Source organism: Diabrotica undecimpunctata, chromosome 8, assembly GCF_040954645.1.
Source record: "Diabrotica undecimpunctata isolate CICGRU chromosome 8, icDiaUnde3, whole genome shotgun sequence".
In the NCBI taxonomy this organism is placed as follows: Eukaryota; Metazoa; Arthropoda; class Insecta; order Coleoptera; family Chrysomelidae; genus Diabrotica; species Diabrotica undecimpunctata.
Window position 1 is genome coordinate 3,669,344 of NC_092810.1, and position 60,948 is coordinate 3,730,291.

At 33.5% G+C, this 60,948-nt stretch overlaps 3 protein-coding genes across 3 annotated transcripts in view; 1 reads left to right on the top strand and 2 right to left on the bottom strand.

Moving 5' to 3' along the window:
* LOC140449189 (microfibril-associated glycoprotein 4-like) overlaps positions 1 to 1,106 on the bottom strand; it is a 23,470-nt gene extending 22,364 nt beyond the window's left edge. Inside the window, exon 1 of the mRNA XM_072542349.1 lies at positions 977 to 1,106. Within this exon, the coding sequence (XP_072398450.1) occupies positions 977 to 1,036 (60 nt within the window). The 5' untranslated portion in view covers positions 1,037 to 1,106. The remainder of the gene's footprint in view (positions 1 to 976) is intronic.
* An 11,522-nt stretch (positions 1,107 to 12,628) lies between these two features.
* Positions 12,629 to 36,973, bottom strand: LOC140448233 (microfibril-associated glycoprotein 4-like). The gene is made up of 6 exons (XM_072541339.1): positions 36,827 to 36,973; positions 27,711 to 27,831; positions 24,508 to 24,660; positions 21,678 to 21,899; positions 20,256 to 20,489; positions 12,629 to 12,925 (listed from the first exon to the last, which is right to left on the bottom strand). Exons 1-6 carry the CDS (start codon positions 36,875 to 36,877, stop codon positions 12,756 to 12,758), a joined length of 951 nt encoding a protein of 316 aa, XP_072397440.1. The 5' UTR covers positions 36,878 to 36,973; the 3' UTR covers positions 12,629 to 12,755.
* Positions 36,974 to 48,302: 11,329 nt separating this feature from the next.
* LOC140449190 (fibrinogen C domain-containing protein 1-B-like) lies at positions 48,303 to 60,670 on the top strand. Its single transcript, XM_072542351.1, has 6 exons — positions 48,303 to 48,444; positions 49,651 to 49,711; positions 55,223 to 55,306; positions 55,719 to 55,940; positions 56,325 to 56,555; positions 60,464 to 60,670. Exons 1-6 carry the CDS (start codon positions 48,388 to 48,390, stop codon positions 60,628 to 60,630), a joined length of 822 nt encoding a protein of 273 aa, XP_072398452.1. The 5' UTR covers positions 48,303 to 48,387; the 3' UTR covers positions 60,631 to 60,670.
* Positions 60,671 to 60,948: the final 278 nt, after the last annotated feature.

Consider the following 60,948-nt stretch of genomic DNA (forward strand, 5'->3'; position numbering starts at 1 on the left):
CTCATAGACTGGATGAATCATACTATAACAGAACCTGCTCTAACACAGCATTTGGCCGACAAGGAATTGTGGGATATGGTAAAAAAAGTTCCAAATTCCATACTTGAGCGGCGGAGAAATGTGTTAAAATAATTACAGATGCGTCAGTAAAAGTATGTGGTGAAGAATCTAGAGATGGTTATATCCCAGCTAAGCTTGATGCCAGAAAGAATTTGCCTATATTTGAAAGTAAATTTTAATACTATGCTTCAAAAAGTGAGTAGGTAAAACATAATATTATATATTTATTTTGAGCAAAGGAGGGTGGGTGGGTGTACTCGCCGTGCAGCTATCTCCTCGTGGTGAGTTCTGGGTTGAATCAATATTCGGAATATTGTTAAATATTTGCATAATATTTCAATGCAAAGAACCTTTCGTGTCGAATATTGATTCAAGGTTAATTTTTTTTAGATTAGAATAAAAATTTTTTACGGCGTAGTAGCATCGATATTAATATTTTAGACACTGGCCCGCCCCAAAAATAAAACAAAAAAAATTGTTTTCACACCCCGGGGGCCGGTCAAAAATAATTTAATTCAGCCCATATTTGGTACATAGTATTAGGACGAACATATACAACTTTTTTTTACTAGCTTGTTAAAGTTTTCCAAAAAAATTTTTTTTGCCCCTTTTCGGCCTGGCCTAGCCTATATTCCTTTAGCTGTTTTCGCAAAGAAAAGTCTTTATCTTCTAACTAATTCAACCAGCTAAGATTTGACAATATCTATATCAATGAAATGATCCTCATTAAAAAAAAATGAACTTTTGTGTTAATGCATCAAAACTATCGGCATCTTTTATTTTAATTTGTGTATACAAGCAATATCTTAATGCCAAATTTGCTTTATGTGTAAACAACATTGTTAAACAGGTATTAGTTGGGTCTAATCCAAGTTTCAATTCAATTTCGTGAATCTTAGTAGAAACAAGTACTTACGATGGCAATAAACTTTACCACACACACAACACTTAAAAAGCCGAGATTCCTTAAAATCATGTTTGTATAACTTTACTAAACTGACCGAACGAGATTTGAGATTATATATTTATATTCATACATTCATAGCGATATAGTCTGAGAAAAAATCGCAGATTTCTGTTTGATTCCTTTTATGAAAATAAACAAATTTTCGATAATTCAGCATGTGAGTAATTTTAAACATTCAATATTCCAAAATAATAAAAGTAATAATAAACTGACTACGTAAACGAAGAATGATGACCTTGTCCAGATAGTAATTATATTTATTGTACTCCAATGAAGGTCATATAAAATTGTTTTAAATATACAGGCAGAAATACGTAAATTAATAGGGAAATTCACCAACAAAAAGCGGTTTTCGTGACATTCTTTGATAAAGCTTCTGATAAAATCAATTTTGCGGCCTGTATGAAGATGGTGTTGACCTAGAGCTGAAATTGAATCGGAATTGCGAACAGAAATGAGATGTTCATAAATCCTATTTTGGATCCTACGATTCCTTTGGCCTATATAAGATTGAGGGGAGTCTGTACAAGGAATTTTATAAACTCTGTGTGGTTCATTTGGAATGTTGTCTTTGATTGGTCGAACAAGAGATGAAAGGTTTTGTTGGGGGGTAAATACTGTCTGTATTCGTCTACATTTATCCCTCCAGTACATGTGCTAATTACATATGTAATTCATTGAACTTTATAATATTGCTATTCGGACTATACTGTATATAAAGTTGCCTATCTCCTTATACCTTCAGGGCATAGAAACTGTTTTAGTATGTGACTGTCGCTTGATGTGTGTAGATGTAAAAAATAGATTGTGTTCGGTTACTATTGTAATCCACGCGTGTACTTACGTAATCCTAAAATAAAAATTATATTTTGTATTCGGCGGTTAAGGTAAGGTTTCTGAGTGAAAAAAAGTAACAAATATTTATTTTTTATTTTTGTTTAATTTATCCGCAATGTCCCGACCAAAAATAGTAAGATTCCGCGACTCTAATTTAAAAAAAAATGCTGATGGAATGGAATAATGAAATAGAGAACGAACAGGAGCAGAATATAGATGGTAGTGACGACGACAGCTGCTCAGATGACTATATTGTTCAGCAATATGGATCTGATGATATTGTAGAACAAGAATAAACCATGTCTGAACAAGAATCGGAACAAGACTGCGATGAAGAGGTTCAAGGGGAAGAAGATGAAAAAAAAAACGGGTGTGGCAGTCCAGTGGAACTGCCGGTAGAAGTTATACTTCTATACATGCGTTCGCCGTTAAAAATTTATATAGTCAATCTGCACAATCATTACATATGTAATGCTATAGGTAAGACAGACCAGAAAGAGAAAAAGAATTAGTTATATAGGTATATGGTGCATCGTTTGCTGTATATAAACATTCGACCTGTAATAAGAGTATGGTAAATGAAGGATTGTATCAATATTTTAATGAAAATATATATTTTTATTTTTATATATGTATAAAAGGAGTTTGATGCAAAAAAACAATTTATACATACTCTACAGTAAAATTTATTGTTTATTTTGTTATTAATATAAAAATTACAATACAATAAATACACTGCAACATAATTCAATATAATAATACAATATAAATTAAAATGTAATATTCATAAGTATTTAAAACTGCCAATTAACTTACTTTACGAAGATAAAAATAAAAAACCAACAACTCGGATTAAGTTGTAAATTTTCATTTTATTCTAAAATTTATATTTTTTGCGTATATTACATTTATTTAATAGGATTAACATGAGGTTTTAATATATTTCAAAAATAAAAAATGAAATTCATAATTGGGATTCGAACTCACAGACACCAGAGTATGAACCAAACACGTAAAGGATTTGCCAATTAGACATGACACTAACGGATTTCAAAATTGACAGTTCTCGGTAAAACAGTGATTATTTTGAAATACAAAAGCCTAAAATAATTATAAACGTTTAATTTTAAATAATACAAAACATATCACATAAATAATAATATTAATACATATTATATTATATATAATATTATTCTCGAGAGAGGAAGAGAGAGAAGATATATCTTCTGTCTCTCTCTTACTCATTATCTTACATATGTAATGGTTTCACAGATTCACTCTCATGCAAATTTCCAACGCCGACCGTGCGTATAGAAGTATAACTTCAATAATGTCAAAATACTATTTCAGAAAAAACCAAAAAAACAAAGTAGAGTAAGAAATGTTCTGCGCCTACTTCAAGAACTTGTTCAACAAATATTGTTTTGAAATTACCAGGACCAATAAGAGAAGCTAGAAACGCAAAAACACAGTTTGAATGTTTTAAATGTATGCTAGATGATAATATGATCAAAGAAATTACACATTGTACCAAGATCTATATTGAGAAGGTAAGAGCAAATTTCCAAAGCTATAGACATGCTAAAATGGCCGACGTCGAAGAGATTTTGGGACTTATTGGTTTATCCTTTTTAGCAGGTGTTCTAAAATCTAGAAGACTAAATGTTTTGCAAATGTGGGATAATAAGAAAGGTACTGGTGTTGAAGTTATTTACTTGAGAATGTCTTTAAATCATTTCCAATTTCTACTGAGATGTTTGAGGTTTGATGACTTTAATTCTAGATAACAAAGGAGAGGGCTGGATAAACTTGCTCCTACACTAGACATTTATGAACTTTTATTGAACATTTAAAAAAAAAATTTATATCTTCAGAATATTTAACAGTTGACAAGCAATTACTTGCTTTTAGGGGAAAATATAAATTCCGTCAATACATCACCACTAAACCATACCACCACTATCCAAATATGGTATAAAAATATTTGCGGTAGTTGATAACAAATATGCATATACCTATAATACGGAGATTTACTGTGAAACACTACCAACTGTTCCTTTTGAAACTAATTGGAGTAGCGCAGAGGTTGTTAAAAGAATGCTTAGACCCATAAAAGGACGGCCAGAAATGCAACCATGGATAACTGGTTTACCAGTATACCTTTGGCCATGGACTTGCTTCAAAAGCGATTAACTATTGTTGGTACGGAAAGTATTGGAAAGTATTGGAAACCATCAAGACACGAAAGCTACAATACGTGGGGCATGTTGTGCGTAATGAGAGATACAACCTACTTCAATTGATTATACAAGGGAAAATCCAGGGCAAGAGAAGTGTAGGAAGAAGAAGAATCTCATGGTTGCGTAACTTGAGGGAAAGAGGGAGCTACCACAAGAATTTATAACGTCTAAAAACAGAGACATACATTCTTTAATATTCGGATTCCTCCAAGAAAAATGTACCATGGTAACGTACGTTCCAAAAAAAATAAGGTCGTATTAGCTGTTTCAACCATGCACCATGATGACAGTATTGATCTTGAAACAGAACACAAGAACACATCCGAAATAATAACGGATTATAACAGAACAAAATTCGGTATGGATTTGGTTGACCAGATGTGTGCACAATATGATCTTTCCCGAAACTCTCGGCATTGGCCACTCACCGTGTTCTTTGACTTATTAAATATATCAGGAATTAATGCATTTTCCCTATATAAGCCTAATAAAGTCACTGCATCACTGCACTGGAGGGTAAAAAATTTTGTCGATTTTGTCAGTGACACCTTTGATGTAAGGAAGAAAAGCTTTCGTATAATGAGGGTCTGAGTCTTTGGGTTGAGAATGAGGGGGAAATTCATGTCTGTGGATGCTCCTATTGATGTAATTTTCTCGGTAACCGTTTTGAATGAGGACTTGTTTTAAAACTAGAGAGTTCAGCGGGTCTACTTACATCATTGCAAAGGCGTATTGATCTGGAGAGAAGGATATTAATTAAATTACTGTATTAATTACTGAATTAATTTGTTAAGGTAGATGAAGATAAAGGTTATCTCACAGTGTATAACATCTCACTTTCGGCTCTTTCCCTTATAGTTATATATTATATAATAGGGACATCAAGTATGACCTCCATAGCTGCCGTTAGTGTGCCCATTCTTATCCCCTGTGATTCCTAGCAAGCAAGCAAGTCTTTGCATCTTGCTAAACTGTAAGACGGTTCTTTTCTGATGCACCTTTGGCCACCACACTACTTATGCGTATTTAATTTTTGGATTTACCATCATTTTATAAATATATTATGTCTGGTTTTAAACCGCACGTTTGCGGTTGTAATGTAATTACCGCTCTCTTGGTTAGTCGTTCTATCAACGAATTCCAAGTAATCTTTGAATTTGATATTATCCCAAAATACTTTACTCATCAGTAGACTTCGGCAAATATGCAAATAAAAATGTAGAAAATATGCGCATAAATATGCACGTGTTTACCCGAAAATATGCAAATATTTTACAAAATATGCATACAAATAAATAAAAAATCGTAAAATAGTAACAATTTTATTTAAAAAAAAAAGTGTACATAACTAAATATTTCCTACTATTCATTAAGATTTACATTTATTTTAAGTAACTACATCATTTTTAAGTATGAATAAACTTATTTAGAATTATGGTAACAATAAATGACCAAGTGGTGTTCAAAATTTTCTAACAAAAACTTGTGGCTTCTGTCTGAGTACATATATTTATATATGGAAAAACTTCGTTCAACATCAACTGATGTAACGGGAGCATTTTTCAAACTAACCAAAACATTTGGTTCTAAATTAATTGTTTCCGAAATATTTCCAGCTAGAACACTGACTACTTCAGAAAGGATATGGTAACCTTTATTTTTTTCCATAGTAGCTTCAAATTTTTTTAAAATATCTTTTCCAATATTACCTCTAACGTTCCGACAACATGACGCAAATTCTTTTATTAATGCTGTACTTTCGAACAATGACAGTTTTGGTGATTCTAACTGAGTAATTGTTTTTTGAAAAAAACTAAAATTTGATTTTATAAATGAAAGTTCTTGTTGAAGCAAGTTACTCTGAAAAGTTTGTTTAGAATCCAAAAGAGATTGGGAACTTTCATCTGTTAACGTATCAATTATGTTCTTTATTTTAACTAAATGATCTGCATAAAAATTAGCTGCTTCTAACCATGTTCCCCATCGCGTTAAAATAGGTTGTGGTGGAAGAGGAATGTTAGGTAGCATTTCTTTATAAAGTTGAATTCTTATAGGAGATTTAAGAAATACTTTTTTGACACTGGATATCATGGTATTTACAAGAGGGAACTTTTTTCGTATTTCCTCTGCAACTCTGTTTAATCCATGCGGTACACAAGTAACATGTATTAAATCTGGGAAAAATATTTTTAAATTTTGTCCTGCTTTCACCATATAAGGAGCAGCATCCGATAAAATAAGCAGTAATTTATTAGAAGGAATAGTTGTCGGAAGAAAAAAAGTTGCTAATGTTTCTTGTATAAAACGCGAAATTGTTAAAGCATTTGTTTTCTCAAGTTGCTGGCATGAAATAAGATGAGATTTTGGTAAGGTATCTTCTTTAAGAACACCAATCAATAAATGAGCAATATACTTTCCTGAGGAATCAGTGGTTTCGTCTACAGATATGTAAAAATAATTATCTGCAATTTCTTCCTTAATATTAATTAACACCGACGAGTATAGCCCGTTCACATTATTTCTTCTTAGAGACCGATCACTTGGAACATTAAGTTTGCAATATTTTTTTAGAAACGAACTAAAATTTACATTTGCTAATTTTGAAAGCGGTATATTTGCAGACACTAATGCGCGACACAAGTCTTCATTAAAAGTTTCTTGCTCATCTAATTTTTTTGAAGTAGATTGGAAACATTTAGCCATTGAAGTTTGATGTTTTCCTCCTATTTTTTCATTTTTTGCAATGTGTGAAGCAGTTCTCACATGTTGGTCTATCTGAAATTTCTTCTCACATGCTATCTATAAATAAAAATAAAAACCTTTATTTTAACCCAACCTTTAAAATATAAAAATATACAAGGTGTTTTTGGTTAATCAAATAACTGGTTTGGAAAAAAAAACACTCGCTAAGTGTTTTAAATGCAGTATTAATCCACAAATTAGTTTTTGTTACTAACCATTAGTACATCATATAACTTATTTTAAAATTCAACAAAAGTTTTTTTTTTGTTAATTCAATTACAATAAAAATAATTGTGTTTTAGAATAGCTGACTTCATAAAAAAAAGTAAAGGTGAAAAATTTTTCTAAATACACACCATTGTATTGTACCATGGACAATTTTTTCTCACCAAAGGAAGCTATTTTTCATTTAAAAACAACCTACAAGTACAAATTTCAAGTAAATACGTTTATTGGTTTTAAAGTTATTGTTGTTATTAACTAAAAGAATTTAATTTTTTTTAATTTTAACACCCTGTATCTCGAAAAGTAAATAAGTTTGACCCCTCATTAACTATATCTTTTGTTCACTTTTTCGAGAAGTATCTACAGTCAAACGTTGTAAGTGTCATTTGGAAACACCCTGTATGTATGAAATATTAGATATTTAATAGAAAATATTAGATACTTACAATTTTGCCACAGACTGAACAGTAGATTTTTCCCATATCCATAGACAGCTCTTTATAAGGTTTAATCCAAGTTGAAGCACTGGTTGTTTTAGGCATTATAAAATCACAATCTTCCTTTTTGTTACGCACAACGAGTGTTTACGCTTTGAATATCAAAACAAAAATGATTTACAAATCTGAGCATCAAATTAGAAATGTTTAGGTACCTAATTCAATAAACTGGGAGATTTTGGAAAATCCCTAGATTAGGAACAAAACTATTAGCCGTTTACCTGCTGTTAAGATACAATAAATTGTAGATAGATTTGGGGATTAGATCATAAAATGCAAATGAGCGAACCCTTAGCGATTATCCAATAACTGAATGCCTCAGTGACCGAGACTTTCTAAGAATGTTGAGGGCTACTTAAATTGATCTTCTTTGAAATTGTAAATGTTTTGTACCTGTAGAGATTACGTACTTAGATCATTTCTTGATTAAAATGACTACAAAATTTTATACAAGAATTGAAATAAATTGGTATGTTTAAAAATTTTCAAATACAGTATAAAAATCTGAACTTTTATGCACTTTATGCAAACTTTTATTCAAATATGCCAAAATATGAAATATTTGCATAAAATATGCACAATATGCAAAATATGCAATATGCATATTTGCCGAAGTCTAATTATATAATAGGGACATCAAGTATGACCTCCATAGCTGCCGTTAGTGTGCCCATTCTTATCTCCTGTGATTCCTAGCAAGCAAGCAAGTCTTTGAATCTTGTTAAACTGTAGGACGGTTCTTTTCGGATACACCTTTGGCCACCATACTACTTATGCGTATTAAATTTTTGGATTTACCATCATTTTATAAATATATTATGTCTGGTTTTAAACCGCACGTTTGCGGTTGTAATGTAATTACCGCTCTCTTGGTTAGTCGTTCTATCAACGAATTCCAAGTAATCCTTGAACTTGATATTATCTCAAAATACTTTACTCATCAGATTTAGATGTGTATTATTTAAGCTTAGAGGATTAAATCCATCTAAATTTCTCCTTTCAGTAAATTTGATGATTTGGGCATAAAGAGGATTCTGCTAAACTCTACATTTCCATTAAATTTGCTGCGGGCTATGACCAGGTCATTCGCATGACTCAGGACACATAATGCCTGTCGTTGCCAAGTCTAGTTATCTATTCAAACATGACCAGGTTCCATAAAAGGGAAGATAAAATTTTTTCCTGCGATAGTCTCTGTCTAGTTGTGCTTACACTGTATCAACTAGTAACATTGCGTATATCACACGGCTCCTCAGGATGCAGTATATCTGTCTGCAGCTTTAAGACAAATCGCTTTTATATTTGCTTTGTAGGGGGTGTTTTGCTTTGTCTAATACTTCGTTTATATCAAAAAATGTACCCACTTGACTTTCCAAAACGTTCTCTACTTTCTGTACGAGATTTTTAGTGCCACTTCTATATAGATTCCTGCTTGGTACGCATACTGTGTCTGATGTAAAAGACTTTCAACCAATACACCTAATAGGCCTATCCAGCAGTACAAATAACATCAGATTTATCGGTCTCAGGCTTCCTCCTGTCTGGTTTTAACCAGGGTTAAGCATAAAAGTCACACTTATTAGCCTTCATGTTTTTTGTATGTGCCCAAAGCTTCATTTATCCTGCAGTTTGTATAGAAGATCATTTCTCTTCTGTATAAATATTGGACAAATCCCGTTCAGACCTGGTGATTTGTAAGGCCCAAATGAGTGTATTACACATTTGATTTTGTCCTAATTCAGCGCTTCATTTGTCTTGTGCCAGTTTTCCCTAAAACCGTTAGTCATGGTATCTAGTTCAATCTGCTGTCATATGTTTAGTAGTAACAATTTGTTTTAAACACAGAAAAGTTTACCCAGAAAGGTACTTTTATCGTTTATCGTTGATAGCGGATTCCCTTGTTTTAAACCTCTATTCACTGTGAACTGTCTTGAAAAACTTTCTTCCATTGTTACTCTATTCATCGTGTTCCTAAGCGTCATTCTCACTAACCTTATAAGCTTTTCTAGTGTTTCTAAAGTTCTCATGACCTCATCTAGCATTGTTCGATTTAGGGAGTCATATGCTTGTTTAAAATCGATAAATAGCATATTTAATCTTAAGTTTTATTCGTAGCTATTATTTTTTATTAATTTTAACATACTTATTTGATCAGAAGTTTTTCCTAATAACTTTTGCAAATATTTAAAGACTACTTCTAATAGTGCTATACGTATATAGTTTTGGCACTCCGTTTTGTCTTCTTTTTTATAGATAGGATAAATAATAGTACTATTCCATTGTTTTGGCATTTCTTCCTTTTGCCGAATTATTAGTGTCAAGTAAAATATCATTTTTAGTGTCAGTAAAATCCTGAGTGGTGGAACGAAGAAGTAGGAAAATTAATTAAAGACAAAAAAAAGCTTATCAAACATGGCTATCCACGAAAGACTCAGAAGACCGCAGAATTTACAGCAGACTCAACCAACAGGGAAGCAAAGAAGGAAGTCACTAAAAAAAAAACGAAATGTGGGAAGAGAAATGCGAAGAGATGGACCGATGCTTAGGAGGAACCAAAGTGACACAAGCTTGGAAATTCATAAAAAGTATTAGAAAAAAAAAGAAAAGACGAGGAAAATATAAACCTGATTCAAAATAAAAAGTGGGAAAAATATTACGAAACTCTATTAACAGAAAGTAGGCACGAATTTATGGAAAGACCTGACCATATCTCAATGACAGAAAACTCAGAGGTGCATAAGATAAACAAAGAAGAACTGAAAAAAGAATTGAAACAAATGAAAAATGGAAAAACACCCGGGCCTGGAGACATTTCCATCGAGTTGGTGAAACATGGACTGGATGCTCTTTTGGAAAGCTTAGTGAATATTTTTAATAAATGCTTAATTGAAGGCCAAACGATTCCAGACGATTGGAATTTGGCCCACATTAGCCCCATTTATAAAAAGGGAGACAGAAAAGAATGCGGAAATTATAGAGGCATTAGCGTAACTAGCTCGCTGGGAAGGTTATATGGTCGTATATTGAAAAGAAGAATAGAAGAGGAGTATAAAAAAATTGAAGAACAAAGCGGCTTCAGAGCAGGAAGATCGTGCGTGGACAACACATTTACCCTTCAACAAGTAATTGAAAAACGAACAGCTCGAAACCCCCCTACGCATCTGGTATTTATAGATCTGGAGAAGGCTTATGATACAGTTCCTTTAAAACTCTTATTTAGTGTCTTGACGAAAACGGACCTTAGTAAAACATATCTAAAAGCAATACTGAACATCTATAAATGTCCTCAAAGCACTGTAAAAACAGGAAATATTTTCTCAAGGGTATTTACAGTAACGAAAGGCTTGAGACAAGGATGTTGTCTTTCCCCCACCCTATTCAAAATATATATCCAAGAAGCACTGCACCAGTGGAGGCAAAAATGTGCGGGAATGGGGTTGAAGCTTAACAACCATTATCTGACAACGCTGTTCTTTGCAGATGATCAAGTACTCATTGCAAGCTGTGAAGAAGATACAGATTATATGCTTAGAAAGCTCAAAGATAAATACGAAAAATGGGGGATGAGTATGAATATGTCTAAAACAGAATATATGCGAATAGGCAGTGAAGACGAAGACCCGGAGTTGGAAATTAGACAAATGAAAAGGAGCTACGAATACAAATATTTGGGAAGTATTATCTGCAGTAAACGAACAACGGAACGAGATATAGACTATAGAGTGCAACAAGGCAGGAAGAGTGTTCAAATTCTGAATTCGATACTTTGGTCCAACAAAGCTACTATGGAAACTAAAATGACTATCTACAAAGTAATTGTAGAGCCCATTCTTACATATGGCGCAGAATGTTGGCAAATGACAGTAAAAGGAAAGAAAAAAGTTGACACGGTTGAAATGGACTACCTGAGAAGAGCTTGCCGTATATCAAGAGTAGAACGTATACCTAATTCTGACATTAGAAGAAAAACAGATAGAGTACATACAACTTCTGAAAGAATAGAAACTAGACAGTTAATATGGTATGGACACGTACAGAGGATGGACGACAACAGATGGCCAAAAAGAGCTATGGAATACAATCCAAGTAATAGAAGGAAACGAGGAAGACCAGCCAAGTCTTGGATACAAGGTGTTATGGAAACCATGAAAGACAGAGCCATTGATGAAGACACCTGGAGAGATAGAAAAAGATGGCGATCGAAATGCGGGAAGCGGCAGAAGCTGTAGGATTCCCGCTTATATATATATATATATATATATATATATATATATATACATATAAAGTATCATTTTTCTCCAATCTTTCGCCACCTTCCTTAAAAATCTCAGCTGGGATACAACTTTCTCCTGCACTTTTGTTATTATTTAGGTCTCTTATTATTTCTTTGAGTGCATTCAGAGTTCCTCGTACGTCCCTTCTTCATTTTTTTGCCAATTCTCATTTCCTTCAAGTTTCTCTTGTTGGTCTGTATGTAATAGATCTTCCAAATATTCCGCCCATCTGTTTAATTTTTCTGTTGTTTCACCTAGAAATGAGCCTTCTTTGTTTCTGCAATACTGTGGATTATTCTTTGTAGCTTCTTTGGATTTCCTAACTTCTTGTTAAAAATTTTTTACCTCTTTGTTTATGTAGGCTTCTTCTATGTTTTGTAGTTGCTTTTCTAGCTATGTTTTTATCTTTTTTTTGCAAATTCTTTTCACTTCCCTACTTCTTGCCACATAGTTTTCTTTATCTCGCTGTAGTTTTGCCCCTGTTTTACTTAGGCAGATAATACAAAAATATTGACCTCCGACCTACAAAAATATTGGTACCAGGAGCAGGGAAATTCTTTTATTTTCGTAAAACTTTTTTTCCATTTTCGGTAATTTGATACAGTAGGGCATTCATACACAATGTTTCGAGTCGGTAAAAGGATTAATTTTGGCTGCGACATAGGTGACACATCTATGGGGCAACCCTTAATTTTAAAATTGGCTGCATAGTTTTTATGAATTAAAAATGTTCCATGGGCTTGTAGTCTATAAGTAATATAAACAGGGTGTGGAAAAATACCAAAATTACCAAAAAATTTTTAAATTTATTGAAACACAGGTTTTCATTCTACATTAACTGTATTACGGTATTTGCGTTATAGTAATAACACAATTTATTTCAGTCTATTGCTGTCTAGAAAACTACAAAAGTCTAATGTTTTGGTCTAACTAACATTCGGGTTCCATATAAGAAGTATCCATCTGGAGTTGAAATTTTGTCCCAGTTCATACCTTTTCGTTTTAAATCTTCGGTGTGTTTCATATTCCGATGTTGTCCGTTAGGATTGCTTGAGTAACAGTTGTTATACCACCAACCGCCCACTGCAAGTAAATAGCATTAGTTGAGAAAAAAGTACAAAAATAGAATTTTTGAGAAAGGTAATGTATAAAAAATATAATATATTATTGGAAAAGAGAGTACCAATGCAAAACAGTTTTTTAAAGGAAAAGCGAAAGAAATTTATATAAGACTATTTGTCTTTCTTTCCTTTCGCTGTTATTTACGATAAACTGAATATATTTGAGATAATTTTGTTAACAGGTTCACTGCGTACGTAATCTAATAGGATCATGCCAGGTGCTAGGATTTTTGTTTTAACAAACAGTGATAAGAGTTGGTTGTTGGTATTTTATAATGATGTTTTAGATGTTTTAGACCAGGGGTGGCCAACCTTTTTAAGTCGAGTGCCAATATAAGAACAAAAAAAATTTGGCGTGCCACTAAAATTTTTCGACATACTAACATTAATAATATACGGTACAATATGTATTTCTTATGTAAATTCCACATTTTTCCGTTTAGTCAAGATAGTGGAGGTTTAAAAAATAACGTAATAAGTAAAACATAACAACAAACTTACTTAATTGTTAATAAAAATAAAATAAAAACGTTAAACAAAAAAACTTAAATATTTTCTTATTATCTAAAATTCAAATTATTAAACAGTTACTTATTTAATGTGGTATTTGAACTTGTATTTTTTTAATTAATTCATCTATATTGGGATTAATTATTTAGTTGGAATATCTAGGTCATGTAATGAGAAATCAAGAATGTTACGGCCTTCTCCAGCTGATTCTCCAAGGGAAAGTAAATGGTAAGAGAGGACCGGGAAGAAGACGCATTTCCTGGCTTCAAAATTTGCGAAAGTGGTATAACACGACTACCACTGAACTGTTCCGCGCTGCAATAAGCAAAGTGAAGATAGCCGTGATGATCGCCAACGTCCGGAACGGATAGGCACTTTAAGAAGAAGAAGAAAGGGATTAATTTCGGAACTAGCCAACAGAATTAGATTTTTTAAATGCATGTCAGTTAATCGTGACCGATATTTTGATTTTATTATGTTCATAATAGAGAACATTTGCTCACAAACGTACGTTGAACCAAATCTACAACAATATCTTAGAGCTAACTCGTGTAAATTAGGAAAATTGTTTGCTGGTACAAATTTCCAAAATTCAATATAATTGGGATCAGTAACAGTTGAAATAATTTCCCTATATTTGGTTTTTAGTATAGTGTGGTTCTGTAAATCAATAATTTCGATCTGTATTTCAGCTGAGTAACAATTGATATCTTGCAGAGAAATAGAAAAAGGATTTATGAAAAGGTCAACATTCATTTTGTCTTTTTGAAAATCTTTAAACCGGGTATTGAATGAACCTAGCAAAATAGATATAAGGTTTTTAAATTTGTCATAATTTGGAGTTCTACTGACCTTGTTGGCTAATTCCTGCATTAATGTGAAATGTGTCAATCTCTGTTCTCCAAAATCGTTACAAAAAAGCATAAGTTTATTCACAAAAGAAGATATATGACCAACTAGAGTAGGAAAAATACAATTTTTTCCCTGTAATCTTAAATTTAATAAATTTAAATGTCTCATAATATCAGTGAGAAAAGCTAAATTCCAAAGCCAATCTTTATCAAGCGAGCACTCGAGTAACGAGCACTCACTGGGTAGTTCATTGTTTTCTTGCAAATATTTTAAGACGCACTCCTTCAAGTTCCAAAACCTTTCGAGTGCATTTCCTTTGGAGAGCCAGCGCACACTGCAATGGAGAAGTAACTCTCCATCTTGCTCCGTTTCTTCCGCGAATAGTTCTCGAAATTGTCGTCGATTCAATGCCCGAGCTCGTATTTTGTTAATGCAGCGTGTTGCAGGGTCAACAACAGATGACATGTTTAGGTCCTTGGCACAAAGAGCTTCCTGGTGAATAATACAATGGTACTTAAAAACTTTTCTTCCCAAATAGTTTTCCAGTAATGTAACAAACCCCTTTAGTCTACCAACCATGCAAAGAGCTCCATCTGTACAAACACTATCTACTTTTGACCATTCAACTTTGTTGACTTCGATTACGTTTTTAAGCTGTTGAAAAATGTCCTCTCCTGTTGTTGTGACTAGTTGGCGCAAATCCAGAAGCTCTTTGGCATTTTCAAAATTATCATTGGTATAACGGACAAAAATGCTTAACTGCGCATTTTCTGTGTTGTCACAACTTTCATCCAACGCTAAAGAAAAGAATTTGCAGGATTTTAATCCACTTATAATTTGGGAAACAACATCCTGGCCCATATTATCTATACGGCGCATGACTGTATTTCGGGATAATGCAATATTATCGACCATATTTTTGATCTTTACATCTCCCACATTTTTAGCAAATATTGCCAGACTATTTTTAATTATCTCCTCTCCATCAAAGTAGGCTTTTTTCTTCCGGGCTAACAGCAGAGAAAGTTCATATGATGTTTTAACCATAGTTTCCATTTCATCACTTCTCTTCTGAAACAGTGACTGTTGGCTGGCTAGGGTTTTCTTTTTTTTTTCAATAAAGTCGGCTCGCAAATATGAACCAATAGGATATTTGTTGCTGAAGTCCTTATGCAGTTATTTATAATGTCGTTCCAGGTTAAATTTTTTCGGAACTGCTACAGACAATCCACATATCAAACAAACAGGCTTTGAAGTATTACGATTAGTAAATAAAAATTGTTCTTCCCAAGCAGGTTGAAAATCGCGAATTGCAATATCATCTTCGTATTTTCGTTTTGAAGTCGAAGGCTTACTCGTGGACATATCGAACAAATACTTTTAAAATTTTAAAGAAACAATGCGCGATGGCAAAATGTGCACATACAACGGGGCAGTTTAAAATAAACTAAGCAAGGGTAACGCAGTCCTATTGCACATTACGACAGCTAGGATCACGTGCACCAATTGCAGCAATATCGCTCGCCAGAGGATGCAATGATGCCGCATCTATCGTAACTTCCGTAAACCTACCAAGTTTCTTCTTATTATTTGTTGTTTTTCAAGTTTTAATTTTTTTGAAAGTGTTTTAATTCAAAACGCTACGCGTGCCACTAATAGGACTCAATCGTGCCACAGAGTGGCACGCGTGCCGAGGGTTGGCCATCCCTGTTTTAGACAGTATATGCCACATTTGGAAGCAAACGTCAAAATGATGCGGATCCGCGCCGTTAGCACCACACTTTAAATTTTCACACCAAATGCTAACGGACGCGCACCCACGTCTTATTTTGAAATAAAAGACTGCAAAAAAATTATGTTTTATTTGAAAAGTAACAAAACATACACTAAAAATAATATAATAAGAGCAACTTAAACGTTATATGTAACAAATAGTACAAAAAATACACCAACTAGAGTAATTTTCGGTCTTCATGGTATGTTACAAAGCATGCGCTTAGGCAAAGACCAGGTTTGTCAGTTCAAATAAAACATTCAGAAATCGTATCTTTTTTTTTATTCACTGTACACACCCTACACTTTTTACTTTTGTATTTTTCTCAGCTATTTTGCTCAAAATATGCCATTCAGACAAGTTATTCAATGTTTTAGGAACATTTTTCTGAGGAGAGCGTAGTAAATTTCTTATAATTTCTAGTCGAAAGTCATAAAAAGACAGTTTTGTTCCAGAATATTTGTTAAATAAAAAATAAGAGTTTACTAAAATTACTTGTAGTATATGTATACCCAATTTTTTGTACCAGCGATGGGTTTTTCTTTCGGAAGGATAGTATGATAACATTTGATCTTTGCGATCAACACATAACATTGCTGAACTCAGTGGATATATACCTACATTACTTCCCGTTTATCGACCCATTTGCCAACAACAACGCCGTTTTTATATTTTGCTACTGACTCACTTTATTTTAACTTGGCTTTAGTTACTTCTACTGGATTTCCTTGTCTTTTTCCTAGAAGAGTTCCTGTACAATATGTTTTGTTCTTTATAAATGTTTCGGCAAGGTCCATACTCATGTAAAAATTGTCCTGCATTTAGGTGTTTGTGCATCAATTCCACAACTTTTATTGAATGGTCAGTTCCGGCGATAATATCAAATTAACCAGCATAAACTTTCATATTTTGAACTAATTTGTTAGGTTCAGTAAGTATATACATTTTTATACCAAATCTATGGCGCTTATTTTTAATATACATTCTAAAACAGAGACGACCACGCCATAAAATTACTGATTTATCAAGGGAGAGATTTTTGTCAGGCTGATATGTGTCATTTATTTTTTGATTACAATAATTTAACAATGGACGAATTTTGTATAGCTTGTCCTCTATAACTTCTCCTACCTCTGGATTTTTGGCAAAGTGCAGACACCAAAGAATTAACAAAAACACCCAAAAAATTTATGTAATTCTTCGGTAATGAGTGGTTTCCAATTTGTTACTCTAGATCTTTCTGTAACACCAGATAAAAATAACTGTTCAGCATAAAGATTCGTTTCTGCCACTATCAGCTCAAAAAAATTTTCATCTGCCAGAAGACGAAAGTAATCAAAAGGTGTCTTACTTTGTGGCGAATCATTTTGACACTCATGTGTATGTGGATTTCCTGCATGTGGATTAAAATTTTTATTGGATGTTTCCCCATAACTTGCATTTGGATTTAAATTTTCATTCGGTTCCTCGTCGTTTTCCATGGCTTACACAATACCTTACACAATACACTTACACAATATTTAACACAATATTTAAGACAACTCTGAAGGAAAGCACAGAAGGCATAAAGATAAATGGAGAAATAATTAATAACGTAAGGTATGCTGATGACACTGTGATTATAGCAAGTAGCATGGAGGAACTGAGTTGCCTAATGAGTAAGATACAAAAAACAAGTGCACAATACGGACTCAGACTAAATATCACAAAAACCAAATGGATGTTAGTAAGCAAAACCCAACAACCACCACAGCAACTAATATTAGACAATGAAAGAATTGAACACGTGGATTCGTAGATCTACTTGGGAACAACAGTTAACTCAAATTGGGATTAAGCGAAGGAAATACGTATAAGAGTAGAAAAGGCAAGAGCATCGTTCACTAGCATGAAGCAAATTTTCACCTCTAAAAGTCTCACCCTACCTCTCAAAATTCGACTTCTGAAATGTTATGTATTCCCGGTTTTGTTATATGGAATGGAGGCGTGGACAATGACCGCAACATTGATGAAAAATTAGAGGCCTTCGAAATGTGGGCTTACCGACGTATATTACGTATATCCTGGACTGAGCACGTGACCAACGAAGAGGTACTACGGCGGATAGGTAAAGAGAGAGAGGTAGAAATAAGTATAAAGAAAAGAAAGTTAGAATACTTGGGTCACGTTATAAGACATAATAAATATATAGTACTACAGCTGATCGTTCAAGGAAAAATAGACAGCAGAAGGGGTCCAGGGAGGAGAAGACACTCGTGGCTCCAAAACTTGCGGCAATGGTTCGGATTGTCATCTGCTGAACTATTCAGATCTGCCGTAAACAAAGTCAGAATAGCCATGTTGATTGCCAACGTTCGGAACAGACAAGGCACATGAAGAAGAAGAAGACACAATACCCGAAATATCATAGTCACCTACAAAAATACAAATTTAACACTTTTTTAAACTCACTTGTTTCCAAATTACCCGACTCATCCCCATCCTCATTGTCTGTAGATGGAATATATTCATCTTTCGATGAAATATATTAATCTTTACTATCTGATAGTGTTAAAAAAAGTATTTAAGTTCTTCTTCTGTTAACTTTTTAGGGTTTTTTACGGATATTTTTTTACGTTTTGGCTAAGAACAACCGGGCTCTGCGTTCTCCATCATTTCACTAGTCAAACACGTGTCAGAATAAAAGGAAACAACAAAAGTAACAACTGTGACGTAACTTCCGTTACCTGGTGCTACTCTTAGATGCTGATGTAGCAAATAAACGCACAACTATCGTGCTAATAAAATATCATAATATAAATAGAAGTCATGTTTAAAGCGCGGATCCGCGCCGTTAGCACCGAGAAATGAAGGGCCTGAACGCGGATCCGCGCCTTATACTATGAACCTGTTAAGCAATGTTTTACTTATAAATGCATACACAGTGTCTCCTTTAAAGTTTAAGTCAAATCGAGAAAAGTCTTATGACACTGCATGACCTGGAAATTTCTAATAAAGTATAAAAATGTCAAAGCATTGTTTCGCGTATACGAAAAATAAAAAATAATTTCTTCTTTTTCATATTCTTTTGACACGTTATGGCCATTAGTTAATCGCGTATGACCCAGTCGGTGTCGCATTAATATAACCTGGTCTCTTCGACTTGTTGGTAATGTGGGCCAGGGTTCTATCGATTTTTTACTATTCTGTAGCTTGGCCGATGTCGCTTTTCACTTTTCTTTCCACATATGCACTTTTGCATTTGACCATTTTTGAAATGTTTCAGTACACTCTGTACCATCACTAGTTGTAGCTTCTTTTGCAGCGTTGTCTGCCTCTTTATTTCCTTGAATTCCAGTATGGGATGGTATCAAGAAGAATGTAATATTTTTCTATTCAGTTGAGCGGTATGAACTTATTGTTTTACCTTGATAACCAAAGGATTAGTTGGGTAGACATATTGGATTGACTGTACGGAATTTAAAGTCTTTGAGTATAGTATAATTGGTATTACTGGATGCGTTGACAGCAAGTGTGGTCTGGTATAGAGCGTATAATTCCGCAAAATGGAGTACTCTGAAGGGAGTCTGTATTTATTTGTCAATGTTGGGGTTATAATTGCAACACCAGTACATTAATTTGCTTTAGAACCATCTGTGTATATATGAGTATAATTCTTGTAGTTATGAAGGATATTATTAAAGTTGGATTTGATTAACTGTGGGTTTGTCGAATGTTTGTCAGAAGAAACAAGGCATGGAGAAATTGAGGACGATTGGGAGGAAAAGCATTCTGGGAACGTGTAGTTCAATTGATTTAAGTAGCTTCTAATCCTTGAGTAGAAGGGTTTAGCCATTCTTGGCTTATTTCTAAAGAGATTTGGGAACATTACTGTAAAACAATTTTAAATAAAAGGATTTTTTGTGTTAGACCTGATTTTTGTTTGACCTGAGCTAGGGATATTGCACCACTGATGGTAATGATGCTATACTTTATTTATAGTTTTTCTAAAAATAAATCATAGTAATTGTAATTAAAATTTAACATTTTAATGTCGTACTTTTCTATGTGGAAATTTTTCTTACAATTTAAATAACCTAATGATAAATAATATTATTTTCTATTAAAAAATATTTAATTTATGACTATTGTGATTTAGAAATTATGCATGGCTTACTTGAAAAATTTGCACAATTGTCCTGAGGCCATTTATCCTGATCCAGATCCTTGGTGGTAAACTTTTGCCCCAGATGATAGTCCATATTATCTCCGGCAGTTCCGCTATAAGGTGAGGCAGCTTTTAAGATATAACCTTCTAGTTCTGGTCCAATGGAAAACCGTCCATAATTGGCATAATACTTTACATCATTTTTGTCTGTTAATTCTACCAAAAGCTCCATGTCTTCAAATGCTAAAATGTATCAAGATTACATATATATGTTTATATAAAAAGGGGGTTAAGGTTAATTGGGTATATAGCTCATTGAAAGCCAAGTGTACTCTATTCAACAGTTCATTATATTTTGCCAATTTTAATTGGCATCATCAGACGAGAGTTGATGATGATTCACGCCATGTGTTAAAGTACTAGAGTTACTCAGCTCAATTCTTATCACTGTTTAACAATTCATACCTTGTATTATTTTCCAACGAAGGTCTAAAGTGTCGTAATTTTTTAAACATTCAGGCTTGTGTCAAAACTAGGTCAAATTGTTATTCTTTGTTTAATTTGAAATGCATACGTTAAACTGTGTCGAATTTATTCTTATTAATTTGGAGTATGAAAAGATTATTTAATTAATTTTAATTATTCTTTTCTAGGCCAACTACCCCTTATTTTGTTTCTTTTATTTACTTGCTAGGTTGACTTGTTACATACGGGCTAACTGATTAATGATTGCGTTTGGGGGTGGGGTTGTTTCCCTTGGGTATGTGGCTAATACATTACAATATCGACAGTTAAGAAGGAAAAATATTCCCTCCGTGCAGCTGAACAAGTGTTGTCCTCTGTAGGTTATTATAATATCACCACCATAAGATTAACACCATTGAAAACATTTATAAATCTGCAGTAACAACATCAAAAATTTGTAGTTTATCGTAATTATTGTCTGTATATTAATTATCTTAACAATTTTGAAATAGGTGTTATAAATAAATGAAAGGGCTGTATTACTGTAAGCTAATTGGCTGCTGTATAATTGATTAATAACAGACGATTTCCGAAAAAACACACAAGAGAGTGTAGTCTTGAGTAACAAGTTCATATCTATAGATGGTAGACTTGAAGAAGCAGTAGGAGAATTATATTTGAACAATAGTTATCAAAAATTATTAAACTAGTATACAACAAAATAATTAAGATATAATGACAAATGATAATACATAAATGTATAAATTATACAATGACAAATTTGAAAAAAGTATAAAAACTTTCTCATTGTATTAGGTTGTAGCAAACTCAGTAGATTATTAAAAGCTTGAACTTAAAGCATTATATTTCAGTATTAAAATTAATTTTCACTCTTGTTTATGCACGTGACTAAAAGAAAAACTCTTAGTTTATTTAGATAAGGATTTAAAAGAATTGCACACATACCTGTGAGATAATATATTGTTTCAAGTCCAATCCAAAATTCACCTTCCAAGTTTCCAAATCCAAATTTGTAATCTCGCCAATTTCTGTAGAAATCTTCAGATCCATCAAATCTGTTTTGAATGTGGGTCCAACCACCACCTTGTAGCTCCATATCACACAGAACCATAATGGGTTTGGATTTATTGTGAGGTAATATTTCATATATCCCCGAGACAACATTTCCTATAAAATTTTAAATATGTAAATGACAAACCAAAGAACTGTTTGTTTGTAATTATACAGACCAAAAGCATATTAAAAACCATAACAAAAATCTTTAAGTATTATAGCAAGAATATCATTTTAGGTACACTTATCAGGCAGGGAATTCGGGTGAAGTTTCCCTGTTTTATACTCCCAAAACGATACTTGACTCATTTATAAGTAAAAGAAAATAACAATGTAACATCTAATTAAATACAGCCTTTAACTTTTAAAAATTGATATCAATTTTATAGAGAATATGGCTGGACTCATAAGGAGCTAATGTGTGATGGAGAATATTGAATTTCTAGCTCTGCAGTTGCCTACAAACTTAGTCTATTCAAAGCTTTAAATGATACGTGACGCCTTTTTGTGGTGCTAAATCCGTGACGTCTTCTCGTGGCGCTATATTTGTGACGCCTTATCGTGGCGCTAAATCAGTGACGCCTTCTTGTGACGCTATTTCGCGCATCGTTGATGTATTTAACTGCTTTATAGAATCTGCTTGCTTTGCTACTCAATACGCATTCGAAATCTGCTTTCTTCACCTTTAAAATGCATTTGGATTTTTTTCGGTGAATACTCTGATCAAAAGTTGCTGAATTTTTATCGTCGAGTTGATACAAATTCTATTTAAAAAATTGACTTCCCGATTGTAACTGACATTCAAAATCACCGGTCTATTCAAGAATCTTTCTTAGAGGCAAAAGTTCTTTCTTGTACACAAATACTGCTAATGAATATTTTTCGATGGGAGGTAACCGGCAGCTGTCAGGCAAATGAAAGATGAAAAGGCAGCGGGACTTGATAAAATATTAGTTGCAGAACAAATAAAAATAATAACTAAAATATTTAATGAAATATACAAGGCAGGAAAAATAGAGTGGCTTAAATCGGAGTTCGTACCATTGTCCAAAAAAACCAGGAGTAAAAGTTTGTGAAGACTATAGGACCATAATCCTAATGAGCCATCTGCAGAAGCTGTTTTTAAAAGTCATCCACAGAAGGAAAGACCGGAAATGCGAGGAACAAATTGCTCTCAATCAGTTTGGATTTGTGAACGCCGTTGGTACGAGGGAAGCTTTATTTATCGTGCAGGTATTGTTTCAGAAATGTAGAGATGTCAGATGTGATGTTTTTGCATGCCTGATTGACTATAAGAAGGCTTTCAATAAAGTCAGGCATGAACAAATCATGGAAGTACTGAAAAGGACAGAGATTGACGAAAGAGACCTAAAAATAATAGTTAACTTGTATGGGAATCCATCAGCGGTGCTCCGAATAGATGAAGAATATACAGATCAGGTCAAAATATTAAGGGGGGTAATACTCTTAAAGATATTGATGAAGGAATATCAATAAATAGAGTCAAGCTGAATAACCTAAGGTATGCATATGATACAATAGTGTTTTTCTACCATAGAAAGGCTGCAAAACTTAATAAACCAAATAACGGAAACAAGTAGAACATAATATGGACTGAATATAAACACCAGCAAAACCAAGCTAATGATCATCAGCAAGGAAAACATACCTGGAGCAAATATGTATGTGAACCAAATAAGAAGTGAACGTGTCTCACAGTACAACGGCTTGGAACCTATAATCAATGAGTCGTGGGTCAATATTCAAGAGATTAAATGTCGCATCGAAAAGATAGAAAGTGCTTTGGTGACTATGAGCTCTGTGTTCAAAAACCCTTCTTCTTCTTCTTCAGTGCCTTATCCGGTCCGGATGTTGGCGATCATCAAGGCTATCATGGTTTTGTTGACTGCTCTGCGAAACAGCTCCGCTGAGGTCATCCCAAACCATTGTCGGAGATTTTTTAACCACGAGATACGACGGCGTCCCGGTCCTCTTCTGCCAAATACTTTACCCTGCATAACGAGTTGAAGAATTCGATATTTTTCTTCGTTCCGCATCACGTGGCCGAGGTCTCAAGCTTACGTTGTTTAATTAAATTAAGCACTCAAGAACCCTAGAAATAAAAAAAATAAGGCTCCTTAAAGGTTACGAGTAATCAGTGCTTCTGTACGGAGTAGAAACGTGGACATTGAAGGCAGAAACTCTATCAAAACTTTAGGCTTTTGAGCTATAGTTATATAGAACGATTCTGAAGGTACCATGGACAGAAAAAGGTACCAATAAAGAAGCACTACGGAGAATGAATACTGCGGATTTGGTCAACATTGTGAAGGACCGTAAGCTGCGGTACTTGGGGCATATAATGAGAAATTAAGGCAAATATGAGCTACTCCAATACATTTTGCAAGGTAAAATTAAAGGAAAAAAGGCCCCACGACGAAAAAAAATATCCTGACTTTGAGAGCATGGTTTAGAAAGACCTTAACACAGCAATTCCGTATAGCAACCAACAAAGGCATCAAAGCCAGAATTATCGCCAACGTTCGAAACGGACAGGCACCCTAGGAAGAAGAAGAGGGGAGGTTTGTGTGAGTAGCCCGGGAGTAGGAGTGGCAATATTTTTTGCATCTTTTTTTGTAGTGTCTTAAAATTTACATTTTTAGCAAAACTAGAGGTTGATTTACTTTTTTGTTATTTATTATAAGAATACATATGTACTTACCTGTTTCAAAAATTTCCTTACAATTTTTAGGAGTTCGCTCTCCCCTCTCTGGCAGCTTTTTGATTGGACAAGATTTGTCTTTACTCACCCCAACTAAGTTCTTACAATAACTACTTTGACATACCTCTGGGCAGAATGTTTGATGAGATTTATCTAAAATGTGTTTTTATTTAGCATTAAAGTACCATTAAAAACATTTATCCTTAGTTAAACTTGGATTTTGTTGAAACGTATTTCTATATTGGATCCATATGGGTAATTATTTGAACCTATAGCACTAAGTAAACAACAGTTTCTTGGAAAAGTTAACTACTTGTCTTAAGACTAAGTAAAAACATTATCAAAAACGACAGTAAAATTATTAAACAAATTGATTGATTGAAAAACTTTAAACAAAATCAAAAAAAAAAATATCTCTCTGTTTTTCAGCACAATGACATAATAAAAAAAATATTCCAAGAGTATTAGGGATTTAACGAATCCCTAATACTCGAACGACGAATTTAACATGACGAATTTAACACACATAAGAAAATAAAAGAAGTTACAGTACACAAAAGAAATACACCCATAACATTAACGAATAATAAAGGTCATGCACTATCCCTAGAAGACGAAGTAATGGAGGAATGGGAAAACTACATTAAAGCATTATTTAAGGATGATCAAGGATCACTACCTAACTTAAGTGCAAATACAGGACCATCAATCTTAAAAGCTGAAGTGGAAAAAGCCATACACCAAGCCAAAAACAACAAAGCCAGTGGACCAGATCAAATATACAGCGAATGGCTAAAATTACTCTCAAATGACAATATAAAAGAACTCACTGTACTTTTCAATCAAATATATGATACCAGTGAAATTCCATCGGACTGGTTAAAATCGATCTTTATTCCTCTACCTAAGAAACCAAACGTTAAAAAATGTAGCGACTGTAGACTCATTAGTTTATTGAGCCATGCCGTTAAAATACTGTTGTATATTTTTCTAAATCGAATTAACAAGTGCGAAGAAATAATTAGTCAAGAGCAGTTCGGGTTCCGGAGATGCCTTGGAACTAGAGAAGCACTATTTTCTATGCAAACACTCCTTCAACGATGTTGGGAGGTAAGAAAACCCGTATATATGTGCTTCATTGATTTTGAAAAGGCATTTGATCGCGTTCAGCATACCAGACTAATTAGCGCCTTGCAGAGCATCCAACTAGATGAGAAAGATATCAAACTTATTGCAAACTTTACTGGAACCAAAGAGCCATTATTAATACCAACAACAGAGAATCAAAGCCAATCAGTATTGAACGAGGCGTAAGACAAGGCTGTATACTATCTCCCACCCTCTTTAACGTGTATTCTGAGAATCTATTTAGGGAAGCTTTAAAAGATCAAAAAGGAATGATCATAGGAGGAGAAATAATTAACAATGTACGGTACGCCGACAATACTGTGATTCTAGCTGAAAACATCGACGATCTGCAGGAGCTAATCAATAGAGTTGACATGGAATGCACAAATTGGGGACTGTCGATAAATATCGATTAAACTAAATACATGGTGACCAGTAAAGTGGATATCGGCGCAACCCAACTGATATTAAACCAACAACCGCTGCAGAGAGTTCAGAGATTCAAATACCTCGGATGTTGGATTACCCAAAATCTAGATCCATCCTTCGAAATTCGATGTAGAATTGAACAGGCAAGAAACTCATTTCAAAAATTCAAGCCTCTATTATCCAATAACTCATTAAATTTGGAAATCCGTGAAAAGTTTAAAAGATGTTACGTGTGGTCTGTACTTTTGTATGGATGTGAAACTTGGACTTTAAACGCCGATATCATAAATAAAATCGAGGCGTTTGAGATGTGGTTGTATCGAAGGATACTAAAAATTCCATGGACTAGCAGAACCAGAAACGAAGAAGTTCTTCGAAGAATGGGACATCAACGAACTATAATAAATATTATTAAGAGGCGTAAACTAGAATATCTTACACATATAATCAGAGGACCAAGATATGAGTTCCTTCGGCTAATTTTCAATGGTAAAATCGAAGGAAAGAAATGGATAGGACGGAAGAAACTCTCTTGGTTGAGGAATTTGCGGCAGTGGACAGGTTTGACAGCGGACCAATTGCTACACGTAGCGCAAGACCGAGATCAGTATAAAAATATTATAAGCATGGTAGTCGCCGACGTTCCGTAGGGATATGGCACTCTAAGGAGAAGAATTAGGGATTTAATTAAAGAAAAACACAAGTTAAGAAAGAGATGACAATAAACTACATTTCTTGTGGATAAAGCTAGGTTTTATAATGATAATCCAAATTTACAAAAGAAAATTTCTGACTATTCGTTATGGAAAGCCAATACAAAGCTTAATAAAATATTTAATGACATATATTTAAACAGAGTAATACCAAGATCATGGCTCAAATTAACTTTTATTGCTCTACGAGAGAAAACAAACTCCGTATCCTGCAATGATTTCCGGACCATTAGCTTAATGAGCCACATTTTATAGTTATTTTTAAAAATCATACACCAAAGGATATATAAACTATGCGAAAAAAAAAAACAGCCATATACAGTTTGGTTTTCGGAACGCAGTGGGTACCAGAAAGGTACCTCTTTAGCACACAAGTGCTATTTCAACGATGTACAGATGTACAGAAGAAGAAGAAGAAGAATGCAACAGATTTATAAAGATTGCTGAATGATATATTGTTAGTGCAGTTGGAGGCTTCGTTTTGGAGACTGTAAGATCTGATCGAGACCACGTCTTGATTATTGTTGGCAAAAACTGTTTTTAGAAGACCGGAAGAGCCCTTGCGCTGACACAGTACACTACCAATGTTACCAATGTTTTAGTTATCGTTAGATTCTTAACGATAACTAAAATTAAACTTTTACTGAAAAACCGCCTTTTCAAACTGGCACCAATTGTTCGAAACTTAAAACTTCGTCCATTTCCGTATAAGTAGAAATAATGATCATATGATAAAAACTTTATATTCAGTTGTAAGAACCATTTTCATGACGGTTTTTTTAATAGAGCATTATTTATATGACAATTAATCACAAAAAATTAAACAATGTAATTATTTCGTTCGGAATTTTACAGTCGTCTAATAAAAACATTCCTTTTTTTAATTATTAAAAAAAATATGTATAAAAAGAAAATAAAACAAATTTTACCTACCAGCGGATTTAAGCATACTTTCAAAAGGGCGCCGTGAGTCAATTCTGTTGTCTAATTTACCTTCTATTACTGTAGTTATGTCTACTTCTATAGGAGTCTCCGAGGTGACACCATAGCAAGTCTAAAAAAATAATTTAATTGTATATTATATATATTGAAATGATATTGAATATAGGAGAAAGAAACATAGTGATTAAAAATAATTTATAAGTTATACACTAGATAATATTAGATATAAAAAGTATTTGGTTATTTTAATAAGTTATATACTATAGAATATATTTATATGAGGGCATTCTTAAGAAATTAGCATATAATAAGTGTAAAAAGTTTTTTTTTAATAATTATAATTTTGTAAATATATTTAAGTGAGCCATGTGCATAGGCAACCAAATATACTCTGAAAGTGACGTTTAAGTGATGGTTGTGAATGTCGAAGTGGGGTTATTTATTGGTTTGAGATATTTAATTTACATATAATTACGGATTTGAAATAGTGTAATTTATTAATTTAGGTTGTTTAAATTACATATAAGTTTATATTCTGATCCAAACAGCCTAAATGTCAATAAAATTCTCGATAGAAAAGAAAAGAATTCTCTAGAACACGAGAGTTAACCTTTGTTTACGGTAGAACCTTCGCGAATATGGTGATGTCTGTGAAATAGACATAATCGAACAGATACTTTTTCGAGAACATTCATATAGAACAATTCGAATATGATTTCTTGCCAGATGGTTCTGGAACATTGAAAACGTATAAATACTCGGTGATTTGGATTCAAAATGGCCAGTCAGTCAGTAAGCAGTCAGTATATAGTTAGTCAGAGGAGACACACAATTAGTAGGACAGTTACTATGAAGTTGGTATAAGGCCAGTCAGTCAGTAAGCAGTCAGTATATAGTTAGTCAGAGGAGACACACAATTAGTAGGACAGTTACTATAAAGTCAGTATAAGGTCAGACAGTTAGTTAGTAAGAAGACAGACACAGTTAGTTACAGTTAGTGAAGTCAGTTGTTCAGTAAGTTCAAGATTAGTCAGTCAGAATTAGGAAGAAAGTATAAAGTATGCAATAATCAGTGATTTAGTATTAAAATTTAATAGTATTGGAAAGTATATTAGAAGAATATTGGTTGGATATTGGAAGAAGTTAAAAATTATATTATGATTGGAAATTAGTAGAAATCAAATTATAATAGTTATATGGTGATTGGATATTGGTGTATAAAGAAGAATAAATATAAATGCTATTAAGAAGAAAAATATTTTAAATTGGTGGAAGCTGATAATTAGAAAAAGTAATTTCACAAAAAACAGGATAACCGAAGCTGAGAACGAAGACATTGAGTGGTGATTAAAATCTATATAGTGGAGAACCGTTTCATTTAGGCATTCAGTGACAGAAAGGTACAAAATTTTGTTAATATAATTTAGTTAGTTTCATAACAATTTCAATTTAAAGATAGTTTATTTTAAATCACTCTGCCATAACGCTGTGTGATCTTTAAAAGGCCTTCGACTGTGGTTCTCATGATATTATGCTAAAAAAACTGCATTTTTACGGTATAAGAGGTACTCTTTGGAACTAATTTGATATCTAAAGGATAGATAGCAAGCAGTCAAGTACGGAAATTGTCTCTCTAAATTTAAGCAGATAAAGCATGGAGTTCCACAAGGATCAGTTCTGGGTCCTCTATTATTTATAATATATGTTATTGACTTGCACAATTTCATGGCTCCATTTAAAAGAGTTTTATTTGCAGATGACACTACTTTTGTTTTTTCTGATAAAAATCATTCAGTTTTAGAAACCACGTCTGAGCATGTTAATTCCAATGCTCAATCATGGTTCTTAGCAAATAAACTTAAACTAAATGATAACTCAAAATTTAATTTGTTCGTCTACCTTTGATGTGAGTATTGAAAAACATAATGTCAAATTGTTGGGCATAACAGTTGACAACACATTGACTTGGTATAACCATATTGACCATCTCACAGGTAAACTTTCTAGTACCTTATTTTTACTCAGACAATTAAAACTTGTTACAGGTGTTGATACTTTGAAAATAACGCACTTTTCTCTTTTCCATTCATTTTTAAGCTATAGTATTATTCTGTGGGGAAACTTTTGCAATGCCCTAACAATATTTAAAGTGCAAAAAAAGCAATAAGAATAATTGCAAAAGTTAGCTACTTGGAATCTTGCAAACCGTTGTTTATTAAATATAAGATAATGCCCTTACCAACATTATGGCTATACAGCGTTAATGTAGAAATACATAAAAACGCTGATACTTTAATTAAACACTCTGACTTACATAACTATAGCACAAGAGGTGCAAATAACATCAGAACAGTTAAGTATCGTTTGAGTAAATCACAAAAAAATTCAATTGACTATAATATAATTATAAAATGTCCTGCCAATGGATTTAAAACAACTTTCGATAAATAAAAAATTTCAGTCAGAAAGTCAGAACGATACCTTTTGAGATTTGCTTTTTATTCTGTTAGTGAATACTTTGATAACTTCAAGGCAATAACATGAACATTAATGTACTCACTATGTTGGTATATGTCTTATTTTGTATATTTTATGTTATGCGCATTAATGTATTTTCATCTCCTATTGTATTTTGTGTATGTTATATATTATCTTTTTTACTTATACATATAATTGACTTGCTACTGTCACCTCGGGGGAACAAAATAAGGGTCTAACCACCTTCTGATATCCCCGGGTGCTCTGTAGAGGGCTTTGAATATCGCAGTCGAGAGCTTCTCTACCCAAGTCCATTTACTGGGTATGGACTTGTAAATATTTATCTTCGGTGTCTTGCCTTGAAAAAGGCAAGATATTTCTTACATGACAATTCCTTCTCCGAAATTAAAACACCAAGTTAAGTTGAAATAATTCTCAGCCACAGAGTATGGAAAATAAATGCAGAAAGCAGAGCCCCGAGAGCACTAAGCTCTCGGAGAGCCCGTGAGGGACTGACTTGGCTGACCTGAAAATTGCCAATATTTATATGCGCTGTACCAGCGATAAATAGGGATTTCCAGGTCAAGAGCCAATGGAATAATTCGAGGCGGGGCGATGCGCATCGAAATGCGTACTAGTCCACAGACTATGGCATTCGATGACATCCCCCCTCCTCTGGAGACTCTGCGGCTGGGAAAAATATTTATTGATTAAAAAATACAAATGTGAAAATACACAAGACGGGGGAACAAATAAGGGTCTAACCACCTTCTGATATCCCCGGGTGCTCTGTAGAGGGCTTCGAATATCGCAGTCGAGAGCTCCTCTACCCAAGTCCATTTACTGGGTATGGACTTGTAATATTGTAATATTTATCCTCGGTGTCTTGCCTTGAAAAAGGCAAGATATTTCTTACATGACAATTCCTTCTCCGAAATAAAAACACCAAGTTAAGTTGAAACAATTCTCAGCCACAGAGTATGGAAAATAAATGCAGGAAGCAGAGCTACGAGAGCACTAAGCTTTCAGAGAACCCGTGAGGGACTGACCTGGCTGACCTGAAAATCGCCAATATTTATATGCGCTGTTCGAGCGATAAATAGGGATTTCCAGGTCAAGAGCCAATGGGAAAATTCGAGGCGGGGCGATGCGCATCGAAATGCGTACTAGTCCACAGACTATGTACTACACACTACTATGTACTACTACTACAGACTAAATGTAAAATTTGTAAACACTCTTGAATATATTGTTGGACTATAAAGCACAATTTAACAATAAAATTATTAAAATTTTATATAAATAAATAAATAAATATATAAATAAAACTCCTTTATAAAGGGTATAATAGTATAAAACCCCTAACGAACTACATCACAGAACATTTTCTTAATAAACCTTTTATAAAAGAATTTTTTTAGATAATTTTTTTTGTGACACATGGTATACAGACAGCTACAAGAATTAAAGCTACAAGAATTAGCTTCCTTGTGGAAATTAAATTATTAATAACAAATTGTTGGACAGGTTTTCAGCTTAGTGCCGTAGAAAAATCGAATCTGCGTACAAAAAAACATTAAAAAACATCAAGTTACCGAGCGAATAAAAAAAAGTGCGTACTCAAAACCTTTTTGGCTCCTAGACTAAATCTTAAATTGAACGATGCAAGAAGATTAACAACTGTTGTTATTATTATTATTATTAGTACAGCAGATATACTATATCTAGCAAATTCGTGTTATAACTGACGTATCCTTTCAAACGTATTTGGGAGTTTCCAAAAAAAAAGAGATAATATGCAAATTTATGTATTATTAACTGTAAATATTATTAAGCATTTAATCATTATAAACTTGTGTATTCTACGCGAATTTGATAAAATACTGTTAGGGTTTTTCCTGAGATCAAAACAAATTATTTTTAATTAACTGAAGATTATCTGATCTGTACACTAAGGTCAGCAATTTATATTGAAAGTAAAATATATATTTAAAAAAAAACACGAATAAAATAAAAATTTTCAAGAAGTCAATAACCAGGCAACGAAGGTTATTTTTGCATAATGTGAGTGCAAATGCAATTTTAGTTATTAAAGTTAGCTAATGCCAATGCAGTTTTAGTTTTAATAAGTAATAATTAAATAAGTATTGTGCTCTCTCAATGTGTTAATGTCATTTTATAACATTAATAAAAATGCCTACACTCTTAGTGTACATATAGAGGCAAGATATCAACAAAAGTAGTCAAAAAAGATCGGAATAACACTTATTTTCAGAACAAACAGTAACTTAAGCAAATATATAAAGAACAATAAGAATCAAAAGAAAAACACAGAGTGGTGTGAACAAACTTACATATGGTGACTGCCTTAAAGCTTACATCGGTCAAACTGGTAGAACCTTTTACAAAAGTACAACAGAACACAAAAAGGCTACTGCTATTAGAAAAACAGATTCTGCTTATGCACTTTACATTTTAGATAATAATTATTCTTTTAATAACCAATTCCAAATTTAAGATAAAGGTCTTAAGCTATCTTTAATAGAACCTACGGAAATAAATCGACTATAAAATACAGAATGAATTCTGAATGGCCAGCTTGAAACAAACCGCTCTTTCCCCAACTCATTCAGTAAATGAGTATAAAGTGTAGAAAGGCGCTTGTTAAAGGCAGTCTGCCAAAACAGCTGTAGTGATAATAATTTGTAATATATTTTGTCGAAGTGCAAAAACAAAAATTTTCAGTGTTTTATTCTTCGACTTTTGGTTTCCTTTATTTTTCGTGTCCGGAACCAAATGTTAAAAAATTTTCTGCCCAGTAACGAGCGATGTCAATGTTCTCCAGTTAAGACGTGTGCCGCTAGATAGCTCTAGTGGAATTGTTTTTAGGAAGCCTTGTCTTTTCCTTGTCAGCAATTCAAGATATTCAGAAAGGAATGCCTCAGGGCAGCATTTTATCTCCAATTTTATATAACATTTTTGTTTCGGACCTACCTACAGATCCAAGAACTTCAACAGCTCTTTATGCAGACGATACAGCAGTGTTTACATCCGGAAAAGACGAAGCAAGAATCATCAGAAATATGGAAAACTACTTGGACAATATTACGAGATACACCGAAAAATGGAAGATAAAAATCAACGCCCAAAAGACGCAGTTCATAGTTTTCAGCCAGAGTTCGAGACCACCACAAAACCAAATCAGAGTAGGAGGCAACAGGATCCAGGAAGAAGACTTAGTCAAGTACCTAGGAGTCCACCTCGACAGAAGACTCAACTTCCGGATGCATATACAAAAAACTAAGGTAAAAGCTAATGCAGCTAAAGGACTAATTCTCCCTTTCATTTTTAGGACCAGACCGCTGTCCAAGGCCAAGAAAATTCAGTTGTACCAGGTCTATGTGAGATCGGTGATACTGTACGCAGAGCCAGTGTGGAGTTCCATCGCAGAGACACACTGGAGAAGATTAGAAGCCACCGAAACATCATGTTACCGGATCATCGACGGAACATCATGGGAAAACAGAGTTACGAATGCAACCATCAGAGAAAGGCTCCAGTATACACCACTGAGAGAGGAGGCCGAGAAAAGGACCAGGTATTTCTTTCACCAGGCTACAAGAAGACTCCAAAAGACCAGGGGCATCCTCGAGAATAACAGGATCCAGAGGAGGCATAGAACTACCCATAGACTGATCGACCACCTGATCAGGGTCTAGCCGGACGGTTGCCGGAAAACAGCCAAGCAGAGAAGTAGGTACGGTGCCGTAAATTAGTACCTACAGAAGAAGACGAGGATAAAACCACACAAAGAGGTCCAGGATGCCGAGAGGACAAATAACCAAGAAGCTGGCGGTGCAAGTGCGGGACGCTGAAAAAAGCAGGCTAATATGAATGAAATACTCAATGAAATGTTACTTTTTATTAGGCAATAAATGTTTTTATTTTTTTTATTTTTATTTTTATTTTTATTTGTATGTCTTTTCCCTACTGCTTTTCCGACTCCCTGTGGGTATTATTACTTTTCCAGCAAGTTGCGATTATCTGCTCTGCAGCAGATGGTTTTTGTTCACCTTCGACCCTTTTTGTAAATTTTTTTTTATATCTTTCGTTAAAAATATAACATTTACTTGTAATTATCGACACAAGTAGATATTCTCTAAATTTACATGACTAAATTAATAACAATTTGTATATAGAAATATTATTGTCTAATTCTAAATTGGGTAAATTTATTACTATGACAAAGTAAAAGGAGACAATTCCAGTAGTTGTCTGTTTATCGAAGTTTAAAAAAACTTACAAAGAAGCAACAACTTTTATTGTTTAATTTTATATTATTTTATTAGAAAATAATTAAAATGTATATTCAATATATACAAAATATCTATTCAATATATATATCGACGAAGCACTCAGGCACTGGAAAAAGAAGTGTAAAGGGATGGGGCTGTCTATTGGGGATGGAACGTTATACACGTTGCACTATGCAGATGACCAGGTAGTTATTGCCCAAGACAAGGAAGACCTGGAGTATATGGCTAGAAAACTAATGGAAGAGTACAAAAATGGGGCCTTGAAGTAAATTTACAAAAAACGCAATATCTTTGCATAGGAGGAGAAATTACTGCAGATGATCTCGACTTAGAAGACGGGAAAATTAGGAAATACGATCAATGTATATGTTTGGGGGTAAAACTAACAAAGACAGGAAGAACTGATGAAGCCATAAAAGATAGAATAACCAAAGGGAATCTAGTTATAGGTGCAATGAATTCAGTACTATGGCAGAAAAATATAAGACCGGAAACGAAAAAAAGAATATATAACCTTATTGAAACCATCTAACTGCCATACCAGAAGTATGGCAGTTATCACAAAAACTTAAAGGTAACCTATTGGCAGTTGAAATGGATTTTTGGAGGAGAGCAGCAGGAAAGTCTAGATTAGAACATATGAGAAATGAGGACATGAGGAATCAAACGAATATACAAAGATCAATTATAGAAGATATCGAAAAACAACAATTAACATGTTACGGACATGTTAGACGTACGGGTGAAGAAAGACTACAAAAAAATTTTAAAATGGATACATTGTAATATTTTGGTCAGCAAGAAATCTATCTGAAGAAGACTGGCAGAACAGACAGGCTTGGCGAACGGGAACCCCAAGGCGGATTACGCTATGAACGGGATATATATACATAAATATATATATATATATATAAACTAAGGTACACTCGAAGAGTGGTGGGTTTATCGGTCAAAGTGGAGAAATAAAAGACAAAGACGATGGCTACTTCATCTATTTATTGAAGACGTTTCGCTTTCTGCTCAGAAAGCATCATCAGTTCATCTAAAAAGAACAATATTTGTAAGCTTTTTCATATTTTTTACATCACTGACTGCTACATGTCTTTGTAAGGTAACACACTTTGGTTATAACTTCTCTATGGATGTTTGGTTTCATATTGTTCTTTTTAGATGAACTGATGATGCTTTCTGAGCAGAAAGCGAAACGTCTTCAATAAATAGATGAAGTAGCCATCGTCTTTGTCTTTTATTTCTCCACTTTGACCGATAAACCCACCACTCTTCGAGTGTACCTTAGTTTATATTGGATTGACGGTCGTACTCCTTTTCTCGATATATATATATATATATATATATATATATATATATATATATATATATATATATATATATATATATATATATATATATATATATATATATATATATATATATATATATATATATATATATATATATATATATATATATATATATATATATATATATATATATATAATAAAATGTACCCAAAAGAATTACAATCGCGGAATATACCAAATACAAACTTTTGTCTGAAAAAAGAAATTTCTACTCAGAGAAATGGGATAACAATAATAAATATTGATAAAGGTTCTCATCCTGTTAATATTTTTCAAAAGTTATTAAAACACATATTAATATAAAATTAAACACTAAAAAAAAACAAGATATGTTCGAAATAATGACAGTGATTGGTTGTGCTATGGTTATGTGTAATAATAAAGCACCATCTATCTCACATTACTGGTCACAAAAAGAATCACTTTCGAATTCCTCATAAATAAAGCTATTTCAAAAGATCGCTGTTTATTCCTGCTATCTAAGTCATACTATAACTATGAAATAAATGGTAATACATCAAAAACATACTACATCTATGAAGTGGTTTTTTGTTTAAAACAAACTTTTGTAAAGGCGAGGACTGAGAGTTCCCATCAGTCCATCGACGAATCAATTACTAAGTTCAAAGAAAGATCTGCTCTGAAGCAGTATCTTCTCTTATGAAGCTAGTCTACAAAGAGGTATAAAAATGTGGCAACGAAGTGATTCTTTCACAAAATATAAATATAAACGATTTTTCAGTTTTTCGTTAAAATTTACAATTATCTGTCTTATAAACTATTAATGAATTTTAAAAAATAGCCTAAGGACGTTATAATTTACTGGAAAATAGTATATTTATTAAAAACAATTTCAAAAAATCATTTAAAAGTCGTGTTAAGGATAATAAGTCGAGGAATCTATGAAATTAAAAATAATGGGGATTCAGTAAGAAGAAAAAATAATACTTACGCTTATACAGAGGTAGATTACACAGGACACATAAATTAATTTAGCAGCCATCGTTACTCGAACGGGTTTGGGAACAAGATTGGCGTTCTGTAATATTCTCTGTTTTTATACGCAAAATTCAGTGTCTTTAATATAGACCAAGAAAAATGATCTTAATGTGTTAAATAAATGCCAGTCTTCAATTGAAAAATTAAATATTTTTTATAAATTGACATTTTACATTGCTATTTGTAAGACAAAAATTTAAATAAATCGACAAATTAAGATATTATTAAGACAAAGTTTATATCCCAAGTTGTAGGAAAAAAAATCAGTTTCATAATTGCTTGACTAGATTAAATCTCTTAAAATCTCTAGCAAGCCATCGTTGGGGGACTGATGAAGATATCCTAATTAGTTGATTTTCCTATTGGCTATTAACCTGCAAATCCAAATCCTGTATTTGTAGCTCCAACACTACATATACATATGGTTGATTTTTAGGTCAGCCAGGCCATTAACTATCATCCGGACGAGGATTTAGATATCATAGAAAATATAGAAAGAAGCACCAGACGTCTAAGAAGAAGACAGGGTAGAATAGAATTAACACCTACTTCCCCTGAAAAAATCGAAGAAATAATAAAAATGATGAATGCAAAGAAGGCACCTGGATCAGACAACATCACGAACAGAGCACTAAAAAACTTACCGACAAAATTAATAGTTTACATCACGAACATCATCAACAGTATAATGAGACTAAGATATTTCCCGGACAGATGGAAAGGGGCTTAGGTAATAATGATTGGAAAGCCGGTAAAAAATGGGAGCTTTCCACAAAATTATAGACCAATTAGCTTGCTATCATCTATAAGTAAAATAGCAGAGAGAGTCATACTAAACAACTCAAAGAAGAACCAGAAACAACAGGAACAATTTTAGGTTCTACATCGAAGCACTCCTACGAATTACAAATACTAAGACTAACAGAATATATTACCAAGGGTTTCAATGAAAAAATGTATACAGCAGCCACCTTTCTTGACGTCAGTAAAGCATTTGACAGAGTCTGGCACAAAGGAGTGTTATATAAAATGCATAATATAGGGTATAGCGAGGCAATGACATGTCTTCTTGCGTCATATCTGACAAACCGAAAATTGAGAGTTCGAATAGGGGCCACCTTGTTCGAAGTCGGAACTCTGGAGGCAGGTACACTATATACACATCTGACACACCAACCAACCCGAGATCACTGTTAAGTCTGTATGCTGACAACAGTGCAATAGTAGCCAGCAGTAGGAACCCAGATATCGCCAGAAATCATCTACAAAATACTCTTAACCGAATGCATGCATGGTGCATACATTAAAAGATAGCTCTCAACCCCGACAAAACACTCATATTGAATGGAGCCGTCAAGCTAAATATCTTGGTGTAACCCTTGACAAAAAGCTTACGTTCACAGAACATTTAAATCAAACGATCTACAAAGCCAAGACACTACGCAGCTAACTCTCCTCGCTAATAGGCAGGAGAAGTAAATTAAGATTCACGACCAAAATCAGAACAGCATAATCTTGCCCACTCTCTTATACAAACCGCCCAAAATTACATAATAAGGGAAGCCCTTAATGTACCAACCTACGTGCCTTTGAGATACATATATCGGGACACCAGGCAAGAAAAAATCCTGCGGACAATGGATGAAAAAGCCTACACGACGTTCCATAGAATAAGAAGCTTATAAAGATAAAGAACCTTAAGCTTCTGTTGATGTAATAAGCTGAGAGAGCTAACGGAATATGATGAAAACAAAAGAATGGTACATAGCCGGCCAAAACACCAAATAGCTGGATATAGGTTTGCCCCATAAAATATAGTCACTCAGACCGAGATATCTATGAAGCAGTCAATATACGCGGAGTAGGAAAAAAAAGAGCATACTAAGACGTTTAATCGATTTTAGAGGGTTAAATATCGGAGCATGCTCACCAAAAAAATCCATACTAGCATAGTTCTAACTAAATCTACTACCGCGATAATTTCTATTTATTAAGCGGGTACTGATCGGGCTCACACCCACACACATATACATACTGGTATAAAAAGCCCCTCAGGCACTTATATACAGCCACTTAGGCTACTTGGCCCTTAAGGCAGGCCGATTGGGCGACTTATTCGCGAAATCTAAGCATTGAGACCATGTGCAGCGTACATGGGCTCGGTGGCCAGACTCTTCGGACGCCCAGCTGTCGAGGAGAACAAAAGTCATTTTGCCAAATCGGCAGCTGAGTTTTCGAGCACACACAATTCCCGGACGGAGAGACTCCAATCCAGGTTGGTGGGACTACACTGTAGGGACCTCAGTCCAGAAGTCATGACTTCAACAAAGTAAATAGGGAGAAAAGCTGCAAAGCTACCACTAAAAGCAAGGTGGCATCACCGCAATCGTGTAAAATGGAGGGTGTTTCTCTTCCTAAATCGCCCGACGTAATAGTTCATAGCCTCTCTTGTATATGGCAAACGTAGGGAAGGGGTGATGGAAAAAACTTGGGGTCACATAGGTATCTAGCCAAAATGACATGCTTTTTTGGAACGAGACCGATTTGATCTTCGGACATGGAGGTTTCGCTGAATAACAGTGGTACACTCATGTTTCTAGGGGTTGGAATGTGGCAGCCGTAGCTCAGTGACTATATTACTGGCTTAACAAGCTGAAGAACCCGGGTTCGAATCCCGGGACCGACAACATTTTCAATTTCTAATTTAACTGAGCTACCACCGTTCTTCGGAGGGCACGTAAAGCCATCGGTCCCGGCTACGAAAGTAGTCGTTAAGTCATGTGAGAGGCGCTTGCGCGACCTGAAAATCCTAACACTAGACCTTAGCCAGAACGTTACACGAACTTTACTTTACTTAGGGGTTGGAATGAACTCGTGTGTGTGTGTGTGTGTGTGTGTGTGTGTGTGTGTGTGTGTGTGTGTGTGTGTGTGTATCAGCCAGGCCAGTCCTACACGGGTTCTCCTAGAGCATAATTCTCTAGGGGCTCGGCTTCTTGATTTAGACACTGTGGCTGAGCTTTATTTTAACTACCACTTGAAGTTTTATTTCAACCTTTATTGTTGGTATATAAGAAAGATCTTGTTTTTTCAAGATAACATTATACAGAGCGTCCGGTGAATTGTTAAGGGTTTAAGACCCTTATTTATTACCTGTTCAAGACGACAAAGCTTGGTAATGTTATCAGGTAATTCTTTACGACGACGCGACGTTTAGCGCCACCTTTCCACGGTCGGGAATTACCAGTAAAAAACATTAGCAAAAACAAACATTACCAAAACAGACATAACACTTTTAAATGAATGTTTTGTATGAGTTACACTTATACAAAATATTCTTTTTGAAAAGTAACAATTTCATACTTTATTAATATTAAAAAGGCCCCATATTTGCAGACTATGAATCCGAGCACAAATACTTTCGTATGTATTTTTGGTAAATTCCACAAGACACCTCCTTTCTGATTAATATTCCGCGTGAGTTCTGTAAGTTATGTTTTTCGATGAACATTTATATACATTTCCTTATTTCTTAAACAACTTTATATTGCATTGTAGAAATATAAACATTACTTTCTTTGTATAAACATTTTTGTATGAAAATTAAATTTAGCATTTCGTGAGCCAAAAATCGACAGATGTGCAAAGTGTGACTACTGCAAAATTTTCATGGATTCAAACAAAAATGTCAAAGAAAAATTGAATGCATCTGCTCTTCACAAAAAACATTTAGACCTAGCAGAATCTTCTTTCGATGAAAAGAGAAATGACAAACAAAAAGGTTTAGATGATTCTCAGTATGCTTTATTTACGTTTGATTTAGACAAATGCCTCCCCACACCATTATGCAACATGATATCTTCTTCTTGATGTGCCTATCTGTTAAAAAGGTTAGCGATCATCATGGCAATCTTATCTTATCTACAGCAGCGCAGAAAAGCTGCACATATGTTGTATTAAACCAGATTTTAAGGTTCTTTGATCAAGATGTTCTTCTTCTTCCTGGACCTCGTTTTCCAAATATTTTTCCTTGCGGGATGGCTTGAAGGAGAGCATATCTGGATTCATTTCGTATAATATGTCCGAAGAATTGTAACTTTCTAGATTTGGTGGTGGTCAGTACCTCTCGGTTCTTATTCATTCTTCTAAGGACCTCCTCATTTGTGACTCGGTCAGTCTACGGGATCTTAAGTATTCTCCGATATAGCCACATCTCAAATGCTTCCAGTTTTCTGCACATATCTTCGTTCAAAGTCCACGACACTACAAAAAAGGACAGAGAAGACGTAGCATCGCAGCACTAGTACTTCTGTATCAAAAAAGAGGTTGTCACTTTCGAAGAATGCCCCTATCCGATTGAAGGTGGATCTAGCTTTTCCGATGCATGCTCTAATCTCCTGGTTGTTGGTCCATTCTTCATTTAATATGGTGCCGAGGTAGTTGTATCTGTTATTCTTTTCTTGCTAATTATCATAAGCTTTGTCTTCTTAACGTTTATATTGAGACCATATTGTTGACTGTAATACGTGATTTTGTTCATAAGAACTTGTAGGTCTTCTAAGTTGTCCGCAAATATTATGGGGTCATCTGCATATCTGATGTTGTCTAGCGTTTAGTGCATTGCTTCAATAAATATTCTTTCAAAGTACAGATTGAAGATTACAGGAGACAAAATACAGCCTTGCTTCACTATACGCATGATTTTCACGTAGTTATCTTCAACATAGTGTGTTCATCTTCAACTCTGAGATTTGCTGTCTGATTCCAGTAAAGATTTCTAATTATTTTCAAATCTTGGTTATTAATTCCTGCTTCTTTTAGTATTTGCATCATCTTGATGTGCTGTACTCGATCAAACGCTTTCTCGTAATCGACCAGACATGCGTATACGTCGCAGTTGACGTCTCTGCATCTCTGGAATAAAACTTGTACTGAGAACAAAGCCTCTCTAGTACGAACAGCATTTGTGAACCCGAACTGGTTGGGGGAAATTTGACTTTCACACAGCTTGTAGATTCTCTTATTAATTATCTTTAGGAACAATTTTAGGAGATTACTCATGAGGCTAATAGTACGGTAATCTTCGCATTTTTTGGCTTCTGGTTTTTTTCACTCATATTTCAGCCATTCTGTTGGTATTTTTCCAGAGTTGTTTATGTTGGTGAATATCTTTGCCATTTATATATCTTTCTATAAAATGTTTGTATCGATTTTTGTCTGTTATTAAGAGAAAATATGATGCTTGTTGCTTTATTTGGGATAAGACTATAGCATAACCTGGCGGAGAAGAGATATCTTCATGTGTACAGAAGATGTTACTAATTTTTTCTATGCAATACATTAACTTTTAATTATTTTAACATTAAAATTAAAAAATAGCTGCTTAAATAATTCAAGTCTGTGGTTTAGGCAATTCCGAAAAATATTTAATTTTAAGCATTCTGTTGCTTTTCATCGTTTACTAATCGTTATAATGATAATATGGGAGATTACTTTTGTTTGCGAATAACCACAAATATTTGTATTTCTGTTTTTTGTATTTTTGTGCCGTCGAAATGCTAAGTGGGGTTTTAATAGTTCTCTGGAAACGTGCAGGGTTTCTTTCAGTGTGCATTCCATAAAATTGTATGTTTTTAAAACATTCCTTTTAGGCGTTTTAGCGTTTTTGATCTTTTTTGCATCGTTCTTTGTCGTGATTTATTTTGATACTGAAAAATGAAAATGGCAGCTTATAATTGTGCTCTATTTCTTATTTTGATAAACCTATGAGAAAAACTTGCTTTTTACGGTTTATTTTCTTGGGTCTCCTTTTCTTGTTTAATAATGTTTTAACTTAATATTGAAATCATGGCCTTCTTAAGGTTTTTTCATTTATTTTTATCTTAATATCGTTCATCTTTATGGTGCCAAAGTTTAGATAGTTACCGTTCGTTCAATAAGAAAGCAGGAAGCTTTTTAGGTGTCGCTTTTCACAAGAATTTTGAAAATACCATAAGCCGATTATATTAAGAACGAAATGGTTTTGCACAGAATGGGAAGAAACAGAGAACTTTTGACCAGCATTTAAAGAAAAAAGACAGCATATTTCTGGCACATACTTAGAAATAATAAGTAATTAATTGTTATAGCTGATTATGAAGGTAAAGTCGAAGGAAAAAGGGGTCCTGGTAGACGACAAAGATCCTGACTGAAAAACATTCGGACTAAACCGGTTTAAATACAAAGACGCTTTTAAGAAAAACAGAAGATAAAAACGAATTTAAAATGGTTACTGTCAACATTCATCAGTTCAGTTGGCACTAGAAGAAGAATAGCAAGAAGAAGAAAATCGTTCATCATTTGTCATCAATTTATCGAGATTTTCTTGCTATGATTTGACCAGCGGGTGGGAGGTCTGCCTTGGCTGCATTTATTACTCGTTGGCCTCTATTGCAGAATCATCCTTGTCAATCTCTCATACGGCAATTATCCCAGATATCCCGACCATCCTAATTAAAGCATTGTTCGAGTACATCGAGTAGTCGGTCAGATAGCCAAGTGGCTCAGGCGGCCAACTCTCATTCGTTTTACTGTCGAATGATTAAGTGGATGTGCATTCAAGCCCTCGCTCGGTGTACAGAAAAATAAAAAAGGATAATGCAGTAGTTTAAAATTCTAAAATGAATCTGTGGCTTAGACTAAAATATGCTGATGTCTGATCGGCCTATGGTGGAGCAGTACGGCAAGAGATATGGGGGCTTGCGGCTCCATGACTGATTCTAGAAACGACAGAGGAGCAGATTACAGACAGAGATCATATATGGAAAGCCATCGTTCGTCAAATTTAAGCAAGAAATTCTCAAGTAACCAAGAAAAAACAATGAAAAAAATATCAGTTAGAGCAGCTCCAAGATAAAGAGGTAGTATGAGTCCCTATGAGTAAAGACAGAAAAATTAAATAGATGGGCAGAAAAGTAATCAAAAGAGCTGAATAAATAATGCTAACCTTCTCAAGACATTTACAATATAATTCAGAAAACAACTCATTACAACAGTGCCTGGATACATTGAAACAGAAGTTCTCCGTTTTTTAGGACATAATCTAAAAAACTTCTTTTAACTCCTTTGCTTTTAATCAATCCTTCAAGTTTTTTTAGGTTTATCAAATAGATTTCATAATTATTGGCTCACTATGGGTTAATATTAAAAAAATAGTGTCGCAATATTAAATATCCTGTATTAAGAAATCAGATTACCATGCAAATTTCTAAAAACTCTTAAATACTTAATCTGTGTATATAGAGTGGTCCTAAAGTGATAAGTATACAAAAATAGTTTTAATAAAATGTTGATATTGACAAGGATAAAATTTTATTTTTCGCTATAATTTTCACGTTTGCAGACATTTATGTATACAAATTTGTAACTGGGGGCTTTTGAGTATGAAAAATTATAATTTGATGCAGGTAAGATTGATGAGAAGGTAAGAGCAAATGTTTAACGCAACAGAGATGCTAAAATTACCGACGTCGAAAAGATTTGGGTACTCATTAGTATACTCTTTTTAGCAGGTGTTATAAAATTTGGAAGACTAAATAAGAGAAGAACCTCATTAAAACAATAACACTATTTTCAAATAATATTTCTTTTCCATAGCTCCAGTACGCATGGATTACTAATGTAATCCACGCGTGTATTCACGTAAGAAAATAGAGCCTGTGTACTGGAGGAATAAGATGCAAATTTATACATTTACCCGCCATAATGTTTTTAATTAAGGAACAAGCATTTCTAACATGAATTTTAAATAAACTTATAATGTGAAATTATTAGTAATTGTTTTTTAGGGCCATTCAAGTTACCTCGTAATTTCAATGGTCAGAACTACCTACTTACTTATTTATATTTTTTTACAAAATGATTTTATTGATTTGTTATGGTTGCAATGGTTACAAAAATAACTTTCACGTGTTTTTCTTCAAACTTGTAAGTTTTAATACATTCATCCACATTTGCAAACATTTCTAGGTTTTTTTTGCTATAAATTTCTGCTTAACAATTCCAATTTTTTACAAAAACCATTAACTTTATCACTCGTATCCAATATAATGTGTATTGACTTCTTGAAGCTGAATGTTCAAAATATTTAGTTTCTCGAATATGTCAAGCAAGTAGCTCAATTTCATCAAAAATAAACTATCTCGAAACATCTCGGCTTCCGGTCTATTTTCTTCTTCTAGAAAAATAGCGATTTCATGTCTTAATTCAAAAACACGTTGTAAAAATTTCCCACGTGATAACCATCTTGCCTCACAATAAAATAATAATGCTGAATGTAATGCACCCATGACTTTACAAAGTGCAGAAAAGATTCTGGTTTTCAAAAGTCTCATTTTTTATGTAATTAACTACTGTTACAACCGTTGTTAACACACTATTCAGACCAGGAGGCATTTCTTTGGAAGCCAGAGCTTCTCTGTGGATCATACAGTGTGTCCATATACACATTGGAGACTTTTGTTTCACAAGCGCTTGTAGACTATGAAATTTTCCGGACGTTTCACGAGCACCATCTGTGCATATTCCGACGCAATTCTTCCACTCTATTTTTGCTTCATTTATATAATCGTTTAAGATAGCAAATAATGCGAGCGAAGTTGCTTTCAGTTCTATTGGTTTGCAAAAATGAAGTTCTTCTACTAATGATATGCCATCACAAAATCGAATGTAGGCAATAAAATGAGCATCTTTATTGCTATCTGTTGCCTAATTAAGCTGAATCGAAAACAGCTTGTCGCGCAACTTCCCGAGTAGCTGATCCTGTACATCTTCAGCTATATCACAAACTCGACGGGCAATAGTATCATTTGATAGAGGTATAGACTCCAATTTTTTGGCAAAATTATCTCCAAACATAGTTTCTACAATTTGAATTGCAGCTGGCAAAGTAAGCTCTTCACCAATAGTATGAGGCTTTTTACATCTAGCTTTTTGATGGGAGGTTTTATAAAAGGCAAGTAAAGCTTTTTCATTTACAGTCAAAGTTTTCTTTAAAAATGATTTTTGTTTTTCATGTGATTTTAATTTGAACTCGAAGAATTCTCGGGGTTGATTAATGCACTTACTATGAAGCGTTTCCAAATGTCTTTTAAGTTTATTTGGTTTTATGCTATCAGCTGCTAAAATTTTTGAGCAAATGATACATAAAGACCTTTCTTCTTCATTTACTTCAGTAAACGTAAACCCAAAATTTAAGTAATCTTGAGAATATTTTCTTGATTTTATTTTTGAAACCACTCTCGCCTGTACACTTGTTGATGCTTCACTAGTATCGAATGCTCGCTTACGCCCAGTTAAAAATGTATCCACGATTTTGTATAAATTTAAGTATATTTACCTACTGCTTTTAATATTTTAATACCGTGAACTGCAATGAATACACGCAAACTACAACATAAACATTCACAATAAATTTAACAGGTGCAGAAGGACTGACTGGACTGACTAAACTGACTCGACGAAGGTCTGGGTCTGAGGAGAGGATGAGAGAGGAGAACCCGGAACTCGGAACTTCTCGCGAAGAGAGACGATCGGTTTTGGATTGGTGTTGCCACATATCAATAAATGTACTTATTATCGGTAATTTGGTAATTAAGGTTTTACCGTAAGTTTAGTGCAAGGGCGGATCCAGAGAGACTGGCTAAAAAATTTGACAAATAAATATACTTTAATAGCGATAAGGTTTGATTGTCTTTATGGCACTCAAGTGTGTGAAAATAATTATATAAAATTGGGTCGCAACTGGTAAAAGATTAATAAACTCTGTTATAGGGACTTTCTAGTTGTAGGATATGATTTGGAAGACTCTGATTTCCTCTAGATTCCAGTTGCCGTTCGGATAAGTTTAAACTTTTTTTTCTTCATATAATGTCTAAAAATAAAAAAACATTTAGTATTTTTTATCACAAATTGATTGTAAAATAAGTATACCTTTGTTCTTGGAGTAAACCAGAGTTTCTGGAGGCTCCTCCTCTACAGTGCCATTAACTATAGTAGTGTCTACAGTATTCTCATCCATTTCGTTCACTGATTCAGAATTCTCATTATTAGACTGATAATATGTACCAATTTGTTCGTCAGGTAAGGAATCCAGATCGACAATATCATCATCATCATCATCTAGCCCATCTTTGCTATCCCAAAGACTATCTATTATATCGGCAAGTTTCTTGTCAGTCAGAGGCCTTTGATCATTATGAGAAAAATATGCGCAGTACTGTATACCGCAAGAAATCATGCATTTTACTTACCTTATTAATAACACGTAAATATATTTACTCAAATTTCTTTGGTAAAACTGACAAAAACAATATGAAGCACGTGTCTAATCGTGTACACTACCTAACTAAGAAAACCGAATACTGGTAACCAACACCATCTATGACTGTTTAATCTACTTGATTGATACTGCGTTGTTAGCGAACAATGTTATGCACAAACCGATTCATCTTTATCTGCTATGAAAATAAGTGTTTATATTTAGTATGTCGTTATTAAACAACATGATGCAGTGAAGGGATAAAATTTTAATTTTAACACCCTGTATCTCTCTTAATAATAATAATAGAGATAATAATAATAATAATAATAGAAAAAGTAGAGACATATAAATATCTGGGAACCTGGGTTGATGACAAAAATAACCAAAACAGAGAAATCAAAGTCCGAATTGAAACTGCAAGGCAAGCATTTGTGAAAATGAAGACAATGCTTACCAACAGAGACCTTCAGTTGCATCTCAGATTGAGGGCTCTAAGATGTTACATATTTTCTATCTTACTATACAGAATGGAAGCTTGGACATTGAAGAAACAACACATAAGGAAAATAGAAGCGTTCGAAATGTGGTGTTACAGAAGAATATTAAAAATTCAGTGGGTTCAAAGGATTACCAATGCTGAGGTACTACGACGTCTAAATAAGGGGTTAGAAATTATGAACAGCATAAAAGAAGAAAACTAGAATATTTGGGTCACATAACCAGAGGAGAAAAATATGAGCTGCTGAGAATTATTATGCAAGGAAGGATCTAAGGAAGAAGAAGCATAGGAAGAAGACGCATCTCCTGGCTAAAGAACCTTAGAGAATGGTTTAACTGTAGTTCACTACAACTTTTCAGAGCAGCAGCCAACAAAGTGACTATAGCCGTTATGATATCCAACCTCCGATAGGAGATGGAACTTTAAGAAGTATCTCTCTTATTGTCAACATTTTATTGAAACCGTAGTTGTCTGAAATCGTAATATTTTAAAGTAAAGAATCAATTTTTTCTTTTTATGCAATTACTTAAGGACCACCCTGTACACAACTTTTCAGTAAGTGTTTTTGTGACAATTTTTTTGCAGTTTCCTAATCTATATAATACCATTTTCTAATCTATCACATTTAATCTTTTCCTCCATAAAAGATAATCTGTATAAATTTTCGAATATAAATAAAGGCTGTTTTATTAAAAATCAAATAAACACAAATTGAAAAATGTCGCTATCTAGGAAATATCTGGGTTTAGCCGTATTAACAAGTTTTATTCTGTGCGTAAGTAACAGCAAATTTATATTTCCAATTGTTTTTTCTCTGTTGTATAATAATACTTTTACGTAAACAGAAATTGCAATTTTTTATAAGTTCACTAAGTACAAAAATTAGCGTAGCTGACATTATTTTATCACCAAATGCATTTATGGTTTAAGATCTGTACCTGGAAAAATTCACTAGATACAAACATCGTTTTAACACAGACTTTTAATGCGAAATATTTCATTATTTGCAATTTTTTTTTTGATTTATTTATACCTTAACCACGTAGGGTCATTGGTGTTGTACAATTTATTAAGTACATTTATGGAACATAAAGTATGATGTCAAATTTTTCATATCAGTTCCGTCACTTAATATTGCCTGTAAGGTATCTTGTAATTTATATTGAAGTCTCTCCATGCAATATAAAGGACACTCATTCTTTTTTTTTTTGAAAATAACATAGCCTTTAATTTTGTTGTTGATAATTAAAGACCTGTGGGATTTGTCCATAATTCGAGATTCCATAGCACTTTCGGTAAATGGGTCTGAAGGGTTTTATCATTTATCCCCAAGATTATTTCTTATAATTACCCGGTATTGATCTGCTATTCGCTGTTCAGATACTTGAATCTCTGGGTACTCCCTGCAAAATTCGGCATACGGTTGTCCATAGCCGATCGTTTCTCGACCGAGGTTCGTCACCTTGTAATAGAAACGCAAAATGTTTTCATTAATAGACACAGTCCATTTCATGCGCTGCCTCGGTTGCCTCGCCTGAGTGAGCGCCGGCTGATGTTCCAACGCAGCACCTTCAGCGAGTGGAGCTCGTGTTGTTGTTTGGCTCGTTTGTGGTTCTTCCTTTTGTTGGGCTGTAGCTGATTGTGTGATAGGGGCTTGCCTCCTCAACACCCTGCCACCGAAATCCCGCATGCTGTCACGTCCAGCGCCGGCTCCAGAGCCCTGGCGATCCCCAGGCAGCGACCCTAAACATAAATTATTAAACTCCATTTTCATGGGTATGCATTTCATACCTACTGCCAGGTGTCAGTTTTTGTTCCACGGCAGGTATCCCTGCTACCCTCTGGGTATCGGTTCTAAGAATACCCAGAGAGCATCCCCCATTCGCAGGGGGCCGCGCCTGATAGAAGAACTGACAAAAACTCCCACAGGGAGTTTATTTTATTATTATTATTATTTTTACACATATATAATCACTTTCAGATATGTGGAGAGCATATAGGGGGTGATCAGAAAAACCATACTGTTCAAGAAAAAATAGAGGGTAAGTAATTTCTCTAATAGGTCTGCTTTTGATATTATGATTTATACTTTGTATAACTTCAAAAATTCAAATAAAAAAGCTATCACTAGTTAAAAGGCGAGATGGATATTTAGTTGACACTAACACCGTCAAAGTTTCAAAATCTAAACTTCAGTTGTCATATTGTACGTAAAATTAAAAATAAAAGCTCATATTAATAGTTATTTAACCAACAACTGTATTAATAAGGGCGATTAACAATTGAGATATTTTAACGCGTGAGCGAAGCGAGAGCGTTAATGTTCGAGATTGTTAATCGCCATTTTAATTCACGAGTTCGTTACAAAACTTTTCCGTCGACCGAACTTTTTAGAAATAAAAATATCTTATCGGTAAGATAGTTTCGAAACAAATTCAGATTTCTGCTTTAATCTGGAGACTTCTAAAAATATCTTAGTTTAAATTTTTATTTAGTTAACGATAAATAATGACATACAATGACAGACAGTACTTACAGCGGCTATGTCATTTTAAATAAATTTTTAGGGGGAATATAAATAGGTACCTATATATTGTTCTGAAGCTATTTTCTTGTGGCATTTTAAATTAATTACTATTTAAATGGGAATAAACCACAATTAAAGGTTAAAATACATTTATTGACGTTTCAATTTCCACTTCGGAAATCGTTCTCAAAATACAAACATTAGTAAATTAAACAAATTTTGTTTTTGTTACTTAGTGAAAAATTCTTCTAATAATTTAATTTTATCTGACTCATCTATATTGACAATTCAGACATACATTATACATTTTAAAGTAGACTACTTTAAAATGATATTGCCAATATTGTTGAGTTGCGTTCCTGGGACGACTTTACTTATAAGATAGTTCATTCGATTACATGAAATCCACTTTAACTTGAGAATATCCGTCAGAAAAAATCATAACATGTAATTCGTCTTTAAAAAGACAAATACATGCCATGATGACAGTAAAATTCTCCTGTTAGTGATTCCATAGTAAATTATGAGAGAAAACCAGGAAAAAAAACCTCATAATACTATCCCGACATGGTAAGTATTTGATCTTGCATTTAGTTTACCTTCAATAAATACCAAATTCCGATTTTATATGTTTGTTATTTAAAAAATATAAATGATGTATTCTCTATATGTTACTGACTTACCAATACTGGTATTGGTAAGTTATGGAAATTGAAACGTCAATAAATGTATTTTAACCTTTAATTGTGGCTTATTCCCATTTAAATAGTAATTAGGTACCTATATGTTTGGTTGTCTACACCACAGGTCACTGCCAATCACAGAGCGTTAAATGTGGTTAAATTATTATACAAGCAATGTATGTTGTGTTGCATATAATAAAATCGTTCATTAATAGAAAATCATTCATTAATAGGGGTCATTAATCAATGATTTTGAGAGTGTTAAAATTAATCATAAATGGATGGTCGACGGAAAAAATTTTAAACAGACTGATAGTCGAATGACCGCGTATTTAAAATATGTAGTTAAGTTATTTATTCTATAAAGACTTAAATACTCTGTGAAATCCATATGTGGATCTGACAGAAATCATCAACAAAAAACATTTTTAAACAAATGATACCAATTACATTGAAAGTTTTTATTTTTTACTTCATTGTTAAGAATTCTGTTTTAATTTAAAGCAAAGTGGCAAAGTTTTAATTGCTCTTAAAAAAATCTGTGGTTTTAGATTTGCACCTACAAATTAGTTTTCGAACCTTAATTTCAGTTTAAAGTTTGTGGGCTTTCTCCACTATCTGGTAAATTGGTTACAAAGAGGGTTCCAATTGCCGATTTAATCTTTTGAAACATTCATTCTTCTTTGTTTGAAAGTACAAACTGGTAGATAATCTTGTTTTTCACATCATTTGGCTTGTCGAAGGATGTATGATACAGCTAAATATGCTGTTCATACTAAAGCGATTCTTCTTTGCAGTTCAGCAGTTTGGTTGTCCCCATTAATTTGAATTTCATGAACTATATACAAGCTATACACTCACAAAGAAGCAGAATCTGTTTTCACTTGAAGATCTTTTTTGTGTGGGGGTTCATCCCATTCTGAGTTTGTTTTTACAGTTTCCGGTGTGACTTCGCTGTTTACACAACTTTTCTCCACTATTCTCTCTCTTTTATTGTCCTTTCTATATTTCTTATTTCCATACTTTTTATGTCTTCTTCCACTTGGTGCTTCCATTTCAGTTTAGGTCTACCCCTGGTTCTTTTACTTGGTGGTATCCATTCCGTTATAATTTTTTACGGATTTCTCTTCTCTCTTCTCATTATGTGTCCATACCATCTAATTCTTTGTGCTTTTATTGTTCTAACTATGTTCTCTTAACCCATCCATCTTTTATTTCGTGATTCATTTATTGTCTTGTATCCTCTTTGTTTTCCCTCTTTAAACTTAGTATTTTTCTAATAATCTTCTTCTGAAAAACTTTCAATTGCTCTTCTTCTCTCACTTGAACTTGAGTGCATAAACTAAGTACATGATAACTAGACTTCGGCAAATATGCAAATAAAAATGTAGAAAATATGTGCATAAATATGCACGTGTTTACCCGAAAATATGCAAATATTTTACAAAATATGCATACAAATAAATAAAAAAATCGTAAAATAGTAACAATCTTATTTAAAAAAAAAAGTGTACATAACTAAATATTTCCTACTATTCATTAAGATTTACATTTATATTAAGTAACTACATCATTTTTAAGTATGAATAAACTTATTTAGAATTATGGTAACAATAAATGACCAAGTGGTGTTCAAAATTTTCTAACAAAAACTTGTGGCTTCTGTCTGAGTACATATATTTATATATGGAAAAACTTCGTTCAACATCAACTGATGTAACGGGAGCATTTTTCAAACTAACCAAAACATTTGGTTCTAAATTAATTGTTTCCGAAATATTTCCAGCTATAACACTGACTACTTCAGAAAGAATATGGTAACCTTTATTTTTTTCCATAGTAGCTTCAAATTTTTTTAAAATATCTTTTCCAATATTACCTCTAACGTTCCGACAACATGACGCAAATTCTTTTATTAGTGCTGTACTTTCGAACAATGACAGTTTTGGTGATTCTAACTGAGTAATTGTTTTTTGAACAAAACTAAAATTTGATTTTATACATGAAAGTTCTTGTTGAAGCAAGTTACTCTGAAAAGTTTGTTTAGAATCCAAAAGAGATTGGGAACTTTCATCTGTTAACGTATCAATTATGTTCTTTATTTTAACAAAATGATCTGCATAAAAATTAGCTGCTTCTAACCATGTTCCCCATCGCGTTAAAATAGGTTGTGGTGGAAGAGGAATGTTAGGTAGCATTTCTTTATAAACTTGAATTCTTATAGGAGATTTAAGAAATACTTTTTTGACACTGGATATCATGGTATTCACAAGAGGAAACTTTTTTCGTATTTACTCTGCAACTCTGTTTAATCCATGCGCTACACAAGTAACATGTATTAAATCTTGGAAAAATATTTTTAAATTTTGTCCTGCTTTCACCGTATAAGGAGCAGCATCCGATAAAATAAGCAGTAATTTATTAGAAGGAATAGTTGTCGGAAGAAAAAAAGTTGCTAATGTTTCTTGTATAAAACGCGAAATTGTTAAAGCATTTGTTTTCTCAAGTTGCTGGCATGAAATAAGATGAGATTTTGGTAAGGTATCTTCTTTAAGAACACCAATCAATAAATGAGCAATATACTTTCCTGAGGAATCAGTGGTTTCGTCTACAGATATGTAAAAATAATTATCTGCAATTTCTTCCTTAATATTAATTAACACCGACGAGTATAGCCCGTTCACATTATTTCTTCTTAGAGACCGATCACTTGGAACATTAAGTTTGCAATATTTTTTTAGAAACGAACTAAAATTTACATTTGCTAATTTTGAAAGCGGTATGTTTGCAGACACTAATGAGCGACACAAGTCTTCAATAAAAGTTTCTTGCTCATCTAATTTTTTTGAAGTAGATTGGAAACATTTAGCCATTGAAGTTTGATGTTTTCCTCCTATTTTTCCTTTTTTTGCAATGTGTGAAGCAGTTCTCACATGTTGGTCTATCTGAAATTTCTTCTCACATGCTATCTATAAATAAAAATAAAATCCTTTATTTTAACCCAACCTTTAAAATATAAAAATATACAAGGTGTTTTTGGTTAATCAAATAACTGGTTTGGAAAAAAAAACACTCGCTAAGTGTTTTAAATGCAGTATTAATCCACTAATTAGTTTTTGTTACTAACCATTAGTACATCATATAACTTATTTTAAAATTCAACAAAAGTTTTTTTTTTGTTAATTCAATTACAATAAAAATAATTGTGTTTTAGAATAGCTGACTTCATAAAAAAAAGTAAAGGTGAACAATTTTTCTAAATACACACCATTGTATTGTACCATGCACAATTTTTTCTCACTAAAGGAAGCTATTTTTCATTTAAAAACAACCTACGAGTACTAAATTTCAAGTAAATACGTTTATTGGTTTTAAAGTTATTGTTGTTATTAACTAAAAGAATTTAATTTTTTTTAATTTTAACACCCTGTATCTCGAAAAGTAAATAAGTTTGACCCCTCATTAACTATATCGTTTTGTTCAATTTTTCGAGAAGTATCTACAGTCAAACGTTGTACGTGTCATTTGGAAACACCCTGTATGTATGAAATATTAGATATTTAATAGAAAATATTAGATACTTACAATTTTGCCACAGACTGAACAGTAGATTTTTCCCATATCCATAGACAGCTCTTTATAAGGTTTAATCCAAGTTGAAGCACTGGTTGTTTTAGGCATTATAAAATCACAATCTTCCTTTTTGTTACGCACAACGAGTGTTTACGCTTTGAATATCAAAACAAAAATGATTTACAAATCTGAGCATCAAATTAGAAATGTTTAGGTACCTAATTCAATAAACTGGGAGATTTTGGAAAATCCCTAAATTAGGAACAAAACTATTAGCCGTTTACCTGCTGTTAAGATACAATAAATTGTAGATAGATTTGGGGATTAGATCATAAAATGCAAATGAGCGAACTCTTAGCGATTATCCAATAACTGAATGCCTCAGTGACCGAGACTTTCTAAGAATGTTGAGGGCTACTTAAATTGATCTTCTTTGAAATTGTAAATGTTTTGTACCTGTAGAGATTACGTACTTAGATCATTTCTTGATTAAAATGACTACAAAATTTTATACAAGAATTGAAATAAATTGGTATGTTTAAAAATTTTCAAATACAGTATAAAAATCTGAACTTTTATGCACTTTATGCAAACTTTTATACAAATATGCCATAATATGAAATATTTGCATAAAATATGCACAATATGCAAAATATGGAATATGCATATTTGCGGAAGTCTAATGATAACTAACTATGGGAATTAATATGTTGATATATTAATTAATTAAATGTGATTGTGAAATATAAATTATATAAAACTTATTTTAGAATCCTCAACATTTAACAAATCATCATATATTGGTCTGGCAGATGGTAATCCATTTAGGAATTGTAAGGAAATATTCGACTCAGGTATGTACTGCATTTAAAACATATATAACTAAATATAATACAAATAAATGAAAAAGAGTATAAAAAATGAAGGAGTCACCTCAGAAAGATCAAAATAACAGAACAATAACAAAGGGGAAAAGGTTTAAAAACTGAGGCCATAAAGAATGTGCCAAATAACTAATTAAATCAGACGCCTATCAAAAACCAAAAATGTCTCGAGACATTCGTTGGACTTTCCGAGTTTGAATTTGTATCAACCCAAGTGTCTGATGCGGCTGGGATAGGCCGAAATGATTCATAACATTTTATTTATACCGATTCGAGCACGGGAAGTTTAACGAATTTGTCCTCCTAGGTCATATATTTGGCCATATATTAATTTTTAAATATATATTAATTTTTAACTATGTGAAATATTTTGTTATCATAGGTGTAAATATTTCCGGAATTTACGAGATACAACCAACTGGCTCAAATAAATTAATAAACGTAACATGTGACATGGAGACAAGAGGGGGCGGATGGACTGTAATACAGAGAAGAATTGACGGATCTGTTGACTTCTATAGAGACTGGAGAGAGTATAAATTTGGGTTCGGAGATCTAAATGGAGAACATTGGTTAGGATTGGAGAGTATTTACCACTTGACAGGTAACAATTATCTAGTTCAATTTAGCAATGCAATGTAGTGTGCTTGAATACAATAAGGTAACAATCATCATTATTATCATTATTATCATATGTGACCACTGACAGCCCATGGAGGGCCATGGTCACTCGTTGGGGTTTCTAGTCAGTAAAGTTTTATATATAAAAGATAAAAAAATAGGTGTGCGACAGGGATGTATATTCTCCCTATTATTGTTCAATACATATTCAGAGTACATTATAAACCTAGCGCTAACGGACATAGACGAGGGAATACTTTTTTTCAAATTTAAAATGTTTTTTTTATCTTATTGTTTCTCTGTTCGAAAGTTGTTTGTCTTTTTCTGTCATTATTCATCGATTATCAAGTTATTTTTTTTATTTTAGCGTTTGAAGCTAACTTGCTGCTTGTGGAGTTGGTAGACAAGGATGGAATTAATGCTTATGCTTTGTACGACTCTTTTGCCATTGGTTCCGAAGTGGAGGGATACTATTTAAGTACTTTAAAGGGATATTCTGGGGATGCTGGTGATTCATTGACCTACCATTTAGGACAAAATTTTACTACAAAAGATCTGGATTTAGATCAAAGTATTCTTAACTGCGCGGAAGAAGAATGTACGTATTAACTAATTTACGATTAAAATCATTATTATTATTTAAATTTATTTTTAAATATATACATACATATATATATATATATATATATATATATATATATATATATATATATATATATATATGTATATATATATATATATATATATATATATATATATTCAGGTGCAAAAAATCGATCCATTCCTTGTTTCTTATTTATTTGAAGTTGTATAATTTTAGAGACATTAAATTACGTATGTAAATTTAGGTGTACCCTCGTATACGAGAAATAAAATAATAATTTTAAAATTGATTTTTATATTTCTTAAAACAAATTGGTATTTCAGGTTTTGGTCAAAAAGGGTCTGAAGCAAGTAGATATTTATTGAATGTTGTTTTTAATTCAACAACCATACTAGTCTACTGATTTGATTTTCAAAACGTGTTATATTTTTCTTTAATTATCCTTCCTAAATGTCTCTAACTCCGACAGATGCTGCAAGGGCGGTGACTTTATTTCAAGATGGTCGTAGCCAATATTATGCAGCTGAAATGTTGGGTGTTAGTCGATCTTCGGTTCAAAGAGCAGTTCGGCGTTTTAGCGACACCGGTAACTTCACAAGAAGACCAGGATCAGTTCGTAGAAGGGTAACATCTGAAAGAGATGATCGATTTCTGGTCTCATCATGTTTGAGAAATAGTCATCTAACTTCAGTTGAACTGACAAATCGTCTGAGCGAAGTGATAAATGTGGATATAAGCAGATGGACAGTTCGTCGACACTTGTAGAAGGTAATTTACTATTCAGAAGGCCAGCCCTATCTCCAATACCATCCATAGAACATCGCAGAGCTCGCCTTGCTTTTGCAAGAGAACATGAAAACTGGAATGATGCAGATTGGAGCAATGTATTGTTCTTAGATGAGTCCAGATTTTGTCTAAGGTCACCAGACGGCCGAGAAAGGGTTTGGAGAAGACACAGAGAGCGATATTTTCAATGTAATATTGCGGAAAGAATAAGTTATCGGTGGGGCTCCGTTATGGTTTGGGCTGGTATCAGTTCAGAAGCCCATACTGATTTAGTTATTGTAGATAGAGGTTGTATGACTGCTGGAAGATACATAACAAGTATTTTAGATCAGCATGTGGTACCTTTTGCTCCTTTCATTGGACCTAATTTTATTTTTATGGACGACAACGCGCGTTCACCGTGATAGAATCGTCAACCAATATATAGAGGAGATGAGAATTGTCCGTATGAACTGGCCTGCTTGCAGTCCCGATCTCAATCCCATAGAACATCTATGGGATATGATGGGAAGACGTCTTCCAGCACGAGTACCCCGTCCAAACAACTTGGCTGAACTTACAGCGGCTCTTCAAGAAATATGGGACCAATTGGATCAATTTGATATCCAGAGGTTAATTACCTCAATGCCTAGACGTGTACAGGCTGTTTTTAGGGCCCGAGGGGGAAACATTAGATATTGATTTATTATCAATGTTTTTCTTAATTTCAGAAAGTTTTGAATATTCTTGTATTTTTGAGTTTTGGCGTATGTCTCTATAAATAAATGATTTTTTTGGATAATCTGTAAAAATTATTTTAATATAACATATACTTTTACATATTATACCTAAATTAAAACTAATATCTTTAAACGTTTTCTTTTTTCAGCAAATAATACTAATGGATCGATGTTTTTGCACCTGAGCACATATATATATATATATATATATATATATATATATATATATATATATATATATATATATATATTTGCATACATAAGTTTATTGGACTGTTGCTTAAGTCGACCACCAGGCAACACATCAGTGGAGAAAGCATCAACGGTATGCTGCTGTCTGCTTTTGAAAGATCAGAGCATAAATCAAACGAGATTATTGCCAACCCCATGTCTCTTGTATAGCTAAACAACCAGATACATGGATTCAAGTGCAGCTCCACTAAAGGCAAATTCAATATCTAAAAAGTTACCAAAGTCACAACCACTTTTGATTAAGTACACACTCGATCCCCTCCTCAGTCATAATCCCTTTTGGGATGTGGTGAGACTATCAGGCCTTTACAGTTTTTTCACGAATTCCCTTCATTTTTCTTTGTCCTGGACTAGTTGTTCGGCTTCATGTAACCCTTGGTTAATCAATATTTTTGTTTGATCTACCCAACGGCTTCGAGATCTTCCCCTAGGTCTCTTTCCTTTAACTCAACTTAACTCTCGACTATAAGTTTTTCCATTGTACCTGTTCTTCTAGTAATGTTTCCAAAATACTGCTAATATCTCTGTTGTATTTGTTTAAGCAATCTATCCTTTACTTTGTTGTTCTAATATGGATACGTTAGTGCGATGATCAATCCAGGATATTCTTAACAGGCCCACTGACATTCCCAAGTACTTGCTACTTCACCATTTTAAAGTACTCCTTAAGCGGGAGCTTATACGTTATTAGAGCTTATACTATTATCCCTACACTTTCAAAAGTTGATTATCAGGAGAGTTTCGAAGTCCTCTTCGTAAGTTAAATACAAACTGTTAACAGAACTCTGAGGACGGGCACTTGAAAACTGCAGAATCAGCAGCCCCCTCTGACAGTGGATAATTAAGTGTATACCTACCAAGATCACAGCTCTGTAAAAGTAATCTACGGACATCTATATCTCTTCAGTCCTGCATCAAAAAGAAGTAAAATCCCACAAGGTGATTACCGAACTCATCTCTAACCGTTCTTAGGTCGCAGCTGGTGAGTGTCTGTATAAGATTTGGTGGCTCTGCCAGCCTCCAGCTTTATAAGAATATGTCTGTAAATAGGATCCAACGTAAGATTTGGTTATAGGTTTTTCTTCTTCTTGTTATGTGGATATAACTCTGTTTGTTTTTCAATGTGCGACCAGCAAGTTGTCGTTTGATAATTTTCGTGGTCTTTCTGCTGATCGTCTTTCTATTGGGGAATCGTCTTTTGCCGTCTTTGCTAATCTATTTGTTGCTATTTCATTATACTCTCATATTTCTTACCCACTGCTTAATGTTCTCTACCTTGCATGTGTTTATATCTCTTCTGTTTTTAACATCCGTTTTGTACTCTCTGTGTCACGTTGTGTTTCTGTCGCGTATTTCATTATTGGTCTGATGACTTTTTTTCAATTATGCTTTTTTTTTTCTTTACCGATATTTTTTTTTCTTATGTTGTTTCATTTAGGCAACCTGCGGCTCTGTGGATTCCCTATTTAGACCTTGACTTTAATTTTTGTTTGAGTTATAAGTTAAGTTAAATATTCTTTCTTCTTCTTCTTAACATGCCATACACCAAAGTGCGTAGGCGACTATCTCATTACTAGAATTCTGTTCTTGGCGGCGTGACACATCTCGCCTGTATTGTGTATTCCTGTCCATTCTTTAATATTCCTTAACCAGGATAATTGTTTGCGGCCGGCTCCTCTCCTACCTTCGATCTTCCCTTGTAGGATTAACTGTGGTATTTCATATTTTGCTCCTCTCAATATGTGCCCAAGGTAACCAATCTTGCGTTTTTTAATTAATTCAAAGAGTTCTCTTTCCACGCCGGCTCTCTTAAGGACGTCATCGTTTCGATTTCTATCCACCCAAGGTATGCGCATCATTCTTCTCAATGACCACATTTCAAATGCTTCAAGTTTGTTGATAGATGTTTTTTTCAAAGTCCACGTTTCCATGCCATAAGGCAAGATGGACCATATGTAGCACTTGACCATTCTGTAGCGTATTTCGAAATTTAAGTTTTGATTACATAGGAGCGGTCTGAATTTCACAAAAGCTTGTCTTGTCTATTATATAGTTATAGTATTCTTTCTACTACCCTAGTTTTGTACTTATTTTTGGTACCATTGGTATACTATACTAAATTAATAATTATGTTTTAAATTTCAGTGGGGGCTTGGTGGTATAAATCCTGTTACCAGAGCAATTTAAATGGTAAATTAAGAAACATATTTCGGCCAGCGGCGTATAGAGATAAAGGAATTAACTGGCTTAGTTTTAGAGATAATAACTATTTCTTATCTCAGACAAGAATGTTAGTTAGACCAGAATATTAGAAATTAGAAAAATTTTAATAAAAATTTTTTTTGAATTGAATAGTGTTTTAGTTTCTTCCTACTTTATCTTAGACATACGTACTCGTATTTACTATTCACAATCACTTTCATAAATTGACTAATAAAATCAACATCAGACATCAGTTTTTAGCAATACAATGACAATGCTGTAGTGGCAAAGCTTACTCATCTGTTGGATATGATTTAAAATTAATGGTTTGAAGACCAAAACCACCTAGATGAGATACTAAAAACTATTGAGACAGTTTTGGGACAAAAAAAAACCATGGACGACAGATGAAATCATGAAGCTGACGG

Bases quoted from the DNA above. Each gene is read 5' to 3' on its own strand.
- LOC140448233 (XM_072541339.1), bottom strand. From the start codon at position 36,877: ATGGCTGCTAAATTAATTTATGTGTCCTGTGTAATCTACCTCTGTATA. The intron at 21,900-24,507 runs GTAAGTACATAT...AAAATTTTATAG, and splicing joins TAAGGAAATTTTTGAAACAG to GAAATGTTGTCTCGGGGATA. The intron at 20,490-21,677 runs GTATGTGTGCAA...GATACATTTTAG, and splicing joins AACAATATATTATCTCACAG to CATTTGAAGACATGGAGCTT.
- LOC140449190 (XM_072542351.1), top strand. From the start codon at position 48,388: ATGTCGCTATCTAGGAAATATCTGGGTTTAGCCGTATTAACAAGTTTT. The intron at 55,307-55,718 runs GTATGTACTGCA...TTGTTATCATAG, and splicing joins TAAGGAAATATTCGACTCAG to GTGTAAATATTTCCGGAATT. The intron at 55,941-56,324 runs GTAACAATTATC...TTTTTATTTTAG, and splicing joins GAGTATTTACCACTTGACAG to CGTTTGAAGCTAACTTGCTG.